Consider the following 70,437-nt stretch of genomic DNA (forward strand, 5'->3'; position numbering starts at 1 on the left):
CAAGCTGTGATAACTGTTTCTGATAAAATGAAGAGTAGACTGATATATGAAATATTCCTTTATTGGGTGAGAAAATCAGACCATGTCATAACTGCTTTAAGTCATACAGAATAGATATCAGAGCCTTAAACAGGCTGGCTTCTGCTAAATGGGTCAAACTGGGCAGAAAGTATACAAACACATAACATCCTTATAGAATATGATGTAACACTATAGATCAACTTACCTCAGAATATATAAAGCATATAAACAATTACAGCAATATGATGCAACAAACACAGCAGTGCTACTGATCCAAAATACTCAAAGCTTCATAGAACTGAAACAAACATTTATTTTTAGGTCCATTCTGCTGCTGATACAGACTTTAGGTTTCTGAACATTAAACTTGTTGCTGCCTTTCATAGTGTGTAACTTGAAGGCCCTGAGTACTTTCTCCCACACTGGAAACACTGGAATGATCAAATTATTTGAAAATTACCTAATAAGACTGATTCAGGACAGACAATTAGTTATTTTAAACTTTTCTAGCAGTCCTTCACAAACAGGGAACAGTCTGTCTATTCTCTCCATCTGTCAGCTGCTGCTGGCTCTTCCTCCTCCTCTTCCTCACACACTGTTGAGTTTGTCCTGGTGGATCATTAGGGGTGCAAAGCCTCACAGATGATGTAATGCAGTGGGTCCCTCAGTCTGTCCTCACTCTGGACACTTGCAGTTGTCACACATGGAAATCAAATGTGTGATAAGCTGCAGGATTCAAACACAAGTGTAACTTATAAACACATGTTCATACTTTTATTACACAATCAGAGAGAAAGAAACAGAGAGAGAGTGCAGGACAGACAGACAGGTGAAAGTCTCAGGTGTACACACTGCTACAAAACAGCACCAGAGAAGGAGGATTTAGTGTTTGTGTCATTACGAGTGCTAAACAAGAAGAGTTCCCAGATGGTACAGTGGACACATGTGTGACTCCTGTGATTAAAGCATCTTTCTTTCAGCTTAACGAGTGAACCGTCAGCTCGTTCAAACACACGTTAAACAGTGCAGTGGATCCTGCTTGTGTCGTGATATTCAGGACTGCAAACCGAGCAGCATCACTGACTTTCAGCTTGTTGTGTTTGTGGATATATGACTGACTTTAATTATCCACAAAATCATCACAATCTCTGTAAGATTAAGGTCGACTATATATATATTTTTTAAAGTAAAGGCTTTAAAACCAAGTTAATTCTGAAAGTACAGACATCGCTAATGTCACATAACTTTCCCGACATGTGGCCAACAATAATGGTTTAATGTTCTTCATTAAAAAAATATTTGCGCATAAATAAGTGACATAATATTCAGTACTTACTTCTGAAAGTTTACTCTTCCTCCGCTCCGCTTCCACCGTTTTTTTTTCGGCAAAATTATCCACACCACCACCGCACTATGAAGTCTGGGATATGTTGGGCCATGAAGGCTACACCGACCCATCCTTAAAATTCAGGGAAATTAAGGACGCATTTGAGGGCCGCATTTCGAGCAGCCTTTGAATTGGGAAAGCCTTCTCTTGTCGCTGTGACTTAATCAGCCTTAAAATGTGGCCTTTAAGGCTGCAAACCCCAAAATCCGGTCATTTTGCAAGTGTTTTTTAGTTTGTACGTGTTTTGAATTTTGCAAGTGTTTTGGAGTTTGTACGTGTTTTGGAGTTTGCATGTGTTTTTTAGTTTGCAAGTGTTTTGGATTTTGCAAGTGTTTTGGAGTTTGCATGTGTTTTTTAGTGTGCAAGTGTTTTGGAGTTTGCACGTGTTTTGGAGTTTGCAAGTGTTTTTTAGTTTGCAAGTGTTTTGGAATTTGCATATGTTCTGGAGTTTGCATGTGCTTTGGAGTTTGCAAGTGTTTTGGAGTTTGTACGTGCTTTGTCTCTAGGTAATATGAGTACAACAAATAAAATAAAAAAAACTCTCCCTTATGTTGGTGCTAAAAGTAAAAGTCAGGGGATCCTGAACATCTGTAGAATCCATCGTCTGGGCCCAGTGAAGGTCTGTTCAAGTTATTAAATAGTTGTTGAGATATTTCAATCTGAAACCACAGTGGTGAACTTACTGACAGATCTTCATTGGCACCCTGAAGCCATGCCACTAGCGTGGCTGAGAAATTATCAAGCAGCTGTCTAATTTTGTCGCTGCCTAGCAGATGAAGAACTTAGATCAAAGTGTCTGGCTGCACAGCTACACCCGTGCGATTGCCAACTAAACACTTTTGACAAGCCCCATCCTAACTTATCCATGCATTCACAGCCTCAGACAACTTCTTTTTTTTTTTTACAAACTGCGGCAACTTCTTAATAAATAATGTACAATATTTTCATGTTGGTGTCACCCCCATGCTTTGCCCACACACCGGCTGAAGATAACACAGCTAAATTACATGTGCAAGCTTATATACACAAAATATTTATGCCTCACGCATAGTTTGATCAGCATCTCGACGCACAGGCTTCATTAAACCGCTGTTCAAAGACTTCCACCTTCATCAAGGCATATTTTCTCACGCCTAGACACACGCATAGACAACATTCACAAACCCAGCAACCTTGATTAGCTGGGTACCATCCACCCCCGTAACTTTAACATATAATGTACGCAGTGTTGAAATGGAAAGCAATACTACATTAATCCAATTAAAACAGTACTCTCAGTAAGAAATTGTAAACAGCAGTTTTTAATTAGCTTAACCCAAATAAGGTCAGAGCTTTGAATTGAAGATGAGAGGGATTCAATCTTGTTATGAAAGGGCACTCAAGACATGTATATGCCTTTATCTGACTGTGACTCAGAGTTTTCATGGCATTTTGCGTCACATACAGCAATCCAGCTGCTCAGTGATGCATGGGTTATTACTGTGCATGAATCAACTCCAGCATATAGTCACCGAAAGAACAGATCGAGGGAAAATTTCCACTCAGCCACAGGACAGATTGTTGCAGTCCATGTAAATACTGTCAGTGACTGTGCGTTTCTACCAGCCTGTCTCAGATACCAGATGGTGGGATTTGTCCAGGTTGACATGTTGTATATTCAGAGTCAGACTCTATATCGTGAATGGATGAAAGGAGCTACTGAGCCAGAATGACGGCCACAACTGTAGGAGAAATCAGTTAGGTCTTAATGAGGTATAGCCCTGCAATCTAATGCAATGCCATGGCAAACTCCTGCAACAAATTCCACTTTTGTGAAGCTCCCAATCAGTTTCTCTTTGAGATTCTAAAGCTGTGGTAATGCCGTCAGGGATGGGTGGAGAATGGGAACGATTTGTTTAGGCCAAGCTGACTTACCTGGAAAACTCTATATGATTGTCTGATTGCAGAGAAAGTCTTGTGAATGTTAAGAGTAATGTGCATTGACGACATTGAATTTACAGATTAAAGGCCCAGCACAACCTCTCACGTGTCCTTAATTACCCTGGCCTGTTAGCCCTGTAGTCAGGTAGAGGATGGATGAGGCTGTCCAGAAATTGCATCGCGTCAACAATCTGTGTACCAGTACTGATAAAGCAGAACACTGTCCATGTACCAAGTAAATTAAGTCTTGAAGAAGAGTTGCTCGCTGTCTTCCCATTTCCATAAAAACTCCTAATCTTCCCACAGAATACAAACTGGATACTCACCTCCACAACTCAATTTCCTATTGGTAATTCAGGTCAATTCAATTCATTTTTATTTATGTAACGTCAAATCACAACAAAAGTTGCCTCAAAGTGCTTTAAATTGTAAGATGAAGACCCTACAATAATACAAAGAAAACAGAGAAACCCCCAATAATCATGACCCCCTTTGAGCAAGTGCTTTGGTGACAGCAGGAATGAAAAACTCCCTTTTAACAGGAAGAAACCTCTCGCAGAACCAAACTCAGGAGACGGCTGCCATCTGCCACGACCAGATCGTAAAGACTAGTGGACACTCACCCGGCTCACTGGAGTTTCTTCTAACAACTAACAAGGAAGCACACTGGTTCAATCATCTCTCACCTCTCATAATTATGACTTGGATGTGCCTTGAGGCGACTGTTGCTGCGATTTGGCGCCATATAAGTAAACCTGAATTGAATTGAATTGATGTTGAAACAAATGCTATTTCAATAAGAAGAGATCACTTGGAAGAACTGAACATGATTTAATGAGATCGAGAAAGTCACGTTTTCAGTGATTAGACTCCGATTCGACCGAACAGAATCCCAGTGATGATAGGATTTAGGACAGGACCCCCAGGAGTCTAGATGCTGGTGAAGATAAAGGTAGAGAGGTAGAGATGGGGAGGAGGTGGGTTGCATCAATGAGAGTCTGAAAAGGAAGAGTGACAGAAATCACAGATTTAAGCTACACAACAGATCTTCCTTATTGAAGTTATACGTAAGCTTCATTTAAACGTTAGAAACCAATGTTAAAATGAATCCTTTCAATATGGCTGCATAGATGCAAACCAGCTGTATTTTGTTGTAGCAGAACTGATTTCAGAGGTAAATGGAATGGTTCTTACATACTCTACTCTAAGTGAGCACTCAAAGCTCTTTATACAACTTGACTCACTCACCCAAGCCCTTTTTTCTACTCTTTTCCTATGTAGGTGCTCTCTAGCTAACATTCACACACATTCATATGGAGAGTAACTTGGGGTTACCGTCTTAGCCAAGGATATTTGGCATGCAGACTGAAGCAGATGGGGATTAAACCACCAACCTTCTGATTACTAGGTGACCTACTCTAATATGGAGCCACAGCCTCTTCAAGGTGAGTGCCAGAGATATAGGCCTTGTTCAGTGGCCATTTTGCTCTGGCAACTATGACTTGTTTTAGTCCTGTGTCCCAAGAACATGGGCAGTGAGTAGGAAATGAGGAATGAAGAAGCTAAATGATATTAAGATGTCAAAAAGTTTTTTGTGGAAAAGAGCCTATATTAGTCCAGTCACTGGAAAAGTTCATCTTTGGTGAACTCTGACATGCATAATTTGCGTTATTAACCAGCCGCAAACTGCCCTGACAGCACTGACCTATGAGGGAACTGAGAGCTGCAGAGTCCAAAAGAGTGGAGGCTATATTGTATTAGCTGAGAGCTGTGGGCAGCATTAATTTTTACATAACCCTGCTTCACACGAAAGGCACGAGTTGCGCTGCAAATAAAGAATTTGAAGCCAGTAATATCTTCTTTTAGAATGATTTTTTTTTCTCAGCAAAGAAAAGTGATTTTGCCAAGCACCACATGCAACCATTTATTAGGTTTGTTCCAAGCCTACTGGTCCTGATTTGTGTTAGATTGTGTTAGCAAGGTATTCAATACATTTTTTTTTAGCTTGAGCTCATAAGAATAATAAGGTAGTGGAAATCGTCTTTGATTAAAATTTGTGATTGTGCATTAGCTTTAATCCAAGCCCCTTTAACTCTGTGATTTTTTTATCTGTAGTGGCTGGTGATAGAGAATCTGTGGGCACTTATCAGACAGGAAGTGATCCTGTGTAGTGTAGCAAGCTAATCCTGCAAAAAGCCATAATGTCGACAACTGCAGGAACCATTTCTTCCACATGGATGCTCAGATTACATTTTCTGTGCGAATGAGTTGGAGGTGCTGCTGATTAAGAGGTATCCTATATATAATTCATATCTTTCTAACTCTAAATGTCATTATTCTTCCCTTGATGAACATTTTAGTGGTAATAGTAAAGTTTCCATATCATCTCAGTACGTGACTATAATTCATTGGAGACGATTATTCATAGTAATGATCTAATTTAAATATTATACATTATTACATGTAGCTATAGTTTTCATATCATATCCGAAATATATTTATTAAGCCGGATTGTAAAATGGCCATTTTTGAGGAACTGTGTAAACGAACAGTGATTCATTGATAGTGATCAAAGCCAAACACGGATTATCAGAAAGATTCGACTGATGTGAGAAATGGGTTTTTTCCCACTTTGGTTAAAAAAAGTTGATTAATTCATCGAGTCCATCCAATCAGAACAAGTATGAAATCAAGATTTGGCAGAGCCTAAAATCCATTTCTCAGTTAAATGAAGTGGCAACACCGAAACTTTCTTCTCATCCCTGTGGATTTTTTTAAAAACACTTTATTTAATCTCTGAATCTTGGTTTAGAGAGACAGAAGTAGTGTGTGTAGTCATAACTTAAATAAACAAACCCATCATTTTAAGCCATGCACACTCAATTGAAAAGCAGCTGATTTTTTTTAAGACCACTGTGTCTCTGGAGTGATTAAGTGTTAGCAGCTGAGATCTCTACAGATGGAGATTCTATTAATAATCTAATGTTTTAATATGATTATCTGTGATATGGCACACCTTTCCAATAAAGAAGTCATCTGCGTAAAATTATTCAGCATCTTTATAGCTCAAATTATTGTGTTTAATGTTGTCATTTGCTTTCTGCTTTCTTCAGTTTTCTGAGTATTTCAGCATCTCTTTCCTCCCTGCATTGGGTTTCTGACCTGCTGGTAGGACCAACTGTTCCCAGACACAACAGGCAGCTGCTTCTTGGCAAATAGCTTTAATGAAATTAATTATGAAATACCTGTCCAGAACAAAAGTTATCAACTAGTAAATAGTAAACAGTAGATCATTTATGAACTACAGAGCTTGATATTTTTCTCAGTAATTAGCGCAGGATAAAATGAGGCCCAAAAAAAGTAATAATGAGACGGATCACAAATCTGACCACATGAAGTTACCTCTATGTTGATTATGTCTGTCAGCAAAAAATCTAAAAACATTATCTTAAGGCTGTACTTGTGGTGCGATCCATTAACAACTAAGTAAAGGGGAAGAACTAAATTTGACAAACTTACAAAAAAATGAAAATTGTGGATTCTAAGGAGAAAAATTTGAATGCAGGCAACAGGAAATATGGCAAATACACAAGCTGGGCTACTTTGGATAGGCTATTAGGTTATATGTCCAGAGGTTAAGTTGTGGTATCATGAAATAGATAATCCAGAAAGCTATTAGTTTGTGAGGCACTTAGCTAACTATGCTAGCTTAGCAAACAACTGCATTTCAGCTAGCTAGCTCATGCTACTAAACTACACATCTGACATGGAGAAGTTTTCAACAGTCTGATACAATTTTTTTCCACAACTGCAGATAGCTGCACCTCACTGCGTCTGATTCTACTGGAGGTTTCTTGCTATTAAAAGGGAGTTTTTCTTTCCCACTGTCGCCAAGTGCTTGCTCATAAGGGGGTTGATTGATTATTGAGATTTTCTCTGTATTATTGTGGGGTCTTTACCTTACAATATAAAGTACTTTGTGGCAACTGATGTTGTGATTTGGTGCTATATAAGTAAAACTGAATTGAACTGCTTGAACTGAACTGTCACAGTGAACGTTAAATCAAACAATCCAAATGTGATTGAAGTGCAGACTGGATAATGGCTAATGACCCAAAGCCAACTGCAAAAGCAACCCAAGAGTTTCTCTAGGCAGAAAAAGTAGCCTGAAATGGCTAAGTCAGCACCTGAGCACAGAGCATGCTTTCAGTTATCAAATAAAAAACTGAAGGCAGAGAGACCCACAAACAAGCAGCAAGTGAAGGTGGCTATAGCAAAGGCTTGATAGAGCATCTCAAGGGAGCAAACACAGCATCTGGTGATGTCCATGGGTTCTAGACACTGACTGAATGCAAATAATTTTCATCCAATTTTTTAAAACAATCCTTACATGTAGAGTTATGTCAGCTTGTCCAATTAATTTACATTCTTGAAAAAAATGGACTGTCTATAAAAATGGCTCTAATTCCTAAACAGTTCATGTAAAATAATCCCTGAATTAAAGCTGAAAGTCTGCACTCATTGGACACATATTGATTGTTTGATTTATCCAAGCAATCAGTCTGTCCTGTTTGATCCATTGTGGTGGTGCACAGAGGCAAAATTGCAAAACTTATGGCTTCCTCCAGCTACTTATGGACCTAACTGCACATTTGTTAGGTGCAAAATGCTTCAATTCCTGAAGATAATGGTGATGTTGCTCTGCATCTAGTGGATGCAGCTTGCTGCTAATACAGCATGATCAGACCTTATATAAAAGCCTCTGGGTCTGAAAACTGAAGCATGTGCAACAGCGCCTTCAAACTCCATTCTTTCAGATAGCCAGCAGGGGGTGATTCGCTTGGCTGCATAAAGAAATCAGATTATCTTGAAGTCTATTTAAGAATGCACACTTGATTTATTACCTCAGCAAAACTTTTCTTGAAGGTTTTATGATGCCAGCCACTAGTTTCAGGTATTATTTAATACATCACAAGGAAGATGATGATTTTTCACAAACATATAATTGCATCTAGTGTTAAACAGACTATAATGCAGAGGTGACTGACAAGTTGACTTAAAAGAGCGCAGTGTCCTACCTCTCTCTTATGTCCACGTTATATTTACTGCTTGGTATATCCCCAAGTGGCCACAAAACAGTTAACACACAACTTAATTAACCTAACAGCAGGCTGCCTGTTGTCAAGGTGTGCATTTTATTGGCTATATCATCTAACGGGATACGCACACGGACTCACATTAACACACACACTCAGAGCCACTTACGCAGAGCTGAGCATTGGATGGTGATAATCTCAGTCTGTGATGGCACTCACTGACACAGTAATTTTATGACTCACTTCCAATTTCCCAGCCCTCTGACTCTACAAGAAAGGAGGCAGTTACCAGTTTAAAAAAATGGCTGTGTTAGACCTCTTCTAACATCCAATTCCCTGTGTCCAATACTATCGCTAGTTGCAAGATGCTCTTACTAAGATAGATGGATAGATATTGTTGTTATTACACTGTGTTTCATCATTAAGCTGTGTCACAGCTCTGGAGCTTAATCTGCTCATCTTTCCCAGGCGCCCCACGGTAGAGATGTGCATGTGGTGCGTTTACTTTGATGGATGAAGAGACAAAAGTCTTTGTGCGATCAATATGAATCATACTTATTATGATTCATATTGATCCATTTTCATATTGTTGTATCATCTGTCTTGCGGTTTGTTCATGCAACTTAGGATGGTGTATTTAGGGTGAACAACCACTAAAGGCCAGGAAAATGTATAAGATCTGAGACCAGTAGGCCAAATCTTTTGAAGCACATGTGAACTAAGATGTAACTTTAGTTTAACTTTATCTTATATTATATGTTTTTGTGGTTGTCTGACATAATTAAAAGACTTTGCAGATATTGCTATCCAGCCACATGTTTAGCTTCCAAACATAGCATTATGGCTATTAAATTAACACTGACATTGCAGCCACATTCTCCTCAGGCCATGTTTTGTCACTTTGAGTTTTGCTTCAAATGAAGCCTGATTCTAATTCTAATCTTTTAACACCCCGTTGCTCTTCATGTGTGTCCTTGTAAGACAGAAAAGGACTCAAGACTATGTTGCTGCACAACAGATTTGTTTGCGACAAACTTACACAACAGCAACAAAAAGGCTGATTGGACTTATTGGGTCAAGTGATCATTAGTGAGAGTCAGACTCTGATTTAGGACTCTAGCACAACTGCAGTGCCACTTTGTACAAAGAAAAAGGCAAAGCTGAAAAGCAGTAACAGGACCTATATAAGCCAGCAAAGTCTCCTGACTTTACAAATCTCTGTTTAACTCTATCTTTAATATCTTCTCATGTAAATATCAAATAAGCATGTTTAGTGGCTACAATTCTACCATTAACCTCTTAGTTGAGGGCTGTGTTAGAATTATTCCGTGTATAGTGTCAGATATTTCATAGAGCTGATTGAAACATGTGGCGCCATGACGGCAAGAGAATCCACTGGATGGCTGGGTGTGGGGTCTCTCTGGCTACTCCAGCTTCCTCCCACAGTCCAAAGACATGCACGCGAGGTTAACTTGTGATTCTAAATTGGCCATAGGTGTGAATGTGAGTGAATGGTTGTGTCTATTAGTTAGCCCTCTGAAAGATTGGAGTGCTGTCCATGGTGTATCCCCCTTTCGCCCTATAATATCTAGGAGGAGTTCTTATTTCATAATGAATATATTAAAATATAAATCTGCAGTGTCCACCCTTTTGTGTTTGTGGCTACAGTTCAACTAAGGTATGGTGTCAATAAAATATGTGTGCACAGATTTGTGTTATAAATATTTATTTTAGTGTTGTAGAGAGATATAAGTAATAACAAGTACTTATCCAGGAATAGCAATAGCCCATGGCCTCAAATGAGCTGCAAATGTTCTGTTGTTGCTTCAGAAGTCAACATTTTCAGTTCAATTCAATTATATTTGTATATCCATACATCTGTCTGTTTTCTTAACCACTCATCCACCTGGCTGTAGCCAATACCTGCTGAAAAAGGAAGAGTACATGTCCAAGAGGTTACCAGTCATCATCCTCAGATTGATTCATTTATAAAACTGGGCCAGTGTGAATGATCTTTGTCCAACAGACACCCGTGGGAGTGTTTTCTAGATACAGTAAGTTTCCTTACACTTGTTTCTGTGCCAGACAGACTTGATTCCAATGTAAAACTAATTCAAGAATAAATAATACCCTCATAAGCTAGCAAATACTGTGTTATTGAATGTGTTCTAAGAATTTTGATCAAGTCTAGAAATTTGATCAAGTCAACATGGACTATATTAGACACTCAACATATACTCCATGGCGTCTTCAGCGAATGTGAGCTTCAGTTAAATGATATAACTGTAATGTCTTGATGGCTCTTCTTCTTCCCCTCCTCCTCCTCCATCAGGTCCCTTTAGGGGTCGCCACAGAAGAACATCTGCTTCCATGTCACGCTATCCCTAGCATCGAGCTCTGTCGCACCAACCCTCTGCATGTCCTACTTGACAACATCCATGAATGTGTTTTATGGTCTTCCTCATTTCCTCCTCCCTGGCAGCTCCATATTCAACATCCTTTGTCCAGCATATCCACTATCCCTCCTCTGCACATGGCCAAAGCTTCGCACCCTTGACTCTCTGACTTTGTCTCCACACTGCTCAACCTGAGCTGTCCCTCTGATGTACTAAAATCTTGTCCATCCTCATCACTCCCAGTGAAAATCTGAGCATCTTCAACTCTGCCACCTCCAGCTTCACCTCCTGTCCTTTTGTCAGTGCTGCAGTCTCCAAACCATACATCACGGCAGATTTCACTACCATCATCTAAGCCATCACTTTCACTCTCGCTGCTATCCTTATGTCCCAAATCACCCCTGACATTCGTCTCCACCCACTCCATCCTGCCTGCACTCTCTTCTTCACCTCTCTTATATACTGTCTGTTGATGCCAGGTAATTAAACTCCTTTGCAACCTCTAATCCTTGCAGCTTTTCTGTTACAGCTGTCTGCCTCTCGTTCACACACATGCATGTGTTTAGTATGAAACTGATTAGCTTTTTTTGATACATAAATGTAATAAAGATTGAATGGGAGACAATTGGGCACAATTTTATACATCAAAAAAGAACAGTAGCTCAGTGACAGCTATTTTCCTCTGTCTTTTGTGCCCTGCACCCTGCCCTTGGACTTAAACTGAGTCTCTGTTATCCCTGTGTACCCATGAGCTGTCACACACGTGTTTGGCTTGAGATCTCAGTCAAACCAACAGCAAACAAATGGGAGTCATGTTCAGACTGAGCAGCAGCTCTCTGATTAAGTGTGATAATTTTAGAGTCCAAGTGTAATAAGTGACGCCATTTCTGCACACCAGCGATGGAAATGAGTGTATAAATTCCGAGGCTCACCTCTGACAGGGAGACTTCCTCTTACTTGTCTCCACAGCTGAGATTCATTCAAGCATCTTTCCTTTCATCCGAGTCAAACTCCTCATCCTCCCACAAGTTCTTTTTTAAACAAAGAGCCAGACCAGCGACAGGCAGCCAGCAAAGCTCCGCTCCCTAAATTGCCATCAATTTATTCTTTGTTCTCACTTATCTGTTACACTTCTACAACTCTGAAAAACTTTTATCTCTTTCAACAACTCTGTTTCTGTTCCTTTCCCTTCCCCACCCTGCAATTATCGTGCGATAAACCGCACTTTACCGTTCGTCTCTTTGGCCTGAAAGCAAATCAGTTTCTATTCACCGGAGGCCCAGTTTAAACAGAGAGTGTGTGCGCATTTGTGTGTGTAAGTGATGAAATGGCACAGGACGTGTCAACAGCAGGTTTTTGCTTGTGTGTTGCTACCTAATCTCACGCATGATTAGGAGAGCAATAACACGACTGTCTGAGCAGGTTACAAAAATGTGAGCGTCCCTTCTCAGTGTGTGTTTGCATGTACGCTTCCCTGTGTGCGACAGCCTAGAAAATGTTTATCGAACCACTAACTGTCACATTACAACCAGACTCTTTCTTTTCCCCCCCACCTGTGCACCTTCCATCTTTGTTTTTATACCAACCGGATAACAAATCTCTGCCCTTGACCTTCATCTAACATTCTCAATTTTCCCTCTTTACCTCTTTCATCACTTGTGGCTGCACTTCAATTTCTTTACTCTGAAAAAAGGGTGGTTGAGGAGACATCCACCGTTGGATCAGCAAACAATGGACACTCTCACTTGACAGAAGCCAACAGTCTCCTCTCAGCATGCTTTTTCCACAAATTGCTACTCCCCTTCTCGCCTCCACCCCTTCTCTGCCTCTCTCCCACCATTCATCCCCTCGCCTTCACTTCATTTCGTTCTTACATTCACTTCCTACTCTGCCCAGTTTGCAGACATTGTGCTCCTTTTGACTGAAAAGGTATGGTGGACTTTGTTGGAGAAGAGGCATAGAATGGTTTTACAGTGATCTCAAGAACCGGTGTGTGTGTGTGTGTGTGTGTGTGTGTGTGTGTGTGTGTGTGTGTGTGTGTGTGTGTGTGTGTGTGTGTGTGTGTGTGTGTGTGTGTGTGTGTGTGTGTGTGTGTGTGTGTAAAAGGGAGAGTGGAATGCGGCTATGTAATAGCAAGTTAAAAAACAAATCTCAATTTCTGGAGTACAGCACCCTCATGTGGTGCTTGTCTATTTTTACCATCCAAGTTTGTGCATCTCTGGATTTAAAGATCGCCAGCCATCCATTCATTTACTTCCACTTATCCAGTTCAGGGTCATGGGAAGGCTGGAGCCTATCCCCAAATGTGAATGGAAAGAAACAAAAATGTGACACCCACCCTCTGCAAAACCGGTGAAGTTGGTAATGATCAAGTGTTTTCTTCAGCGTTCAGCCTTATCATGCAGCGCAGCAAAATTTATTTATGAATGACTTTACAAGAATTTACAAATCAGATCTAGTTGCATAATTTAAGCTATTAAAACATGCAAAAGCTACACTTTTCAAAAATACTGAATGAATAATTGAATTTTATATTGGCCATCAGAAAATATCAGTGAATTTAATACTCTGCTTTGTTTCAGGATTTTGTTAGCCGAGTTATTTATGGATAGATTTTTTTTTCCTATTCATTTTCATTGCCCAATTAAATGTTGACTTTGTGGTCTTGATGGCTTTGTCACTATTTGGAAGTAAACACCTAATCCATCACAGTTTTGTACGAGAAAGTGTTTTTAAATGGCTACAAAAAAACATTGCCAGAAAAATACACATCAATAGCAAAATTACTTGTCTTAAATTAGGTTATACTTATATTATAAGCTGAAAATGATGGTGGTCAATTAAATCTTCCGGATGATGTTAGATAATAGAACTGGTTAATACAAAGCATTCATATCTGATCCATAAAGTCAAACTTAACGCCGGATTGTCATGCCAGGGGAAAATATCACTCGTTACAACACTCAAATATTAACTTGACAACTGTCATAAATATATGTATAATGAATGAAAAGGAATTTTCAGTGTTGTCAAACAAGCTTTTCAAAGAGTCCGGACAACTGAAAGAGAAATAAGGAAGAACTTTCTATTTGAGTTTGAAAACTGACATGAGTTGCTAGTACTGGGTTGGACGCCCTTTTTCTGGTGACTGCATCTGGTGACTCTAGAAGCCATTTCAGTGCAAGTTTGAAATGACCTAAGCTTTCTGACATGGTGGTCACAAGATGGTCATTAAGGGATGGACATGGTCATCAACAATATTCAGGAAGGTTGTGGAGTTTAAATGATGCTCAGTTAACCCAAAAAGGGCCCAAAGAAACTATCCCCCCATACCATTACAGCAGTGGTATGAACTGTTGATACAAGTCAAATGTGTTTTCCAGTGTTTTCTTGTCCAGTTTTGGAGAGCTCATGCGAATTGTAGCTTCTGTTTCCTGTCTTTAGCTGACAGCTCTGCTTCAAAGTCAACATATTGTGCATTCAGAGATGCTCTTCTGTATTCCTTTTTGTAAAGATTGGTTATTTGAGTTACTGTTGCTTTCCTATCAGCTTCAAACAGTCTGGCCATTCTTCCCTCCTCTTGAATCAACAAGGCACTTTTCCCAAGAAACTGCAGCTCACTGGTTATCTTCTCTTTTCTCTTTTCATTTTCTGTAAACCCAGGAGATAGCCGTGTCAACTGGGATCACAAACTGCTGATTCCAGTGGATCAGCAGTTTGTGAAGTAGTCAGACCAGCCTGTCTGGCACCAACAACCATGCCACATTCAAAGTCACTTAAATCATTCTGATGCTCAGTTTGAACTTCAGCAGGTCTTCTTGATCATATCTGCGTACCTAAATGCAATGACGTACTACCACGTGATTGGGTAATTAGATATTTGTGTTAACAAGCAGCTGAAGGGGACCTATTACAGGCATTTCCAGCTCAATATTTTTATTCTTTAACTTATAACAGCTTTCTTTCATTGTTTAACTTCTCTCTCCTTTAAGGACCCCCTCCCTTTAAACCAGCTTTCTATGACTCTCTGCCCTTCACAGATAGAAGGTTTGAACAGCAAGGCCACTGTGCTAACAGCTAGAAATGTGTTTCTGGAGATCTTAAGGATATCTACTCTGTTTGACATTATACAGATCAAAGTGTAGGAAAGAAAACTGTAACAAATTGAGCATTTATGAGCAGTGTAAAGCCTGATCTTTGGGCTCTTAGGGATTACTTGTATTTTCATGAACCTTATTTTAAATATGACAAAAATAAATAAATACAGAAAAGCTCTACCTTGATAAAATTACCAGAAACCTATATGACAAACACACCAGAACATGTGCCAGATGATATAGTGGTTTGAGCTTCCAGGGAAAATACAAAAGTACTTTGTGATATAGTGTGATGTGTACACTCAAGTTAATTGACTCTGAACATATAACACATACTACCTTACTTTTGAAATGCCACAGTACTGCAAGTCCTGCCTTATCCTCAAGATTTGGAGACTGCACATGACACTAACTGAGGACATTTGTTTCAATCACTTCCCATCTGTCAGTTAAAGGTTAAGTCTACATTTTGAAAGCCTGTCTTAAAAAATAATTGCATGAATATTAGTACAGAAAAGTTTTCGTTTGCTGTGATTGTTTCCTGGCAGCACACTTCCTGAAACAGTTCGTGTACAAACAAATGAAAATTTACTGAAAATGAAAACTTGGACTTAATAGACACTTGTCGAGGATTAGAGTGGCAGTTGTGGTGGAGCTCCTCAGTGGTGAAACAGCGCCGTTGACTGCTCAGCTGGGATTGGCAGTAAATTAAAATCAAACAATTATGATCTGATAAGCTGGCTTAAATAATATGCTGCTGAGTTATTGATATTATGTGGGGTGCTCAAAGGCTTTGGCAGGCTTATGTTCTGTAGGTTTTACACTGAAATGATCTTAATAACCTATAGTAGAAACAGACTAAACTGTCTGTATCTAGTCTGTATTAGAGCTGAATGTTTGGTGTATGAATGGTGAAGCCTTTGAATAAGATGTAGCAGGGCGGTGGGGTGGCAAACATAGTCAGTAGCTATGACTCTTTGAACAGAACTGAAATGAACCAAGTGCTTCATGATTCCAACCTGAACTCGTCACGTATTTTCACTGTAAGAGGTCATCATTTTGTCTGAATGAGGCTTCTTGTGGTTTAAAATGGGCATCTTCCACATGGATGTTTGCACAAAAAAAAAACGGTGTAGGTTGTAAATTGAAGCTGTTTTCAGAAAAGGATTTGTTTTTTTACCCCCTTTTGCTACCAAAGCAGCCCTGACCCATCAAGACATGGACTCCACTAGACCCCTGAAGTTGTGCTGTAGTATCTGGCACCAAGATGTTAGCAACAGATATTTTAAGCGCTATGGGAAAGTGTAAGTTGTGAGGTGGGGCCTCCATGGATCGGACTTTGCGGTTTGTCCAGCACATCCCCCATAGATGCTACACTGGATTGCGACTTGGGGAATTTGGAGGCCAATATCTCACACTTGTTGTTGTGCACCCTCAAAAATTTCTTAAACCATTTTTACTTTGTGGCAGGTTGCATTATCCTGCTGAACGAGGCTGCACCCATCAGGGAATACCATGAACAGGTGTATATGGTCTGCAACATTGCTTATAGGTAGCTAGTCCAGGTAGCTAGTTCAAGTAACATCCACATAATTAGTTCCACCTGCAGGACTCCTGTGGAGGTTCACTGTTTTTTCTCAGGTTTTCCCTGCCTCTACCAGCTTGCCTTCTTCCCATAGTGCAGCTTGGTGCCAGGTGTTCCTCCATGTAAGTGTTATACATGAAACCCGGTCACCCATGTGATGTAGAAGAAAACATGATTCGTGGTCCACTTCTGATGTTTGCGTGCCCATTGTTGGTGCTTTAGGCGGTGGACAGGGATCCACATGGGATCCCTCACTGGTCTGCAGCTATGCAGCCCCATACACACCAAACTGCAATGCGTTCTGTAATGTGACACCTGACTATTAGAACCAGCATTAACTTTATCTACAGTTTAAACTACAATCGTTTGCCTGTTGGATCAGACCACACAGGAAAAACCATGACTCTCCAAGTGCATCAATGAGCCTTTGGCCACCCAAGACCTTGTCGCTCATTCGCTACTGTTTCTTATTTGGATCATTTTCGATAGACACTCACCACTGCAGACTGGGAACACCTCACAGGAGCTGCAGTTTTGGAAATGCTCTCACCCAGTCATCACAGTTTAGCCCTTATCCAACTTGCTTCGGTCCTTATGCTCGCCCATTTTCTTGCTTCTAACACCAACTTTGAAGACAAAATGTTGACTTGTTCCCTAATATATCCCACCCACTAACAGATGCCACGATGAAGAGATAATCAGTGTTATTCACTTTACCTGTCATCTGTCAGTGCACTTAATTTTATACCTGATCAGTGTACAAAAGACAACAAATGAAAAGCTGTTAAATGATGGGAATACAATGGACAGGAATCACCCAAGGAGGGAAAAAGAAGATAAAAGGAGAGAGAAACTCATGAGATGTTGCAAAGCAGTCAATTTGCACTGAAAGAGATTTGAAGTATAAAGTTTTTATTCCTAAAACTGTTTTACAGGTAACAATAACATAATTTAAAGATTATTTCTTTAGTAGCTGACACTCAAGTCTTGAATCACTAAACCTGATCACTGCAACACAAACATCCACAGACATAAGGGTAGCATGTAATTTCATAGTTAAGTTATAATCTATCCATATGATGAGAGTTGTTTGAATTGTTGGCCTGTCAGAAGCTAATGCTGAGATCACCGGCACTACAACAAACCTTGATGTGACATGTGTTTGCTGCCAATAATGCAACCAGAAACTCTTTCAGTATTACATATGTGAGGGTACTGTCACCATGTCAGCAAAAACGTTTCCCTTTTAAAGCCAAAATCTTTGCTCAAACTCGACGTGTTCTCAATATTACAAGAGCAAACATCCTTCAGGGAAATGAGTTTCCTGAAATGAATCAAGTTACAAAATTTATATTTGTCATGGAAACGTTGCGACTCGTTCAGGTGTTGCTCAGCTATTACAGGTGACTTTTCTTTTCACATTTAGCAGACAAAGATTTTTCCTTTTTCGAGCTGGAGAATAATCAAGCATCCTTGCTGTTTTTGAGAAGCGCACAGATCTCTCACTGAGTGTATAGGAGGAAAAAGAGAACGGCAGCAAATGTGAAGCGACACCTTAAAGGTCATTTAAAAATCAGGGCTTCCTCAGATTAGTCGTGATTCAGCTGAAGGTTAATGCACACACCCCCACACCCTTCCCACACCCTCCCCCACACTCTATCACTTCCACTCATTAACCATATTTAATTAAATCTGTTTAATATGACTTGTCATTCATCTCTTATGTAAGCATTTGTCATCATGTCGGACTGTGCTCTAATTTGTTTTTCTTTGTGAGTCATCCCAACAGTTGGTTTGCTGCTGCATTTCCCTTTGTTTGTTCTGGTGTGAGATCTGTTCATACTATTATTATTATTTAATCCTCCTTTTGTAGCAATGCATACATTCTGTCTCGATCCTAACACATAGTAAAACTCTAAGAATAAAAACAAAACAAACTTTTTACATTTCTACTGAGCATAAAATGCTTTCAGTGTGACAACTAGAAAGGATGTGGCATTTCACATTTGAATCTGAGAAGTAAAAAAAATGTAATTCTGCAGCTTTACACCCCCTGAGAAAATACATACAAGCAGAAGCTTTTCTTTTCCCTTTCCTTTATAAAAAAGTATGAAAAGGAAAACCTTCCTGTCCCTATTTTTTGAAATGTCATCTTTGCATTTCAATGGAGAAAACACGTCACCCCTTGCTTCTTCCACTGGGAAGACATTTTCTATTGACAAAGATTTTTTTAATATATATATTCCTTTGACAAATGCATATGATAATTGCAGAAGCTGTTCCAGCTCTAAGAAAATCAGTGGCAGACACACTGCCAGATTGAATTGAGTCACCACTTTACAACACATCTGGAACTGACAGTTACAAATCAGTCAAGATCTGGAGTAGCCCACAGATATAAGATCCACAAAACACAGCCTCCTACAAGGCACCATTTGTACAGCTTGACAGGTGTACGCAGAGTTAATGGTTTTTGTTCAGTGTTTGAGATGAATTCTGTCACTGTGAAGAATATGAAGAGGAAGAATGTGTGGTATGTTTTACACATGAAAACTGTAAGGATGGTAATGTGTTTACCACTGATAAGTGTAAGTATCATGGGTGCAAAATGGCGAAGGAGGAGGTCGAATCAAGATTGTACCTCGAAACAAGCCAGAAATGACAAATAATGATCACAATGACGCAGTAGGCAAGAATAAAAGAGATGACTGAAAAGAGCTACAATACTGTGCAAAAGTCTTGAGCAACTCCCTTTTCTTTATATTTTGCTAGAAAATGGAAAGTGGGTGGATGAAGGCATACAAACATACATGGGAGTACAGTACAAACTTCTAACAAGTTTGAACTGCCTTAGACATTTCTTTGGATTTTTGCTGCCATTTGTTCTCTTCTCTGTAAAAATGATCCCATGCTGCTTCAATGATGTTGAGGTCTGGCCTCTGGGGAGGCCAGTCCATGACTGATCGTATCTATTGTCTGCTTTTCTACCCCGGTATGCTTTTAATTCATTGGCAGTGTGTTTGGGATCATTGTCATGCTGATAACAATGATGGTATTGCATTATGGATCAAAATCTGTTGATTTCGACCTATAGTTCCATTTATTTTGACAAATCTCCAATACCACCGACTGAAATGCTGCTCCAAACCATGACAGACCCTCCACTGTGTTTTACAAATGGCTGTAGACCTTCACTGTGATACCTCTCTCCTGATCTGCTCTGCTGACAATAATTTCAACCAAACATTTCAAACCTCATTTGATTCATCACTCCACGAGACCCATTGTGAGATGGCATTTTATACTTGAACGATCTATAGGTAAGTGTTAAGTGACAGACAAAACATTCCTCTGCAAATGGACTGAAATTTGTGAAAAAGCGGCCAATTTCTCCAAAAAAACATTTGAAAGACCCTCAGAAATCCTAGAGAACTGCCCAGAGAAATAGCTGCAGGCGTTTCAAGATGGCTGTCGTTTTTGTAGAGATTTCCTTCTGGTAGGATTTTTTTTTATGTGAAAAATCTATTTCAACTTTAGAGAAAAATATTAAAAATGAAAAAGAAATGGAATTTTAAACGGAAATGTCAACAGCGTTAAAATTAAGGAAAATAACTGGATAGCTGCAATAAATTGCAAAATCGTATTTTAAGTGTTACTCTATAAACATGCCCCAAAGGTTTCATGAAAAAAATGGAACATTTATTTTAAATATTGTCCTTTTATAATTGTCAATTAAATCTCTTTCAGCTCAAAAGCTACAAAGATGCATGACCGCGACAGCGTTACTTCGTGCTGCGGCACCGCCGCCGGAAGTGTATGTCAAACGGGTTAAAAGCCAGTTGACGAAGGCTAGCTAACCGTAGCTGTCAGCCGGGTCCAGTCATTGTGTAGGGATGGAGGTTACACGGAAAAGTAAGTAGCCAGACACCGTTTTCAGCGATTTACGGACTTTTTGTCTCACCATACATTTCACGATAGGATGAAATAGACTAGTGGTATGACAGATATTCAGTACTGAGCAGACTGAAAATGAACATCCCAGCGTGAGTGCTGCCTGCGAGCGAGCTACCCAGCTAGCTTGATAGCTGCAGTGTGTTCAACTGCTGGCTAGCATTGCGCTAGCATTCTGATACTGACTGACTGTTTCCTTCTCTCAGATTATAAAGACTGCTTAAACACTGTGTACAGCGCGATAGAAGAGGCTGACTTCCTTGCCATCGATGGGGAATTTTCAGGTATCCGTGTCAGAGCTGTAGCAGACGTTGGTATTGAAGTCCCCAGCATTATATGTGGAAACTGACTTCTTTTTTTTTTAATTGTTTATTTTAAAGGGATAAGCGACGGTCCTAATGTCAGTGCACTAACCAATGGACTGGACACACCGGAAGAGCGATACACGAAGCTTAAAAAGGTTAGCAACGTTGAGAAACGCAGTATATGCATATTAAATAATACTGCAACCTCCATACACACAATTCTAGTTGGAACCTCTACTTCTTTTATGGTCCTGCAGTAGCTTGAACACTTTCACTTTTCCGTTTATCGTTTGAACGTGTTAACATGTGTTTCTCTCCATGCCTGCAGCATTCCATGGACTTCCTCTTGTTCCAGTTTGGTTTGTGTACCTTCAAGTACGACCAGGCAAAGTCAAAGTGAGTGGTGTCTGTTTGTTGAATACAGTAAATGTGTTATTCTAATTGGTGAAACACAAAAATAACTAATCAGCTACTGGACTCCCATTAGTTTGCTGGTGTCTGGTCCTTTACATTGAAGTGCACCATAATGCATAAACCACAGATGGCCTCTGGTCAAGTGTAGGCATACTGTTTTAGATTCAGACTAATCTACTGATATTCTCCTCCTTGGGCATTCTCACACTTAAAGCCGGATTATGAAATGGATCACTGCCCACAATTAGGCCCAAAAGCCTCCAGGCTTACTACATGCCCATTGCCTTGTACCATTTCAAATGAGGGTCTGGGACAGTGCAGTTTCTAGACACATTATCATAATCTGTTTAGGGAAAGAGGTGGTTGGAGGCCAAAATTAGAGCAACTGTGTCCAGTAATATTAGGCTTGTCGCTTTTGATATGGTTACTTTAAAGGTGGGGACCAGGCCTGTGACCACTCAGTCAGGTGTTGTCTTCAAAACAACTCTGGTGCATCAATATGGCAATAAAAGATGAAGCCAGTCTGCTGTTGCGTGACCAGCTTCTCTTTGTGGTAATACAGAGAATAACCATGATAAATCAGGGAAACTGGCCAATGCCAGTTGCTGATTGCATAAGCGAGTATTCACATCAACTACTTGCAGAGTGTAGCCAGAATCTCATAGATTGACATGGGTGCAGGCATTTTTTATTAATTCGTTAATGTATGCTATTCCTAGTTTTCCTTGTTTATTTCTACTTACAAGGAGGTTGATGTCCTATTTTGGCCTTTGGTCCAAAAATCTATCTTTGAGCCATTGTTTGGTTTACTTTTGTGATGCATACAGTTTAAACCAATTCTCTGTGCATTTGTGCATGTGAGATAATGTTAAATCCAGGTTCTGAAGACACTGTAATTTTTGTGTATGTGTGTGTCTGTATACCTTGCAAAATATTTGTCAGTAATGCAAGACATTGTAGCAATATATAACTGGGGCCCAGTCTCCCTGTGGTGCTTAAAAGATGTAAAGTGCTTGAACCATATATATTTCTGCAGGTTATTGCAATAAACTCCCAGGAACTTAAATTATTTCTCCTCCCCATTTCCTTGCTCTGCAGGTACATCACAAAGCCCTTTAACTTTTATATATTCCCTAAACCGTTCAACAGGACATCTCCTGACATAAAGTTCATCTGTCAAGTGAGTATTGTTCTCCACATTATTGAATTGCTTCTTAATAAGCAACTGGGATATGACCTTTTGGATTCAGAGAGATTTAGATGGTTTAAAAATGGTGCTTCATGAAATGCTGGTTCAGCTGCAGAAAGCTTTAATAACAGTATTAACACAAACACATTTTGTCATTTCAGAGTTCCAGTATCGACTTCCTGGCCAGTCAGGGATTTGACTTCAACAAGGTGTTCTGTCACGGTGAGTGCAAAAAAAAAAAAAAAAAAAAAAAAGCAGTTCTAGATATCTATTGTTATACAAAAATCTTAAAATGGAAGCTCACTGTGATTACTTGGCCTCTATACTTGATATATAATTACTCATAAAAGCTATAAAGGGTTTTCTGCTTCTACTTTATAGCAGTTATGGTGATGTGCACGCACAAAATTGCCATCAGATTTATGAACCATGTGCTCTGGCCAGTTTTCTTGCCACCGTGGGTATGTTAGTGAATCAGAATCATTCTACATCAGCAGGCTTTTACAATATAAATGGAAGCCTTCGTGTTAAAGGAAGCAAAGAATTTGTGTTGAATTCTTTATAGTATTACTCAATGAATCGTATTTAATTCTGAGCATTTTTTTTTCTTCTTTTGGTTTATGGTTATTTTAGAAAGCTGTAACAATGTTGTAGTAAAATCAGTGCTCATTTGAAAGAAGTGAGTACATTTTCTTAGACTGCTAAATCTTCATCTGTTTATCTGTATGGTCTGCGGTCATCTTCAATTCATTCATCGAGTACGAACAAATTCAGGTACAAATGTTTGTGTGCACATTGTGAATGTGGCCCATTGCTGAAACTTTTTCTTGTGGCTTAGCGCACACTCCAGAGCACAAACCACACATTACAACTATGCCCCATTTACGCCCAGTGAACCCTGCTTGAATCATGTTAATCAACAACCTGTGGGTCTCTCTCTATTTTCACGTTGCATTCTTTCTGTCTCAATTGTGCGCCTGCAATTTCATCTAATCTCAATGTGCAAATTAGTTTGGCACAGACGGCTGATTTGTCAACAAACATTGCACGTCCCAGGCAAGCAGTGGACCAGCAGTGCACAATAGCGTGACTGCTGCTACCTGGCCTTCCACAAATGCAGTTGGGATGAATCGGTTGCATTATATTAAGTGCATTAAACCTCATCTGGATACACATTCCATGTTTGTACACGCTGCACAATAAGCTCCAGGTCACTGCAAAGTTTAAAAACGAGGCTTTGTGGTATTTTAAAGGAATCCCCTACCTAAATCAGGAAGAGGAAGCCCAGCTGAGAGAGCAGACAGAGGAGAGGAGGAATCAGCATGCCAATGGTGTAGGGACACCATCCTTTATCTCCCCATCATCCTCCAAAGGCTCTTCACATGTACCTGAGGAACATAAAGATTTCATCAACAAAGTTGTGTAAGTGCTGCTTCAGTTGTTTTCTTTACAGCATCAAATGAGTTCTTTGATCATGTTTTAGCTTTTGGTTGATGTCCTTGGTGGTGTATTGGTCAAGGAAGCCACAAAGGAAACGTTGTTTGCTTTTGAATACTCTACAATCATTTTGTTTCCACTACAGCGAGAAGGTTGAGGCCCTCATGGTTAACTCTGAGAAGACTTTGGACCTGGAACCATGCACTGGGTAACTGGACACTCTTCTAGAAAAGCTGCATCTAACCCAAACTTTTGTTTTCACCATGTAAATTTCATTTTATTTCTACTTTTGCTTTCCAGATTTCAGCGAAAGCTGATATACCAGACGCTGAACTGGAAGTGAGTGTTGCTTAAAGCCCTGTCTTTGCTCTGACGGTCTTGCTTGGCTTAAAGATTAACATTTGTCTTGTTCCTACAGGTTTCCAAAGGGCCTGCACGTGGAAACTGTGGAAACAGAAAAGGTATGCTTATATTTTGTTTGAAGCTGTTTTTTCACTTTTTGCTGTTTTGTGAACATTTGAAAATACATATTTGTGTCTTTGCAGAAGGAGCGATACATACAAATCAGTAAAGTTGACGAGGAGGAGAGGAAGCGGAGGGAGCAGCAGAAACTAGAGAAAGAGCAGGCAAGCTATCAAATGTTTCTTGTGCTAATTGTCAAGCTTGTATGAAATTCAGAAAAACATGTTGTAGCTTTATGCATTTATAAAACTAACCGAACTGAATCACCTCCCCCTGACAGGAGGAGCTAAATGACGCTGTTGGTTTCTCCAGAGTCATCCATGCCATCTCAAAGTCTGTAAGTCTAGTTTTTCACTTACAGATTTATACACAAATATAGACTGAGGCTTTATACCAACATGCAATTTTGTGAGCAAAGTTTTGTTTGTTAAAGAATTTCTTTTATAGTGTTGCGTTTTGTTTTTTTTGTTGTTGTTGTTTTTTTTTTTGTTTTTAGAAGATTTTTAAATTTGCGCCCATAAATGTGACATTTACAGAACCACTCTTTCTGACTTGCAGGGTAAACTGGTTGTCGGCCACAACATGCTCTTGGATGTGATGCACACCATCCATCAGTTTTACTGCCCTCTGCCTGAGGTATGTTTTGCATATTTTAAATATGGAGCTAAAATGCATTTTCGGTACAAGAAATGGCAATTTCAAGCTTGGTATGAGATGTATGCATTATTTAAGGTGGTACTCTTTTTTTTTTTTTTTTTTTTAAGGATATTCAAGACTTTAAAGAAGTTACAATGTGCGTCTTCCCAAGGTAATGTTGTTAAATTTGGGGTTTTTGTCATTACAGCAGGGGTTTTGCATTACTTTTTTATTTGTTTGCTTTAATTGATTGATTTATTCACTTGCAGACTTCTAGACACCAAATTGATGGCTTCCACTCAGCCATTTAAGGTAAATCATTTGCTTAAGTGCTTTTAGTGGATCGCTGTTGGTCACTAAGATGTATTGAAAAGATGGGGGTGGGGTAACACTAATTTATGTTTTGTTTACTTTCCATCTGTGAACCCATCAGCTGAACTGCTGACTTACCCTCATGAGGCCCATTTTTCAGGCCTTCTGCTACAGCCAGCCAATATCTAGGCTACAATTTCCTATTTTTAAAACTCAGTCTTAATTGGACAGTGTTCAAAATTCAATTCGTCTTCTGCTTCATGTAGACTTTTTTTTTTCCTGGATGTAGGCAGTTACTTTGAAGTCTTCATCTAAGGGCAACAGTCTCCCTGAAAGGTTAACACTGTTACCCAGTATGATGGCTGCATTGCCTGCTAAGTCCTGAGTGGCGACACCTTCAACATTTCTGGGTTATCCTGCCCGAACTCTAAACAAGTGCCAGTATGATTTATATTGCTGTTGTGCTGACCTGCAGTTTTGGTAGTAACAGTAGCATTAATAATAACGTTTGCCTACACAGTTAGAATTCTGCTGATATCCAGTTAGTCAAGAGAGCTCAAAATACAAATGGAAACAAAAAGCTTCTGACATCAAACATGTCACCCCCACATCCCTGTGATGTGGTTGTTTGAGATTAGTGTCCACTAAATCTGTGTCAACCTGTAAATTCCCGCTGCTCTGTAAGTACTTTAAGAGCTCCCGTGCCTTAATTTCTCTGGTGTCAACAAACTTGACCACAAGCTGATTATGATTTTAAGTAGGGCTTATTAAGACAGTTTTTGTAATTGGGTCTAATTATAATGTGATGGTACAAGTGGCTAGAGCCCTCAATCAACTGAAGATATCATTTGTGATTTGTTGTAAATTATAAGTGATCAGGGCGATAATTGCACGTTCTTTTACATTTCAGGAGTTGATCACAAATACTTCTCTGGCAGAGTTGGAGAAGCAGCTGAAGGAGAGCCCCTTCAAGTCACCACAAGTTGGTGAGTAAATAAAGCAGACTCTGTCTGAAATGCAGTGACTGTCCAGAAACCCCGCTGACACACTTTTGTCTCTGTGCTGCTGTTCTCAGAAACAGCAGAGGGCTTCCCCAGCTATGACACAGCCCAGGAGCAGCTCCATGAGGCGGGTTATGATGCCTACATCACTGGCCTTTGTTTCATCGCCATGGCCAATTATCTGGGTAATCACTGATTCTTTTCACACAGAAAGTTTCAGTTCAGATATTTGATTTTAAACTTGGCGTTTCCCTTTACAGGTTCTTTCTTGACTCCGCCCAAAGCATACATCTCAGCTCGTTCCAAATTAATTGAGCCTTTCTTCAATAAGTAAGTGATTTCATAGATTTGATTTGCTTTAAGTGTTTTATTTTGATTTACATTTTTATTTTAATAAAACCTTTTTAATACTTGTTTTCTGTTATTAAGGCTTTTTCTGATGAGGATTATAGATATACCCTACCTCAACATCACAGGACCGGATTGTGAGTAAAGTACTGCAACGCAACATGACTGTCACTAATGGTCTATTATATTAACTTGGTTTGGACTCACTAATTCCAAAGTGTTTTTTTTTTTTTTGTTTGTTTTTTTTTGTTTTTTTTTTTGTTTTTTTTTTACAGACCAAATGTTAAATTTTGAGCATTTCTTAGAGCTGCGGCGGTATTAAACTGAAACAGCTTAAATATTGTTAGACTCACCCTAACACAATACAAAGTTAAGTTTCAAACTTAAAATATGCTTGGTACAAATTCAAACTGCAGCTCGTCCACGTCATGTTTGTCTTTCTTCCCTTCTTCTTGCACAGTGCAACCCAAGAGAGACCATGTCCTGTACGTCACCTTCCCAAAAGAATGGAAGACTAGTGACCTCTACCAGCTCTTTAGTGCCTTTGGTATGTCACAATTTAGCCCATTAATTCTGCTTTTAAACGGATATTAGCAATTCTTTATAATTTACCCTCTGCTCTTTATCTACTCAGGGAACATCCAGGTTTCATGGATAGATGACACGTCTGCCTTTGTGTCCCTAAGTCAGACGGACCAGGTACAGATAGGTGAGTGTGACGCTTTAGCTAATCACAAAGTAGTAAATAGTCTTTCATAAATGTTTCAAACTGTGCTTTTTTTTTTCTTTTTTTTTCTTTTTAATTTAAACACAGCTATGAACACCAGCCGCTATGCAGAGAGCTACAAGATCCAGACATATGCAGAGTACATCCAGGGAAAGCAGCAGGAAAAGGAGAAGCAGACAACCAAAACATGGGGAGAAGACAGTTGGGTGAAGCCTCACTACACCTGCTCCACCACTTCTGCGTTTGGATATTCCAGGTACTCGTGCAATGAATGCTTCACATTGTACATTTCCTGATGAAATTCTGTCCATTTTTCTCTTCTGTAGTATTTTCTTCAGATTTTCACAGGTTGTGTTTACATGAAATATTCTGCTGTTGTAGGATGAGGAAGCGAAGCATCAGTCCCATGCAGGGAGAGCAGGGAGCTGATGATGCTCAAATTACAGATGGCTGGAGTCACTACTCTTATCCTGATACCACAGGCACCAAGAAGATGAAAACTGATGGTGTGTGAATACGTGTGTTCATCTGTACTGTTTTTGTTTTGTTTTTTCTCTGTTTGGTAGTATGCAGCAGGATTCCCCTAGGAAAGTACTTAGTAGAGGATGAGAGCAGGTGGCATGGTGAATGATAATCACTGCCAAGGAGTTAAAGTTAAGCAAGCCTGGGTACTCTAGCGCTAGATTAGTGTAATTTTATTAATATTGACCTGCTCCAAAGCAGAGATGTCAAATGACTTTGATGACATTATTCCCAAAGATATTTATGGTGAATAGTGAGGGAGTGCATATACTAATAAAAGCTCTGTCTTAATGCATTTTCTACACACACGCTGTGTCCCATTAAATGATAATGAATACTCTGAACTATAATCTTGGGTCTTGTGCACTGTTGTCACTGTTTCCTAGATGCGGCAAATACTAAAGCTGTCGAGAGTAAGACATCCGAGGGATGGCTGAAGACGACGTAAGTAAAAGCAGCCATCATTTATGCTGACACTGTCATGTTTGTTGTGATTTAAGCCTCTTATGGTTGCTGTGTTCTGCAGGGATCTATCAGATTCACCTGGGCTAAGTCCAGCCCCTGATGATGAGAAAAGCCCAGAGGGTACAAATCCAGGCAATGACGCTGATGGGACTGTCCCTTGGCAACAAACTCCAACAGTACACAAGAGGAAGGGTCAAAAGAAAAAGAAATCTGAAGGTGCGTTTTAGTTTTTTGATACCGGTCCATTAACCTTCTTTTTTTTGTGTCCCGTTTGGATCTTTAGCCATCAGAATTGTTGTCTTAAGGCCAAGAAAGATGCCAAGCGGATTTATTACCGGTCCATTAACCTACTTGCAGGCCTGGAACAAAGATTCTCCTCATGTGGTTTTTAGTTTTTTTGTTTTTTTTCTTTATTTATTAAATAATGGTTCATCGTCACATTTAGATGTTCTGGAAGTAAAAAAACAGGACCAGGTCAGATTCAGGCTGACTCACTGCTTTGGGCTCTTTGTAGTGTTGTCAAATATAAAGATGTGTAGCTAAAATCTGCTTAGCTGCGCCCTTTCCTAAGTTAACTACTCCCTTCTTTTATCCTAGATAAGAATAAGACAAACTAAATATCTTCTCAACATACATTGATTAGCGTGTGTGTGTGTGTGTGTGTGTGTGTTAACTTGAACAGGGCAAAATAGGAGTTTCAGAGTGAGACCATAGGTGTATCTACTAAAAAAAAAAATCTCAGGCAAGTTCGAATCCCAGTGGCCTTGACCTCAAGGTCAGAGGTCAAGTTTTCTGAAAATCCTGTGAATGCAATAACTTACACTGGGTGACGTAGGATTATGAAATTGATATTGCAGGAGGCCAAGAAATGGCACTGAGGGTGCCAGTATTTTTGTGTTATGTTCCTTTATGCCATCTTTTTGACATTCCAGAGAATTGGGAGAAACTGGAATATGGTGGGAGTCAGGTAGGGAATACTTGACAAAGGAGATCTGCTTGTAGTTGATCTCATAGAAATAATATAGTTACCAAATATACTTGGACTATAGTTTGTTTTTGTTTTGTTTTTTTCTTTCTTTCTTTTCTTTGTTGCTGGGAGTCTCATTTGTGAAAGCTGAAATTAGGTGAGAATCTAAGGGTTCACAACAGCCTGAGGATGTTAGTAAGGGATTACATGGCAGTTTAAGGAAGGGGAGGACTAACGGTAAAAAATAAAACTGTACATTTATCATATACTGTTTTAATATGACCTGGTGAATGTAGACACTGGGAGCAAGTTGTTGGGTTTTTTCAGTCATGTGAAAAATGTGCATCTCTCCTGTGCAGGTGCTGAATCTACACCAACGCTGTTTGAAGTCCCAGAAGTCTGGTAGCGAGAGGTGAAGCATGTAGAGGCCGCTGTCTCATACTGGGCTCCTGCACAGTCTCTCTTCCTAAGCACTTGGGATATTCTCCTTCAAGGTCGTATAGTACTATATTCATTTGTTCATCCAACAGCTGTGGATACCGTGTCCATAGCTACCAGCCAAGCTACATAACTGGACTACTGACAGAGAACACAAGCCATAACAGCAGCTGCCATATTTTGATCCTACATCAGAGGAGCAGGCAACTCCTCTGGGTAAACACACACAGATGTACCACCAGATCTTTAATATCGAAATTATTGTTCATTTATTCTCTGATGTGTTCAGACTGGTATCTGCCACCACATCCACGTTGTCACTTTGGAAACATTTACACGTTTTAATGACGGATACCTGTAGTCAGTCTTATTTTTGTGAGTGTGAGTTGTGAGTGTGAGAGTTTATGCATGTGAGGGACATGTACATTTTTCTCCCGTCTTTGTATCCCTGTGAGTCATAAATTGTGAGATATACCACTTGACAGGTCCTATAGTTTACAAAGTCAGGGTTATTTAGTATTTTAATGCAGTCCAATATTTTTTCCATTTTTAAAAAAGTAATGAGAGGTGCTTGTATTTCCTTTTTTTTTTTTTTTTCTCTTGTACAGAAATGATTTTTCTTTACCTTTTTGTGTTGAATGTTTTGTAACCGTGTCAACCTTCAGCTGTCTGAGTATGTTCTAATGCAAAAGGTGTAAGCGTTAAAATGACGTATACATTTTTGTATGAGAAAGTTTAAAAATCCTTGAATATTTCCTTGGAAAAGGGGGGAAAAAAATTAAAGAATGTTTCTTACTAATTGTTTTTGTCTCATTTTCTTAAACAATTGTTAAATAGACCTTTTTTTTTTTTTTTTTTTAAACATTCCTCATGATTAAATTGACTACTTCTGATTATTTTTGATGTTGTTGAATGGAAAACATGCCTGAAATTATTTATTATAGCAGAGGAATTTAATTTGGTGACTTGGCTTCAAGATCCTCCCACGTTGTTAAATATTGCACTCAATTTCTGTGTATACACCCCCGCAGCCTATAGGAGGATGCTGGGGTGGTGGAAGGCTTGAAACTGCTCCCAGAGGGGGAAGATGGGAAATTCTGGAGCCTAAATGGAAACTTGAGAGTTGTGTTGATTCCCGATTCTTGTGTTATCTGTCCAGCTTGCAGATCTTTAAAATGCAAAATCATTCAAACCCCATGAGGCTTTCAGAATCAGTTGAGGGGTTGGTTGTTTGTTTGTTTTCTTTCCTTGTTTTGTTTTTTCCAGAACATGTGTTAAAGCCTTACAAAATTGTGCCTTCATTCTTTAAGTACATGGCCCTGTATTGAATATTTGTCTTTTGGGTTTTTAAGAACAGGTGCCACTTGTTTTTTAAGGGTAAATAAACACATTTGAGCTCTGTTTGAGAACACAGTTAAATCAGTTATATATCCAAAGTGTTGGACATCAGCGTCATGGAATATATTAGACTGGAATTAAAAGCGCAGCAGTGTAACGTCTGTGACATGATTGTTTGTTGGGGCGTTTGGTAAAAAGTCACAGGGAGACCATCCTGTCCCTTTTAACATCATAAATGATCTGACCCTGATGAAAGAGATTACTACCCTGCTGGCTAAATTAATTAATGCTGAACATCAAAGTGTAGAAAAGAAATAATGTGATACTGGTGGAAGTTCCTCTTCCCTACTGGCTGCATTTACATAGCGTCATATGTAATATCCATGCATGAATTGGAAAAAAATAAAAATAAAACTATTTCCTTCGGGGTCAACCTTCAGGATCAATAAAGTTTTATTGAATTGAATTCTGTTCTATTTATGCAATTCAGAGCGGTGGAGCTACCTTAGGATGAGAGGTGGAGTACACCTTGAGCAGCTCGACAATCTGTTGCCAACACAGAGGCAGACAACCATTCAGAACATACAAACTACACACACAGAGGCCAAATGGTCGATTCAAACCAGTGACCCTTTTGCTGTGAGGCAACAGTGCTAACCACTATGCAGCCCATTATATTAATATATTTATAAGTTTTTAGCTAATCCACTCACCACTGTTTTGGTGAGAAGCCTTTTCCTGTTGGGAAGCGGCACCTCTGCACAGAGCGCAAACAAGCACTGGTATCCTGACTGTTTTATCTTCTGATAATTCACTGGAGAATACTACAAAAAGTTCATTTTGTGCACATTTTCAAGGGCCGTGTCACCATACAGCAGATTAAGCAGAAGAAAGTGGATGGATGGATATATTTGTGATTAGTGGCATTTCCATACCTATATTGATACCAGGGTCATTTTTCTAGCTGTGATTTCTTCTAAAACAATCATTTCTTTAATCCTGCAAATGTTAAATGAAGAAACTGCATTGGCGCTTACATGTTCTGTATTAATTCTGGGATCTATTATTTTGAACATACAACACTGATTAAACAATTTTACATCCTGATAGAGGTTCTCACACACATCCACAGAGCAGGGCCTCGATCAGTCATGCACTGATGCCCAGCCTTTTTCAACCCTTAAATATTTGTGTGGATATATTCCAAAGAAATATCGCAGCATAACTTTGTACTGTAGGACCTGCAATTCAGACGTGCATGGTTTGATTAAATATGCTAAAGTTTCTGTATCACAAAAACATCAGCTATCTCTGAGGGAATCAGATAAGAAGCACTGATTGATTTTATATGCAATGACCTTTATATTTATACGCAGGTTTGGCTTATAAATGTTTGCACTCAGTCGCAGCAGAACTGCTTTAATGTGTAATTTTAGTCTGTAAATGTAATCCCTTTTAAGTACAACATCCAAATTCAAAGTTCCTATATTCTAAGCACAATAATATTCATGTGTTTTGTATTTAATTCAAGCATTACATTCGTGGAAATCATTCCATCTTCCTTTTACATACAGCATAATCCCTCTGCATGTTTTCCCCCATAAATGAGACTCCCAAGTTGTTTTCTTCATTTTCTATCATTGTACCACAACATGAAGCCAGGTTAATGTATAAATATTGTTTATTCATGGAATGACAACCATCATATTTTTATTATACCCTTAGGGTATGGAGTTCTTCAATTTAGATCCACACACTAAAGGCAAATCTTAGTTTGCAGCTTTGATTATTTCAAGGCCATAAAAAAAACTTGCCGCATTACACAAAACTAAAAAAGCAATTCCTGAGGTAGAGCAAGTCTCAGTAAAACCCAACACCTTCAGGTTTCACTTTACTGAACAGATTTCATTTGATCCAGGTGACACAGGTTCAGGCATCCTGGAGCCGACAGCTCCATCTCCTCAATAATCTTGCTTGACTTCCATTAGACACAAGCCGGGAAGGTGACCATTTGTGCTAGGGGGAGGAAAAACAGGGAGGAAATGGTTCAGAAATGTATGACTGGAGGGCAGAATGAGGCAGAGACGCTGCGGGGTTCTCACCTGGCGTGTCCGAGCAACACAACCACAGACAAGGTGCCAGCCGGGAGGAATCTGAAGAGCTTCTGCAGGCAGCGGTCTAGCTTCCTCATCACGACATCCATCTGCTGTTCCTACGCATATAAAACATAAGAGTCATCATTATACATGTTCTGTACATCAATAATATTCTGAAAAATCTAATTACCAAAGATGCTTTTAGCTCTCCTAATTAAATTCAATTTTATTTTTATAGCTCCAAATCACAACAGGAATTGCCTCAAAGTGCTTTTTATTGCAAGAAAACTCCAACAATCATATGATTCCCCTATGAGCAAGCTCCTTGGCGACAGTGGGAAGGAAAAACTCCCTTTTAACAGGAAGAAACCTCCAGCAGAGCCAGGCGCAGTCATCTGCACAAACATATTGCAGCATAACTATTACAGGAAATGAACCTATACTGAGATTGGATTCTTATAAAAGAAAAAAACACAATGCAGCACTATCTATATCAACCAATCACACGGAGATATCCTGAAACCACATGATGACATCCATCATACTCCATTCGTTAAACGTAGCAGCTTATCACGCTCACCATGGGGATCTGTATTTGTAAGATCGTGCCAGCTAAGCATCTAAAGATAATCATGGTCCCAGCACTATCCAGCTTTCTGTTTCTCGTACTCTTAAATCCAATTTAACAAACTCCAGTGGGGCTGTCACTTGGCCTCTGCTCAGAGTAACCCTGATATACTGTGAGCTCAAGGCTGCAGTTTTATCCCTGCGCTCTACAGAGTTATTTAGAATTCATGACGTGTTTTCTTTTTTCTCTTTTGAGGTGCTGACACGCTGTGTGAATTCTGGGATCAGTTTGATTTTCCACAGGAGGGAGAAATTAATTACTAGTCACATTTCAACTCAATAAAACCTGACCACACGTTCAGAAAGTGTGCAGATAGGAAAGAATAAAAGTAACTAACAGATTCAAATTCTTCTGTAAGACTTTACTATATTATATTTTTGGTCATATTCTTAATTAGTGAATCTGTGTGTGATGTTTCTTCTTGGTGTAGCCTTTCCTTTTTCCCTTTTTATTTGGGATTTTTATAGGATGACACAACAGAACTGCGTTATGACCCAGGATGGTTGAAATACTTGTTCAAAGAAAACAACAGTATTGAATTCAGAGCCTTGGAAAAAAAAACCCAAACATTTCAAATGAGACCTTTTTGTGCACATTTCCAGATCAATATTTTTATGCTTGACTTGACTGGAGTAGCTTTGCATGACTCACAGTTCTGCCCTGTTAGCAGGCCCCGAGTTCACGCGCTTTCTGAAAACAGGTCGTTTTAACTCCCCTCACTTTCAGGTCAGCTTTTTGATTGGCTTCCCTCTCAACCATTTTTGGCTAGAAAGAAAATTCAAATGGTTCCAAAAAGATGAGAATTATTTTGTCATTTTTACAGCCAAAATTATGAAACAAGTCCAGGCAACCTGTGTCAAACACGGGTGATAAAGGGTTAAAAAAAGAACAATCTACTCGTTACCTGAGCGCTGCTGTGCCTGTGGGTTGTCTCCTTAATCTCCGCTCCAACCCATGAAGGCAAATGGACCGGTGTCAGCGATGGACAGATGAGGTAGTTCTTCTTCCACAGATCCTCAGAAGAGTTGAGCGCTGCGCGTCTGTCCTCTGAATTCACAAACACTGACAGCCGGACATGTTAGACTCTGAAGTGTACGCAAACGTCCCACACAGCACGTGCAACGCGTGATAAATGTAGTTTTCACCTTACCTATGCGTGCATGTCCTGTGGATTCTTTAGGCTTGGCAGATAGGATGACTCTCTTAACTGTGCCAAAGTGGCCAAATGTCTCTCTGACTGACTCCTCACACAGTTCAGATTTAGAGGTATTGAGATGCAACCATTTGTTTATTTTAGCAGGAAGTAGCCCGTTTACTGTTTTCACAAGAGTGACATCTAAGCATTCAGCATCTGACGCATGCCCATTAACTTTTGTGGAAGTGCTGATGCACTCAGTCATACTGTGGTTCATTTTAACAGCGTAGAGGTGACGGGCATTCAGAGCGTCACCCATCAGTGCTTTAAGAGTCACGTCCAGATCTAGCATTGACTCACACACCGGCCTCTGTACCTAGAAAATAACAAGTAGTTGGAGATAATCTGCATAAATGTGGGCCTAACTGCAGCACAAAGGGAATAAATAACAGAAGCAAATGGGGAAAAAAAGGAAAAGGAAGAGAGCTACCTTTATACTCTGCCCGAGCACATTAAGGCCATTCAGAGTTTTTACCGCCAGCATCGCTCCCTCCAGCAACTCAAACTCAATCTCTGCGTGTACCTGGGAGATCAAACACTTAAGCATTCAAGCAACGGTGAAGAATTTCGCAGCTCTGGTTTTATAGCGAATTGGTGAAACAATGAAAGCGATGCACACCCTGACCACTGTGTTCAACATCTTGACTTTTCGAACGGCTCCGCAGAAACTAAACAGCTGCTTCACGTCTCCGTCAGAGAAGCCTGTGGGGAACGGCCCAGCAAACACTACGCACATGTCCTGAAGTCTTGAGCAAGTCTGCAGGGAATAAATAGACAGAGTAAATACAAGCAAGCGAATGTCTTCAAAATGATACAAAGCGCTGGCGAAAAGCCTCACCATCTGATGGTGCCGCTCCTGATGAGGGAAGTAACTCTTCAGATGGTTTGACAAGGTGGAAAACTGAAGGACGGAGAAGAACGGCTGCGCTTTCAGATTTCGGAAAGATTTAAGCACCTGGAGGGGGGCGGTGCATAATGAGTTAGGTGTAATTGGGCAGAAGCAAAGCAGGAAGAGTTTACAAGAGGAAAGTGAGGGTAAATATGAAAGAAAAACAATGAACCAATACTTTCACATGTACTGGAGAAGGAGTCAGTAACGTCTAAAAAGCTTTGGGGGGTTCAGTCGAGTGTTTCATTACAGACACAAGAGACATCACCTTACTTCTTACCTCTTTGTCTGAGTTACACTGCTTGTGACTGGAATCTTTTCCTAAAAAGGCTACTGAACGTCCAAGTGCGTGTAGCACGTCAGAAAACCTGCACAAGAAGGAAAGACAGAGGACCTGTCAGCAGCAGGTGAACAACTCAATCCATCCACAGTATTCTGAGACGACTTTAATGCCTAAATTTGTTCTCTCATTTCAGACTTTCATAAAGTTGGTCAGTCTTAGCTGGTAGCTGAGGCCACTGGATGGAAAGAGATCCAAAACAAGACAAAAACAGATTACAGAGATCAGGAGGCCGATTGCAAATAGTTTCACAGTGTGTTAAATACCTCTGAAGATAACACAGTGGGTCACATGGGTCAGTTCCTACATGCTTACTGCAGGAGGTTTACATCCTGTTTTAAAACCTACATTTCTTCAAGTGCTTAATTTTCAGGTGTGCAATGCACTGCCTTAACTTGAAGGTTAAAAAAACCCGGACAAAGACACAGTTCACTCAGCTCAGAGCAAACATGAGACAATCCACCCCAGCAGACCTCCAAAATATGTGGACATTAACTACTTGACCTGACCTGCAACACTAAAGTGACATTTGTTATTCTACAATTCCATTTCATCCACTTCTCCTCCGTTTCACCCACTCCAGCGATCACCTTGAAGCTGAATGCAGCAGATTGAGTTTATTCGTTCAGGGTTTTCTCCTTCTCTCTCTCAGTAAATGACAAGCAGGGTCATTTAAGTTATTTGACCTTAAATTATATATAATGGCAGCATCTGAGTGCAGTAAGGTTAATTTTCTGACCTGCTCCACCTACAGGTTACATCAGGTCACTTTATAATTTGTTAATGCCTGGCTATAAGAAAACCCACACCCTCTGCTGTGTGTGGGGTTTACACATGACGAGAAGGAAGAAAGACTGGATGAGTAATCCCAACATGGCTTAGTGGATCACTGTGTTTTACGTTTTTAGTCAGACCCATGTTTTTTTTTTTCTTTTTAAGGTTACCCAAACACAAGTTACAGACTGACCTGCACGCTAACAATATAGAGACTGTTGTACCTGTGACTCTGTGAGGGCTCCTCTCTTGTTTCTCTCCACAGCGCCTTCCAGTGAATCTCTAAAACCTGACAGTAAGCAAAGGAAATGTTAGATTATTCCTGTGTGTGTGAGTGTGTGTGTGCTTTTCCAAATATGATTTCCTACCTGGCGAGGTCCTGTTTTGATAAAGTACTGGGCCAGCTCTAGGGCTGCCAGAGCATCCTCAGTTGGATGATGACCCAACATATCTTCTGTTTGTATTTTCCTCCTGAGATACGAGTGGAAAATTAGGTTATCGATCACAGTGGGACAGAAATATTTAGAGATAACACGAGAACTCACTTCAGTATGATTCCAGTCAGAACCTTGAGCTTATACCTTCGCCCACACTCCCTCTTGTACAGCAGTGACGTGTCAATTACATGCTTGTGGATGAGCTGCGGGGCGGGCACAGACGCAACATGGTTTACAGTTCATGTTAATGACAAAACTGAAGTATTTCTTTTAAGATATTTTCTCTGAAATTACAGGACATGATTACTGCTGGAATAAAGTACTATTTCAGCCGAGTCAAGATGATCATGTTCTAACATTTCTGATAAATGTTAAAAAGCTGCCAATATCCTGCACACAGTGTTTTGTTTTAATATTTTGTTTTTGTGAGCCATGACTTCATCAGAAGGTTTGAAAGAAATCACTCACTTTCAAAGCTATGAGGTCATGTTCAAGAGAATGGCCCACCAGAACTGCCTCATGTGGCAAAATCCTAATAAGCATTTCTTGAACATCCTGCAGAGTCGTTGTTACTCGTTGCAACATCGCAGGTGTGATACCAGAGAATCTATCAGGAGATACGAGCAGTGTTGGAGAAAGAATTTCAGACAGAACAATGAATGTGTTTCTATAAGATGTAACATATGACACTGACTGACACAGATTCCTGTACAAACATAATGTGACTCTTAACAATTTATTAAAACTCGAGACCATAAAAAAGCGTGTGTACTTGGTACAGTAGTTGAGAATGTGGTTCGGAGGTTTCACCAGCTCATCCATTAAACACTTCCCATCACCGTCCACCAGAGAAACACGAGTTAGCTCTTTTCCATCTTTTGTTACACACTGAAACATAAAATAAACATAACAGTGAGTGAATGCAAAAACTCAATCATACTAAAAATTGCAGGAAAAAAGCTACAAATCGATGTTATGGATGTAACCTTTTGTGCTGCAGTTGTTATCATAGGCATAGTCAATGAGATGCTAACACAGGCATGTGAGTGGAAGCTTCCTATTTACAGAGGCACACTGCCCTGCTGGGAAACACTGGGCAAAGAAATGGACATAGTGCTACAGTTTTTTTTTGTTTGTTTGTTTATTTTTAATCTGGGATCTGGTTTTCAAAAGTGTTGGGTAAGTCAAAAATCAGCCACACAATATAGCGCCGTACAGGTTGTTAGCTGTCAGCTGCACCTCTGTGATGCCACCTGATTCCATCGTGGAAAATGGGAAGTGACAAAATATTTTAGTCTCTCACCATTTCACAGTCGATTCCAAAGAGGGGGCTGCTGTCAGTCACACAGTCAGCGCAGTTTGTACACACAAATTCCTCAAAGCCGGGCATTCCTGTTTGAAAACAAATAAACCAACAGGTGAGGAGGAGACGCTGAGCCCACACAACACCATACCACTCATATTCAAGGTCAAAGCTCAAAGTAAATCTCGCCACTCAGCACTCATGTTGAAATGCCCCAGGTTGGCTTATTTTATTTTTCCATCTAATATTTGGTAATTTTGTCACAAGATATAGTTTAAAAAATATCAGATTACTGTTTTAACACACTAAACCCCAAATGGGCCCTGATCCTTCAGAGATCAGTGCTCAGGAGCACAGAATAAAGCTCTGTATGAATGGGTTGCTACGGCTTGTAGTAAAAAGCACCTTGGGAGTAGAAAAGTGTTAGATAGAAACAAGAAGAAGCCAAGTGGCAATTAAAAAAAAGGATGGAAAACAGAAACAATTGTGATTGATCCCAGTATGAACATCTATTTTTCTTTTCCTTTTTGTTGGATGGCCATGACAACATTAAAAAAATGCATCGACAGAAAAAAGATCCCTCTCATCTCTTATTTCATGATTTTTTTTTTATTACCAAATGTAATATTTGTAATATTGTGTCAACTCTTAGTTGACACAATATTACAAAGAGAAAAATTCTTACCTTTAACAGGGTAGTTATTCTTGATCATCTCATCCTCTGTGAGAACATATGCTGTGAGTCCTCTCCTCTCGGTCCCAAACACAGTGATGATTGGGTGGTTCTTCATCGCTGCACCAGTGCACAGAAAAAGTGAACACAGGTACAGAGAAGAGCAAAAACCTTACATGAAAACTCAAAAACACCAGAGAGATCGAATATTCTTCACTTAATGTTACAGTATAATAATATGATGAATATTAATAAGAAAAGATAATAGGAGCTAAATGAATCCATCATCCATCACATGATTCTCACCTTCCTGCAGTTCCTCATCTGGTTTGGAGACAGACAAACTGTCCTGTTTGGGAACTTGACTGGAAAAGATTCCAGATACTACATCTACAGATGATGGCGTGAAGGTGACCCTCTAAAAAAAGTAAGATTTATTTATTTTTTTGCTAAAGTGCTACGAATATGACTTCACTCATAAATAATTTGATTTGCTGTGTTTATTTTCCCTCTTACAGAAGTGTAGCTGGTCCTGAGGTGCTGCAGACAGAGGTAGTGTTTGTAAAAGTGATTCTGTGTCAGGTCCTCCACAATCACAACATTTACACCTTTAACCCTTCTGTGATGGCGGAGACGGCACCAGCTGGTAGACAGAAAAAAACACATTTTAAATTATTATTATTATGTGAGTATAACGGCACAGTATGAGTTACTGAGGACTCTTTGACACCAGCTGATGGGGTAGATAACACATTACTACTGCAGCTGTTACCTGGGCTTTTTGATGCCACCTGCTTTCCCGAGAGCGGCATACTGCAGCAGCTCTCTCAGTTCATTCAGGGCGATCGGTTGCTGAAGGCAGTCAGGCAATATCGAAACCCTTGGCAAGCAAGAGGCAGGTCCACACTGCAGCACCTCATCATCTCGCTGTTCAGTTTTGAATCTCTTAGCCTCCTCCTGAGCTCTGTGGGTGCTGTTTTTCCTTTTCTTTGCTTTGCACTTTGCAACTGTGGAAGACTCCATGTTCCAGCCAATTATATTTACACTGGAAGGCAAACCAAAAACATATTTCAGTTTGGGTAGAGCTAAGATTTACTGATGCTCCTTTTTAAATGTGCAATGTTTGTAGGTTCAAATAAGTGCAGAGCAATGCAGCCTTGTTCTGTAGAGCTGGAGCTCAAACTTTAGAGTTACTAATATAGCTGTGGGCATTAAAAACAGCTAAGAATCACACGCTGTCAGTGAGCTTTTTCATTTTCATGTTTACTTAATTTTGGAGCTGGTAATTGTTCGTTGAACTGTATTTTAGACAGGCAGTTTAAACCAAAATAAAATACAGAAAGACTATGCTACGTTTACAGCACATTACCCAGAGCTGGGGAACTGAAAACACAGCGAAGCCATTTGTTATCAACAAAAGTTCAGTTTCACAAATTAAAGTGCTCATAAATGCTGGTTCAGCGGACGACTTTCTTATTCTTCTCTTTCTGGTTAGTTAGTTTATTTATATCAGAGTCACAGTTACACAGGAAATCTCAACCTAGCTGAAATTTTAGTTTAAATCAAATTTGAAGTCCGGTATACGCGTGAGATGTATAATAAGGGTAAAATTGTGTAAATACCACACGCCATAGGTCCGGTTTGGTCCAAAATTATATGTTTCTGCCAATATCTTCAGTTAGTAACACATGGCTAAAGCATGTGTTACTAGTTTTGTCTTGTAAGTGCAAATAAAAACAGGTACTAGCACTACTTCCTGTCTGTAACTTTAAAAATAAAACACGAGTAGCTACGGCTATGTGCATGTAGCAGAATTGTTGTTTATAGATTAGCATTTTCTAGTTAGTTCTTAATTTTTATTCCATTTTGACTTTTTTGTTTAAAATTGAGCTTGGTTTCAGTTAGTTTCCAGGGGGAATTTTCTTTGTTTTAATTTAGTTATTGTTATTTAATGTTTAGATTTATTTGTTAATGGTTTCAGTGTTATTTTTCACAATGTTTTCAATTATTATTGTATGAAGCACATATTTCAGGGGCAAGCTTCAGGAAAATCAGCAAAGTTACTACAATAAAAACACAGCACTTTTTAAAAGCAGCTGGCTCACAGGCATGCAGACAACCACAATCTCAGTATACACGACGTCAGTGCCTCATCAAGCATGTTGTAATAAGGTTTTTACCAGATACTAAAACAGGATATTTCATCTATAGTTTTTATTCTTTTTGTTTTAAACATTTTTCGAGTTCACAAAACCGTTTCTGATAGTTTAATTTGACGTTTTTAAGTCGTTTTTATTTTTGTTTAAGTTTTTACAAAAGTGGAGTATTTTTCACACATCTAGTCTTAGATTTTGTTCAGTTTTTTGTTAACTATATAACAACCTAGCTGCTTTGAGTGTTAAGAGGTCTTTTATTTTGATAAGAAATCGTAAGACGGCAACAGAAGCTCGACTATTTTTGACTCTACAGTGATGCCTGCCGACTTGCAGGCTTAAATAATCGAGCTCGGAGCTACAGATGCCGTTTTGAAAGAAACAGCGCGAATTCCCCGAGTTTTCAATTAATGGCTAAAGTCAAGCTCCTGCTATAGTTCACAGTTTCTCATAGAAAGACGGTCGCAGAAACATCACCGTGGCAAAATAAAATAACAGCTATGACCACAAAGAAATTGGCGAAGTAAGTAAAATTAGCCTGTTTGCTGGCTTATCTGCTAACCTAAACAAACTGAACAAAGGAACGTGTTTTGAAAGCAACGAATAAGTTTATGTCGATTACAAGTTACGTTTTTCAATATTGTTTTAGATAAATGCTATAAGTACATCTGCGAGGACAGCGTATTCAGTTAAAAGTAGAATTGTGGTTCACTGTAAACTTTAAATTCAGGTGTTGTTACGATATACACACTATTTTATCTTCGTCCCTTCGCAGGGAATTAGGATTGTTGAGACAGCGGAGCAAGTCCTCTGTGTCGAAGAAATCTGTGGTATCAAGTGAGTATGCCACGTTCAAATCGGATTTGTTTGACAGTTGATTTTTTTTAACACTGGATCATGGCTGTGAAAACTGTCTGGTTCTTTCAGATCAAATATTTTCTTATCTGATTGTGATCGACTTTGAGTCCACTTGCTGGAGAGAGAAAAACAACCGCAGCCAAGAAATTAGTAAGGAGCAGATTTAACATTCACAGTTTACATCCGGGTGATGTCCTTACTGTTTTAACACCGGCCCATCTTTTCTTTCTTCCTCCCTGCAGTCGAGTTTCCTGCTGTTCTGCTGAACACGTCCACGGGGGAGATGGAGTCTGAATTTCACACTTATGTTCAACCCCAGGAGCACCCCATCCTGTCTGACTTCTGCACTGAGCTGACTGGGATTACACAGGTGTCTGCAGCATACACATTTAAAAATGCCAGCATGCTCTGTGTTACATTACAACCAACTTTTATTTCTCTCTTGTACAGATGCAGGTTGAAGCAGGGATCCCGCTTCACATCTGTCTCTCGCGGTTCAGCCGTTGGCTCCAAAACCTTCAGCTCGAAATGGGAGTGGCCTTTGCCAACAAAGACCAGAGATGTTCGGGACCGTCTCAAAAGCTGTGTACTTTCCTCACGTGGTCAGGTAAAAGTTCTCAGTATATTGGTCTACACATCTGTAAGCTCAGCATTGCTATGAATTGACATTGGTGAACCACTGGGGTCTCAATTGTATTTTTAAACTAGCTATAGAGAACCATTAAATCTGCTCATTTACTGCAGTTCTTAAGACTATTTAAGGTATTAAATGGTATAAAATGAGCAAAAGTGCACTGAAATTTGTGTTCTTTGGTCTCTGCTGGGTGTCAGACTGGGATCTTGGAGTTTGTCTGCAGTACGAGTGTAAACGCAAACAGCTTCATAAACCTGATGTTCTCAACAGCTGGATAGACCTGAGAAGCACATACCGGGTAAGAGTTTCGAAGGTGTCTTTGTTTATTGTATGTTTTATTTAAGCATAAAATGTTTAAATGGGTGTCAGTTTTAAGGTAAAAGCACAAAGACTAGAATACAGATTTAAGTGAGTCCAAAAAGGCATATATTATGCAGTAAAAGGAGTACATATTTTTATTAAGATCTAAGATGTCACAGACTGTGTAATTGAGCTGATTTACTCTAATTACCTCTGCTCATGTGGTTGTTTCTCTAACTTCTTTTTGTTTTTCCAGCTTTTTTACAACAGGAAACCCAAAGGCCTGAATGGAGCTCTTCAGGATCTCGGAATACAGTTTTCAGGCAGAGAACATTCTGGTATGTGACCAAGTGTAGATAATTCTGTATTACACACGACCATCAACCTAACGGCCTAACCCTTCTTTGTTTTCTCTCTCAGGTTTAGATGATGCCCGAAACACAGCTCAGCTGGCAGCAAGAATGATGAGGGATGGGTGCATAATGAAGGTTACTAGGAGCCTGGAGAGGGTGAGTGGCCGGCCGATGTCGCCCTTAACGAACCCCAACTCTGGAAATCCTAGCATCCCTCATCATCTTCCAAATTTAAAAGCTCTGTGAAGATAATAATATAAAGGAAATTTGCTCTGTGCAAAAACATTTTGATTGTGGACATTTTTTAAAAATGTTGTACTGATTTAGATTTTATTTATTAATAAAATTATATCTTTAAGTTTGTATTTTGTGTGCTTGGAGAGAAGACAACATTAGAACTAAGTATACTGTATTGCCAATGGTGTTCGCTCGTCTGCCTTCACACACATATGAACTTTAGTGACGTCCCATTTTTAATCCAAAGAGTTTTATGTCAGTTCACCCTTTGTAGCTGTGATAGCTTCAGCTCTTCTGGGAAACCTTTCCACTGGGTTTAGGACTGTTTATGGGAATTTCTGACCGTTGTCTGGAATCACATTTGTAAGGTCAGACACTGATGTTGGATGAGAAGGCCTGGCTCGGAGTTTCTACACTAACTTATCTCAAAGGTGTTCTATTGGGTTCAGGTCAGGACTCTGTGCAGGCCATTCTTTCACACCTGCATCCATGGAAATAACTGGAAAACCTGAGTTTGGAAATCCAATTATTTTGCTGGCTGAGGGAATGCTGTTGGCAATATAGTTTATGTAACTCAGAAGAAGTGCTTCCAGAGTTAATTTGATAGTTAATGGGTTGTACCATTCAGATACTGATTTAAAATCTTCTCTGTGTCCTGTAGACCCCAGTGATGGCCAAACCAGTGTTTGGAAACACTGCCTGTCCTGCAGACAAGAAAGAAAAACCTAATGAGAATGAAAAGAAAAATGCAGTCATCCGTAGCAAACACTCATCATTTAAAATTCCCCTCAACGCTTGTCAAAAACAACCATGTCCCGAGGAGATTGCTCAAAACTTTGCCACAGAGAAAAACCCAAGCTCCGTTTACAAATCTGCTCAAATCTGTCAAAGCCTGATCTCACCAAAGACTCTTCTGAACGGCACGATGGCGCCGCTGTTGAGGCACGGCAGGAAATCAGTCACAGCAGAGGCTGCCCCTAGCCTTTCCACCTCAGTTGTTACAAACTGTGTTTCTCCCCAGAATAACAATAGCAGTCTTATTCTGTGTTCCACTACCGTGAGCTGCTTTTCAAATCTGTCTCCACCAAACTGGGCCTCAAAAACAGAAGCAATGCTAGGATCCACGGAGAAAGAGGAGGGTGCGGAGCTTTTAGTGGAAACTGAGGAGAGGTGTGGCTCATATGACGACATGGTGTTGGAGGGTGATGTTAATGAAGCAAATGATGAATGTGATGCAGAGTACATGTCCGAGTTTGATAGTGGATCTTATGATTGGTTAGAGCAGCATACTTCACATTCAGCAGGAAGTCGGCTCACTTTGAATGATGATATGAGAGAATCAACTGGAAAGAGGTCTAAAATGCAAAAGATTACCATAGATTCTACCAGTAAAGGTCAAAAATCTCATTGTTGTATCTTAACAGCAATGAACAACAGAACAACAACAGAAACGATGCATTCAGTGACCTCAGATATTTATTTTGCTGTGCCTAAAACTGTTAACATTGGTAAATCAAATCAGTACAACACAGGACTTAGAACCTCCCTCCAACTTCACAAAACATCATATGTTCCCACTAAGAACTGTTCGATTAGGCCTAATCCTTTTGTCCCAGAAAAAACCTCCACCCCCAACACGTCCTTTGCCCGGCCCAAACCCGCCATCACACAAATCCCAAAACATAAAGACACTCTGAGATCCTCCTTTACCATCTACACAGAGCCGGCCAAACAAGCTACAGCTCCCTTGCGTCCTTCCTCACACGGCAGTGTCCTCTCCTCTTTGTCAACCAACGCTCTCCCCTCTCGTGCCGACCGTTCCATCATTTCTGTGAGAGGAGCTCAGAAGATCACTTCTCCACTGTGCGCGTGCGGTCGTCGTGCAAAGCGTCAGGTCGTGTCAAACGGCGGTCCAAACCACGGTCGAGGGTTTTATTGCTGCCCAGTCCGCCGATCGGGCAGCGGAGGACGGATGGAGAAAGGGCGCGAGTTTTTTAAGTGGGAGTCGGCCGTGATGAAGAGCGCATCAGCGGCCGCTCCTGCTGTCGGATCCTCTGTTTCACTCTGTCAGCTCAACTCCACTGTGTCCCATCGTCCAGCCCACACATCACTGCTAAGGAAAAGCTACTGAAATCCTCCATCATACATTAGTACAGGGGTAGGCAACTCCAGGCCTCGAGTGCCGGTGTCCTGGAGGTTTTAGATGTGTCCATGATCCATCACAGCTGATTTAAAGGGCTAAATGACTCCTCAGCATTTCTTGAAGTTCTCCAGAGGCCTGGTAATGAACTAATCATTTGATTCAGGTGTGTTAACCCAGGGTGCGATCTAAAACCTGCAGGACACCGGCACTCGAGGCCTTGAGTTGCCTACCCCTGCATTAGTATTATTGGTGGAAAGGCTAGTATTATGGCATCAATGCCAATCAATATCACAAACTAACCACCTCTGATTACCAGTTTTAATTAACTCTTTATATAAATATAGGCATTTATATACATTTGTAACTTTACATACTTGTTAATAATTTCAAACTGAATTTCTGTTATCACTGTGGTCCACCTGGAGAACCTTTGAGACACACCAGGGGGACCTGGCCCACGTGTTTGGGAAACACTGGATTCATTCATTACTACACTGATCAATAACTGGGGCCACTCAAAAGAGAAAATAATTTATTATTATGTTGTTTATATTAAATATATTTTTAAATTTGAATCAAGGATCCATTAAATTCTTTTATAATAATAAAGTTGATTATATTTGTCTGCAGGTAGAGAGGAACCATGATCTTTAACAGAGTATAGAAAGTATTGACCACCAGAAGGCAACTTCTCTGTTGGTGTTTAGAATATCACAAAAACAACTAGCTGGTATAAGCAGAGTGTGGAAAAAGTAACTACATATAACAAATGTTAGGGAATTCTGCTTGTATTGCATTTTTGAAATAAATATCAGCTAATGTATCAGAATATTGGCTTTTTATATCGCTAAATATTGGTAGAAGCATTGGTCCTAAAAATTGGTCAGGTCACGTTTGAATCTGTAGGAGCCAGAACTCAGGCTGAGTTTTAGTAGCTCAAATAATTCACTCAATGACAAGCAATTCAGTGTATAACTGTTGTGTAATTAGTTTGGTTAAAATTCTGTCTCTCTCCATTAATATGAAAATATTATTAAAAATGTGAGACTGTTCATTTCTTTGTAAGCTAGCAAACTTACAGATTCACCTGCGGTTGAAATAATTATTTCCTTGACTATTTCCACTGTGACATAACCTATTGGTTACAGATGGTCCCAGTTTGAAGTTTAAGCTTCCAGTTGAGTGTTGCCACCACTACAAAAAATCAGATGTGACAAGGAAAGGCGGGTCTGACTGTCAAACCACACACTGGCTAATGACTTCTGACTGACAGCTCATTAGGTAATAATAATGTGGTTTTTAAGATAATCCCATGACCAAAATTTAAAAAAAAAGACAACTTTATTTATTCAATGTGTTCCAAAATGAGTGACTGAGCCCATAAACTCGAGAGGTCATGTCATGGTGATTTTTCCATAGACTTCAATAGGGCTGGATGTCTTTTTTGGAACCACCGGCATCGCCTTCTAGTGGCTTTCAGATAGTGTTCAGGGTTTTTTTTATACTATCACATAATCTACATGTGATAGTATAATTTTTTTTATACCATCTATGGTTCTATTCAATTCAATGCAATTTCAATTCATTTTTATTTATATAGCACCAAATCACAACAAAAGTTGCCTCAAGGCGCTTCATAGATACAGAGGAAAAACCCAACAATCATATGACCCCTTATGAGCAAGCACTTTGGCGACAGTGGGAAGGAAAAACTCCCTTTTAACAGGAACAAACCTCCGGCAGAACCAGGCTCAGGGAGGGGCGGCCATCTGCTGCGACCGGTTGGGGTGAGAGAAGGAAGACACTCACCCCTAGTGTTGGCTAAAAGAAATCAGTAACTCTTGTGTAACATTGTCTGTGAAATTGAGTTATTTGTAAACACTGATTCCTGATATAAATTACATGGGTGGAAACTCTTTAACACTTATTCATTCAGGATGTACTTTAGCATTGTTTTGGAATGATTTCGAGTTTGACCCCCCTCCCCCAAATATATATCAACCTTATAATGATTATTATTATTTACCAAATACATTTTTAAATATATGGGTTTTTTTCTTGTCAAACAATATAATGTACAATAGCAATTTTAACAGAAAAAAGATTGTGAACAAGAACAAATGTTTACTGTGACAACATTGTAAATAAAGTTGTTGTTTTTTTTAGTTATTTTGTATTATTTTAAGAATGTGGTCATTTTTTTGGAAATCTGATACGGTGTCCTAGAGTAGCGTAGTTTAACACGCGGCCAGAGACTTTTGTCCCTCCTGACACGCCGTACAGGATGACCAACAAACGTGCACGGAGACCTCCTTTCTTGGAACGGCTATGGTTTGAACGCACGTGAGGGGGGAAAAGGCTGCACCAGTCCGTCAACTTCACTCGGTTTTTATATTGTTGCTGCAGGTTTAAAATCTCCGACAGTTCGTGTTGAGCTTACGGCTAATACAGGCGAGGAGGTACAATCAAAACAAACACAAAACAGGTAGCCGATAAGCTAGTGAGCCTCCAAACTCCCGGTTTTAGTTCTGTATCTGAAAGCGCTCTGGAAACATGTCAGCCGTGCAAAACGAATCCAGGAAACGGAGCAAGAAGCGCTTTATGGCCGGCCACCACAGCAAGCGGTGGAAGGGCTCCCGGGAGCTGGAGGTGGGCATGCAGGGGATCCTCATCACATGCAACATGAACGAGAGAAAGTGCACGGCGGAGGCCTTGAATCTGCTCGGTGAATACGCAGACAAGCTCTATGGTCTCGAGCAGGTAAGTTTACATTGTTTACATTATTGGATCAAAGGCCTCCGACGAGCAGTGTTTGGGGCTAATATGCTGGATGGTTTGAGTTAAACTAGGATTTAGCTTGCTCTGTTAATGGAGTAAGGGAAAAGCAACGATCTCATACAAGCTATAATGAATATGTGAAGAACAAATGGCTGGTTTCGGTGTTTCCACGTGTGATTGCTTCTTTTCTCATGTTTTACGTTACTGGAAATGCTTTCGTGTTCCACATGCGTAAAACGAGAAGCACACATGTTGCTTTTTCGTATCACTTGTACTTTTTTGTGTGTTTTTAATGCTCTACATTCAGTAATTTTCTGTGCTTATTATTCTCTTAGTGTAGTTCTTTGATTTAACTTGTGTCAAGGCAACATACAAAGTAAGAATGGCATTGCCCAGCGTAACCTCTGTGTTTTGCAGTGTGCATATATGACAAAAAAGTTGACTTGATTCTTGCTCACAGCTTCAGGAAAATACGGGGAGCAGCAGTGAAGAAGAGGAGGCTGAAGAAGATGATGTTGATGTTGCCCTGAAGAAAGAAGTGGCCCAGCTGCGAGCATCAGAAACTAAACAGGAGAGGCGCTTCCAGGCTCTCGACAGCGGAGCAAACAACGTGATCTTCATCAGAACTCAGAATATCGGTAAAGCTTTTTGTAGTTGATGCGAGTCTGTCTTTCAGTGTTTTTGTTTGGGCTTTTTTTTTCTGATTTTTGTTTTATTTTGTTTTTCTGTAGAGTCTGATAAACTGGTTCATCATATCCTGTCAGATCTCCATACTACAAAGAAGAAAAAGTCACGTGTCATCCTTCGAATGTTGCCAGTAAGTAGCTTAGTTGCGAGTCTCGATGTGCATATGCGTTTGAACTGATGCAGGATAGAGAGATGCCGCCGTACTGTAAGTCGAGGGGTTGTTGAATCATCTGAGCATTCACATGACTGAAGCTCTAAAATAGTGCTTTTAAAATGAGCTATTATTTGATATTGATGCATTATGACAACAACAGTAAAACCCTTGGGGTTTTTTTTCTTTCTTCTTTCAGGTAACTGGAACCTGCAAAGCTTTTCAGGAAGACATGGTGAAATATCTGACCACTTTCCTGGAGCCTTGGTTCAAAACTCCAAGCTGTGCTACCTACCAGATTGCGTTCAAGGCTCGCAACAGCAACCACAACAAGCGAGACGAAATCATCAAATCTATCGCAGGTAGGCTCGTTCATTTTCCATGTTTTTCATGGCTGCCGGTGCCCGTGCTAAAGGAAACTAACTCCTTTCGAATCCGACTGTTTTACAGGCCTTGTGGGGAAGATGAACCCTAAGAACAAAGTGGATTTGACAAACCCTGAACTGACAATCATTGTGGAGGTCATCAAGACAGTGTGTTGCCTCAGTGTGGTAAAAGACTATACGCTGTACAGAAAGTACAACGTTCAGGAAGTGGTGAAAGACGACATATTGAAGCCTGACGTGACCACAGCAAAAGCAGACGCAGACACAAGCGATCAGACGGAGAAACCCGATGCGGGAGAGACTGACAGAAGAGAGACGAAGGGCGAAGAAGATAAGGGCACGAGTGTTTCAGAGAAGGGGGAGGGTGATGAGGGTGAAGGTGGGGGGGAGTGAAAGCTCACACTGAAGAAAATCGTTGAGGAAATACCGTTTAATTTTCTTTGTAGTGCCGTGCTTTTGTTTTAAATGGACTGATTTGTCAACATCATGAACTCCGTAAACATCACAAACGATTCTAATATAATTTAATATTTGGGGTTTTTTAATATTCATGGGGATATCTGGCATCCATTATCACCTTTATTGAGTTGTACATTTCAAATGGGAGAATTTTTTAATTGATGTTACAAACTATTTGTAGCTGCTCACAGTTTTTGGTTTGTCTTTTTGTTTGTTTGTTCTTTTAAATGGTTAATTTGACTTTTAATTTCAGTGTGTTTTTATTACTCGCTTAAAAATGGACTTTTCTTCAAGTTAACAGGCATCACTCCTAGTACCTTTTACTGTTGTGTAACTTGTTTCCTATATTCGTCCCTGCTGCCCGTGTGTTTAACTGGTTCCTCACGTATCCTTTACTTGGTTCGTGGTGCTCTCTGTTCTGCTCATTGGGACAATAAACAGAACGAAGTGGAGGAGAGTGAGCAGGTTAGAAATGGCATACATATAAACTCTGTATGGTGTGTTACACTTAGAAAGTGTAGATACTTCTTTGGCAGTTCTTTTGTGCTCCACAAGATGGAGATAAAACATCATTTTCCAGAGTACTGACTGTTACGTGATAATTGTGCTACCCTCTAAATGGATATTTGTAGCTATACTGCGTACTGTTGTTTTCTTTTAAAAATTATTTTAGGAGAAACAGACTTGCGTTTGTTTTAGTCTTGAATACTACATAATCCTACTTGAATACTCCAGGCTGTACCTACCGTTTAAAATATAAAACACTTCATATAAGAGAGTAACATCTTATTACAGAATACATGAAGAGTATAACCTGTTACACAGACAAATTTTATATGAGTGCAGTTTTTTCTTTTGGCGTCGCTCCAGCTGTTGCTGCTGGAGCGACGCCAGCAGAGGAAGAAATATTTCAGCCATTCTAGTGCTTGATTGATATCGTGCAGTTGAGAACAAAATAATCTCCGGTCTGAAGGTGCGGTCCTACCTGTGAGTACTTGTTATTCATGCATTAAGTTTCTAATGAATACTGACTACTCCCGTGCAGTGTGTCAAGTGCATTGTTTAGAACACTGCAATAAACAACTGATACTGGGAAGAAAGTACGGGTGGGCTGTGAGAGGCACCGACTCTCACATAAGCTGTTTTTTTTTGGGGGGGGGGGGGGGGTTCATTTCTATATTATCAGGTCCCAAAGGTAATTGCTCCTACACCTAAGTCAAACAGCCCGTGTTACTTATGTGTCATGCAAATATAACATGATCCATTTTGTAACCAGATACAGTGTAGATGGCATTGTCTAAGTGAAGGTGTGCTCTCAATGTGGCTCACGCAGGTCTGTGAGTCAGTAGGTTTAACAAAAACAGAAAAAGTCTGTAATTAGGAGCAACCCACATCCTAATTAAGTCAATGTCACGAGGAAGCATATTCAGACATTTTGATAACCTGTAAGCTATAAATGCAAAAGTCTGTAGTGCAGTCCTGTGAAATACTAAGTACAGCCTCACTGCTTCCATAGGAATTAAGAGGGTAAAAGCAGCCAGGTGCTGTTAGTTAAATGTACTTGATTAACTGAAATTCAGAGTGTGATCACCTCTGTAGAAGCAGATGTGTGAACAGTTTGCTGGTCTGGAGGAGACGTAGAGCCACAGCCTGCAGGAGTCGACACTCAAATTCAGCCCAAGAGCGTGCAATGTTCAGAGAGGGAATAAAAGCAGCAAGAGCTACAGTGCTTAGCAATTTATTAGGCCGTCAACCAATGTAAGGTTTATGCCACAGTTAACAGTATTGGTAAATAATTTTTATGTTTTTGTAATGGTTAAACCACCAGTATGTGCAAGCTCTTTAATCAAAGTTTTTAAAGCAAAAAATATGATTATTGTTGAAAATTAATTTTCAGATTTACTGCTTTACAAAAATGGAAAGAAACATAGTAAAGCACAATATTATTTTTTGATTAAGATGCCAAAATAGAGGTATTTACTTGTATTCCTGCACAGAAAGATGTGTTTTTGCGGTTGAATGTTATGCTTGATTAATCGCTGACTTCTAGCTCAAATTTGGTAAAAAAAAAAACCAAAACAAAGCTAAACTAAACTTGAAACCTGTTGGTTATTTGCCTAATAAATAAGTTTAGTTTGAAACAAGTTTTTGACAGATTTCCAAAATATCTGGTTTCTATTAACATTGTTTAGCACTGTACATCTCAGAAACTACTTCAAGTAGGCCTCAAGTAGCATGTTACATGTTGAAGTTTCTGACAGTGAAATCAGAGAATGGCGGAACAGGTACGACTTGTTTGGATGGGTTGCCAGGAAAACGCCTCCTTTCTCTAAAATGAACATGACAGCACATTTTAGGATTGCAAACTTATATCACAACAAATCACAAGAGTTCTGGATCAATGTCCTTTGCACAGAAGATACCAAAGGCGAGATATTTGGCTGTAGTGCAAATCATGTTTGGCCAGAAGAAAACACAGCCTATCAGCACCTCTGCCACCTGTTAGACATGGAAATGGAAGGATGATAATTTGGACTTGTTCCAAAGGACCTGGGCACCTTGCAGTCACTGAGATGATCATGACCTCTGCTGTATACCAAAATTTTGAAAAATGTGAGAGCATCTGTCTGACAGCTGAAGGTTGGCTGAAAATAAATCATCTGTCAGGACGATAATCTTAAGCACAGCAGCAAATCTAAAAGAGAATGAATGAAAAAGAGAAGAATCAAACATCTGTTCGTGTCTTTCTCCTGAGTTTATTATACCAACCTACAGTATCATACATATGAGCATCCCCAAACATGAGTGTGCATCTCAGACAGATGAACAAACTTGTAGATAGAACAGTACTTATCTCACCCAGGGCACTGAAACGGCTAGAGCCAGCTGTGTTTTTGATTGATAATATGGTGCTATATTATTATTATTATTATTATTATTATTATTATTATTATTATTATTATTATTATTATTGTTGTTGTTGTTGTTGTTGTTGTTGTTGTTATTATTATAAATTTCCCCCGGTAAGAGGAACACTGCAGCAGAAGTGATCATTGTTGCTTTTTTGTAAGATTAAGCAAAAACTACCTAGCTAACAGAGGAGAGGTGGGAACTGGGAGCAGAATAAAAACAAAGATCATTTGGTGCACTCTCATGCTGCTGAAAAGTCTCCAAGGGGAGCCACAATAAAGTGAGTCATCGTTTTTGATCTAATCATGCTAATAGAATTACAATGACAAACCTAACAGTAATTGTTTACACATATAATGTTTCATGTGTACATCTCAGTTTAGCTTGTTAGCATGCTAACGTTTGTTTATTAGCACAAAGACAAAAGCAGCTGATGGAAATGTTTGCTGCTGTTTGTTTTGCAGATATTGTGGCATGAAATTGCCAGTGAAATTCATTTTGCTGATGATGATAGATTTAAAATAAAAACTCAGATTTCACTCACTGGCACCTTTGCCTTGCAAACAATGACAAAAAATAAGAGCCGCTTTCTCTTTTTGCATTGTTTGTTTTGCCATTGTTTGCAAAAGGTCTCGCATCTGTGACTCTTCCCTCAGTTTACAGGTTCATGCCAGAGTACATGCTCATATCTTTGTAGAATTATCCTGGGTATGTTCTCTGTTTCTGCTCTGCCTTCCTCTAAAGGTCATAAACAGTTTTGCAGTTTGCCTTTTAAAGATATTACCAGGAGAACCAGGCACTGTTTATAGATTTGTGGGCAGACACATCAAACTTCATGTCAAATCTAAGAGAAATAGCAAGAATTGTCTCTGAAAAAAATTGTGCAGTATAACTAGGATGTTGGATACAGTGTAGTGATGGTAATTAATCATAATAAGGACCTCCAGTTCACGTTTTCTGTCTCTTTCAGATACGCACACATGCTCTAACTGATTTGTCATTTCTTTTTCTGCTCATTACACTTGTGCTGAACTGTTGTTGTGACCCTGGCAGTCGTTATCTACACCACATTCTGCTAAAACTCACAAATTGCATTACCTCCAGCTCTCTGGTGCCCCAGCCAGTGAGACCTACTGACAAGCTTGTGGCGCTTATACAGGAAGGAAGGATTGGCTGTTTTCAGCCTCAATAGTGTGTTATTAGTGCAATACCAATTAGACTATGTAGCTAGTCATTTTAATGAGAGACATACAGTGATGCCTCATTATGACATATCTACCATCAGGTGAAATTTGTATGGTATAGAAAATGTATCATTTCCCATCGATTCTTTTTTTCTAATATTAGTAACTTCCAGATGATTCTTCATGGCATATGAAGGTTTTGAAAATCTGTCTTTCAGAGCTCACAGTTTTAAATGTTTAGCCAGAAACAACATCATCTAAATCAAGAGAATATTTACAGCAGTAATAAAATGGTGTTGTCTACATAAAAACATAGCCTCTGATGTTTTAATTGCCCCCAAGGCAATGTCTAATTAAACCTCTGTGGGCACTGCAGCACATTGGTTTCCAGCCAAAGGACTTACAAGCACGTACACACTGTTCAGCCACCCAGGATTGTACACTCATTCAGGTTTAAATGTCACAGGCCTGTGAAACAATTACATCCACAGGCGCATGTGCACACAGTCCCCAGGGTCAGGATTAGCATCCATTGGTGTGGCTCCATATCTGACCTTTATGAGTGGCTAAGTAGTGCTCTCCGGGGTCTCATTTGTCTCACTTTAACTGAACAATGGCCTCAATCCCCTCACGACTGCAGCTTTCTCTCTCTGCAGAATGAACATTCAGAGCCTGAAATTGTTGAGCTTAAGAGCACACCAAGGACTCGAGGTCCACTTATAGGTGGATGAAATAACCATTAAAGGTGTGAAAATTTGGTTCCAAAATGTAACATTAAGCAAGCAAACCACTGTCGAAAGTGACAATTTGTAAGAAAGCATTTAGTTCCTGGTTATTAAGGACCCTTTATGGCTACATCAGGAAATAGTTTTTCAATATAACTTCTGCTCACCTGTAACCTGGTTTTAACATGTAAGCTGAATAAAATATGAAAGGTTGAAGCCTCCAGTGCACATATAGGCAAGGCAAGGCAAGTTTATTTGTATAGCACAATTCAACAACAAGGTGATTCAAAGTGCTTTACAGAGACATTAGAAACAAGAACAAATAAAAAGCATGATTTAAAATTGATTAAAACAAGCAAATAAACTAACTAACTAATTAACAAACAAACAAACAAACAAACAAACAAAACAGTATATAAAATCAAAACAGATAAAATCAGAACAGTAGATAAAATCAGTAGTTAATGTAAGTTTTGAAATTTAAGCTTAAAGTGTGGATTTGGTGCTTTATTCAAATGCAGCTGAGAACAGGTGAGTCTTCAACCTGGATTTAAATAAACTGAGTGTTTCAGCTGATCTGAGGCTTTCTGGGAGTTTGTTCCAGATATAAGGAGCATAAAAGCTGAATGCAGCTTCTCCGTGTCTGGTTCTGACTCTGGGAACTGATAATATAGATGACTGACTGAGACTGAGTTGTAGATACAATCAGAATTATGTAAAATGATCTAGGAAATGGACTCAATTCTGGATTTTACAAAAAAGGATTAAGGAATTTATAATATAATACAGATAGTATCATCTCTTCTTGCAGCAAACCAGTGAGTAGAGCTCAGACAAAAAAAAATATGCAAGAAAATGACTAAGAAAAAACCTTTTAGTGCCTTAAAACGCCGCTCCTAAAAATATACACATGGTGTAATAATGTGATGAAAGCATTAAATAGTGAAAGAGTACAATCATTACAGTATGACAAGCTTTATTAGAACAAGACACGGTGGAAAACAAAAGGTTAGCTTGTCCATGTGTGGGTGTGAGTGGGCATACAGTACTACATGGACATCAGCATTATGAGGTTCTTCATCAACTGGCATCATGACTACATTATCATCCTTGGCTTTATGGTCGTAATGCGCATCAATTGCACTAATAAGCATTTAGAGCCCTGAAGATTGTCTTCAGTGTTAACCCTGTAAGACCCAAGCAATCAAAAAACTGAGATGTTTATTAACCCTTATAACAAAATCCACTTTTTTTGCTGTATCATGTGGTGTATGATATATTTTTATTACATATTTATTATATATTTTTTGTATCACATTTGATACATTAGGCATTTTTGGCAACTTTTTGTTAACAACAATGTTAATTTTAGACAAAAAAAAGAGTTTTGTTCATAACATTTTGAAATTATGCCAAGTATTGATCATGTTGATGATATAGAGGTCTCAGAAACTCATGTATCAAAAATGATACAATGGGCATTATAGGGTTAATGTTAACAGTTTGAAATAGTTAACAGAGTTAACCCTGATTCCATGAGATTGATTCATTAAAACTGGGTGAACAGCAACAAATACATTGGACCGACATGTATTCTATGTATGGCAAAGCCTTAATATGGTAAGTTTGCTAACTGCAATGAACAAGGGCACTCTCATTCACTTTCCATTAACCACACATAAAATGTCCAAGTACAAAAAAAGTACAAAAAGCATTAAATTCGACTGAGTCCGCAAAAAAGACACTATTTAACCAAAAGATATTTTGAACAATCATTGTGGATGCTGACCAAAGATTTTCTCCTCAAAAAGAACTAGATCAGAAATTCAAGGTGAAACAATCCAGCATCACACAACAAGTAAGGCAACCTAAAGAAAAGCTATATTTGTCCCGTTAATCATTTTTCCGTCCTACAGAGTTACCTCGCGTGGTCTCATCTTCTGTGATGGAAACCACTACTCGAACTGTTTAATTCCAGTTAAACAAACTAATAACCCCTGTATAAACACATTTGACTTGTGCTATGTCATATTAATGAAAATGTCAGTGCTTTACTGTGACAAGTCAAATATTCTGCTGTGAAGTAACCCCAAAGTAAGAATAAAATCCAGGTATTCTGCTAGCATTACATAAAATACATACTGAATATTTATCTTGTTGTTTTTTGTTGTTCTTTGCATAATTTTCAAGCACATCTATTAAAAGTGGAGGGGAATGCACTGAGCTGACTAAAACTGACTGAAAGACGCTGAGTGTGGTATTTACTTCATAACAAATTAGAGCCAAAAAAATGAAATCAGAAATGACCACAGAGTTGGACGCACTTGTGCGATGGTGACAATAAGCAATTACAAGCCTCGCCAAGCTGGTATGTTTTTGTATAGTTGAAGCTTTTCTGCTATTTTATCCATACCCTCTAGCTATGTGCCAGTTTATAGCATTTCCAGATGCCTTCTCTTTTGTCACACATAGTTAATAGATGCACACACCGATGATTTATTTATTTATTTATATCTATTGTTACAACAATGGCAATATGTTTTGGAGGACATGTATTTCTCCCACAGATTGTGTGTGTGTGAATGTGTATTATACAAGTGTTGCAGGCGCTTATGTGAATGGGGGTTCAGTAATGAGAAATGCTTATCAACCCTCTACAGCCCGTCAGCTTGCTGCCATTAGCTGTTACCCCAACAATCTTACAGGTAGGCTAAGAGTCCTCATATTGATTCCAGACATTGCTGTTTGTCCCCTGCAGAAGGGCAGCAATCAGCAAATGGATTTAGTTGATTGGGATTACGGGAAGTAATTTGTGGAGGAAATAAGTGGGCATTTTTAAGGAGTCTAATAATGTGGTGGAATTAGTTCTCCTAATACCTGGAATGAAGTTGCTGTTTGAATGGAAATGGCTGTTTATGCGATTGGTTTGGGAAGGAGAAAGAGAATGCCTGGTCTTAGAGTTGGAAAGCTGAGAAACAGTTTGTTGAGTTGAATAGAGGGAAGTACAGGATGGAAAAAGGCGAAAGCCTGAGTGAACAACAGATTTCGTAGCAGTTATTCCTCTCCAAACACTCACGTTTGTTTGGTACTTCCAATCAGTGGTGTATAATCCTTTGCTAAGGATACTTTCCATATCACTGGGTGGCTTTCGCTGCAGAGAGGTGCATTTAAGCATAACGCTAACAAGAACCTTGACAATTAGTTGGGGGGGGGGGGGGGGGGGGTGTAGAGAGTGGGGGCAGAGAAGCGGCAGGGCAGAGTAAAGATGTGAATGGAAACTGGGGGAAAGTAGAAGAACAGCAGACAGGCGAGGAGGCAGGTAGCTGTGTGACTCTAAAGAGCTCCAATTACTTTTCATTCTTTTTTCCACTCAATGATCAGTGCTTGAGAGAAAGCTGATCCAGGTTCTGTTACACTGATGAGTCATGTTTGATTCGGCTCTTTGTCTATTACAGAAAATACCTCGGTAACTGAATGGGACTGTGGGACTGTTCATTGCTTTGATGGTCAGTTTTCGTTTTTCCATCAGAAAAACTGCATCAGAAAGACCGCAGTGATACAGCATGTTGTTTCAGTGATATTATACAGCGTGAGCCCAGGTTACTTCAACTGCATTGGCCTGAAGTAGGCCCGTTTAGCTAGTGAACAGCAGAGACAGCAGCCAATATAAATTATTAGGTATAATAATACAGCAGTTCAGTCAAAGATAGACTGTTAATAACATTTTTGATAGGGGGACACATTTATTTTACTGAAAAGCTTTTATTATGAAATTATTTGGATTGACAAAAATGTTAGTATTAAGCTAAAACTGTCTTGCTACATAGCTTTACTGTATTCGCTTAAAACTTTGCTTGGACAGGACTTTTTGACACAAGATTCAACAGTTAAAAAATGCTATTCTGCTGAAGTGTTGACTTTATGACTGAAAAAAGTGCAAAACATTAATTTTTAGTCTTGATGTAGAAAAACTGTATAACTAGCTTGGCTAAAAGCTAGCTAAGCCATTTTAGCAGTAACTAGAGTAGTTTATGTGATTCAGTTTGGTTAAATTAGGGTAAAATAATCAGCTTTTAAGAACGCATAAAGTAATTGTACTGCAGCCTTTCTGTCTTTTCCACTTTGAAAACTTTAAACTATTAATTGTTTCTTCTTGACTTTATTATCTTTATAATTACATTACTACTGCCGGCCTTTGCAGAGCAGTTTAATTGTAAATCCATTACACTGTATTTTAAATATATGTTGACTGTAGTAAAACGTTGGTTTGCTTCATTCTCTTTGCAGGTACATTGATGTTGGACAAATCTAATCCATTCAGTTGCTAATTCTGTGTGTTTTTTTAAGGGATGATCTTATTGGGTTTGATACCAGCTGCCACAGAGGATTGAGAGTGTGACAGTGAAACATGTATATGTGATTTTGGGGCCGATGACAGACAGACAGAAGGTCTCCTTGAGAGGACATAGAACTTTAACAGGATTGGAAATGGTACCGACCAGCTGTAAGAGGTAAGAGAGAAAGAGCAGGGGATGAGAGTCAAAGTGTGAAGAAGGAGGGGTGGCTACGCGAAGAGTAGTGTTGTCATTTAGTCACAAAGTTGACCAAGAACACATTTGTGTTTTGTTGCAGCAGCTTGCAAAAACATATAAGAAGGGTGAAATGAACGTCTTAGAAAAGGAGCGAGCTTTGGGATCGAATTAAGCTAGACGCATCATCAAACGCTGCAAGCACAGCAGGGGGCCTTGGGATACACCCGTCTGAGAAATGGGTGGTGTGGGTGTGTGCTTATAGTTTTGTATCGGCCTAATAAACCACCCATCTGCAGTGAGAGAAGAGGAGTGGATGCTAGGAGCAGGGGGGGTTACAGCACTCTTTATGCTCCATATTTACACCCCGTCCTGCCCAGAGGTTCTTTGATGCTTGTCGATACCGCTGCGTGATGATGTCATACGGCAGACAGCAAGGGAGGGAGGCATGATCAAAGGAAAGAGGGAGGGATGAAGACGCAGGAGAGCATATCCAAGACAACAACGGGACAAAGATGGCGACTGCTTCTGCAATGGGACGTCCACTGGCGTCCAGACCTCGGAATCACTGCGATGAACTCGGGCAATGCAGCAGGTGTATTCACCTCCCTTATTCTAACAGGACGACCATCAGCATGACACACTGGAACCACCAAGCCAACCTCAGCCATCACTACCGCGGGGCTAGCACGGTAAGCCTTCCGTCTACCTTAGCCTTTCCTCCGCTGCCGTTAAATCATCAAACCCTCAAGACCCCGATGTCTGGTTACCATCACTTCATCCCAAGTATTCATCATGAGTTGCCATTCTTTCTAATAACACATTTTCTACCCATTTTGCTTCTTTTTCCTCAGCCCTTTCATCATGGTCTTTTTGGCCGTTAATATAGGCCTCTCTTTGCCATCAAAGGCAGCACATCAATTGCCTTGACTCCCAAGTGTATGTGTGAGGGTGAAAGAAAGGGAGAGAGGAGAAAAAAAAGAAGAACACCATGTATCAAAGATCAAGGCACGCTTTCATGCCTGTTTTTGGCCTAGTTGGGTTTTTGCTTTTCCATCATCTTTCCATCCCTTTTCCCCCCTGCCTGTTCTAGGGCTGCGGATGCTCTCCGAACCCTCAACAATTTCCCCCGACCCTCAGTGGTCCAGATCCCACATTCGCTGAAATCAGACGCTTTTGTAGGGAAATGGAAGCAAAGACATTTTTTTTGGGTTTCTTTGAAAATATTCTGTAGCTTGCAGGCTACTGGGCCAGAGCTCAGCCCCAATGATGACAATACGTGAAACAATATTTGAATAAGCAGCAGGAGGGCAGCGAGCTAATCCACTGTGGCTAATCCAGTATTGGTGCGGGCCATATTGGTTGCTGGAGTATTCAGCCCCATCACAATACACATCAGCGGGACGCCATGGCAGATATACTGACACTCTCACTACAGGCATGGCTGGGAAAGGCCAGCAGATGGATGGATAGGTGGATTGACGGATAGGTGGATAAATGATAGAGAGATAGATATAGATGGGAGAGTGTTGATATTGTGCTTTCTGTAGTTCACATATTGTTTTGGTTGGCTTGTGTAACTTTGAGGATTGAAAGAAAAAAATGAAAACAGAGGGAAGTGTTTAAGTAGGAGGGTGATGACGCTAGCCGTCCTTCATAGCTCTGTGGCAATGTTTGTGACTAATGTAATCGCCAATTCTCAGTGCAAAGTTGCCTGAAACGTTGACGTTATCCTACTCACTACTACATATCAAACATAATAAAAGGGCTCACAGTACAAGCTCAGCCTTATACTTTGCTTTGGAGCTCTTATTTCACCCGAATAAAATACTTGTCTCCAATTAATTTTCCTAAAGAGCAGGGGTGTGTTTTTCTTTTAAGGGGTATATAATGAAGATTTCACTTTCTCTGAGCATCTAAATGGGTCTTTGTGCTGGGAGGCCCCCAAGAGATAAGCCTGTTTCTGACAGGCCTCCGTACAGACGCCCAAATCTGCTGTGGCAGCTGGAACAAAGGGACCCCTGAGCTGGACCGGCTCACTGACAAAAAGCTCCGTCTCAGTAGTCTAAGAGGGTTGCCTCAATTTAGGAATTAATGATCTACTCTCGTCTTCACTTCACTTCAGCTTATGAAAAGGTGACTGTGTTTTTACTGAAATTGAGAAGAGCTAGCAAGGGTGACCAGTCGATTATTGATCATCCATGTATCAATCACGTTATTCATCTGAATTAGTCCAGTGGCAACAGGTGCAGCAGAACACATTATTTGATTCTTGTTAGCCAAAACATACGGTAGGTTTGTTTGAATTTTGGTGGATGAGTCTTCCTTAACCCAGTCTGGCATCTGACGACAGAGAGTGTAAAGGGCTGTGATCCGGGATATTGGACTTTATGAATAAAAATGACTTCACTTCAAACATGATCTACTGAAAGCTTTTCCCAGAAGATATTTTGACACATCAGAGGAGTAAAAGCACAGCACAGGTAATACGTTTAATAATTGTTGAATACCATTTACCTTCTTTGATTCCAGAGTTCAGGCGTCGTTGGTTCTGGCGCACTGAGTTGAAAGGCGTCTTTGTCAGTTTTATTAGTAACAGCTGCTCTGCTAATAATGCAATAAAAAAGTCAGTAAAGCCAATAAAACAAGATATATAACAGGAATAAATGAGGCACAATGTGCTTAATGTTTAACAAACATATATGTTGTCTATGAGTAAAAATGTGTTACATTGTCGTATTGCATAAATGTCAAATATGTGGAGCATATAGGTGTGCAGGAATATTCATTCTCTGAATGTCACTTCCTACCATCCAAGTCTTTAAAATTCTAAAACTGAAACTGATAAGGAAAGCAATCAAGTACTATGGATCTGTATCTATAAATGCACTATTCCTTACACTGAACACTGTCTCAATCTGCATGTCTTTTCCTCTGTTTCCTGAATTCAGTTGCTTGACCTTCTTGAACAAACAAGTAGATTGGTTCTGATTTCCCTGTACACCTCATGGAGTTTTGGTGACGGTAGCCCATTGCTAGCTAAATGTTAACATACAATCACATAAACTCTGAAAACTACACTCCAAAGCCACAAAAACTCAAGTCTAAACACAACTAATGATCATATAACTATTAAATCCGTTCATTTTCGTAGCAGGTTATCCAACTGAGTGTTGCAGGGGTGCTGGAGCCAATCCTATCTGTCAAATACCAAGACGTGGTTATTGGTATATCCACGTCTTCACCCTAGGCAACTCAGCCGTCAGTCAATACAATATGATTTTGCTCTGATGAGTTATGATGAGTTAGTCAAGAAAAATGTATTAGGATGGAAAAGTATGTTTCATGTATGTCTCAAGCAATAGATAGATAGATAGATAGATAGATAGATAGATAGATAGATAGATAGATAGATAGATAGATAGATAGATAGATAGATAGATAGATAGCACCAGGTGTATTAGTGGTCCCCTTGTGTGATGACCTTTCTTCAGCTTAGAGTACAGACCAGCAATACTCACACACATACATAGTTCAGATTCATTATAGATTCATAAGTACCAACATGCCCCCAACCCCTCCTCACCAAGACATCATAAAGGTCAAGTTCATCTTCGTCAGTATTCTCTCTTTGTCTTCTTCCCTCTCCCCTCATTGTCTCCGGGGGCACCACAGCAGCCCTGACAACACCAGCCTGTTACCACACAAGAACCTGTATCTGCAGGTGCAACGAGTGTATGTGTGTTGACTGTTGATGATATAGGCCAAAATAATGTGCATACATTTCCATAATGAAGTGTGTTTGCCTTGGCTGTAAAGTCTGCCAATCAAACACACTGCCATTCGCTAAACCTTGCCGCCCGTCTTCATTACTGTCCTCTGAAAGCCTTCTCTGACAATTTCACAGCAATTATCTGTTTAGAGACGATTACATGGTTTTAAATGGCGCATGCCAAATAGAGTTTTAAAGTTAAAGTGCTGGAAATTTCACCGTGCTTTTGTTGGATTCAACGGCACTCGTCGAAAGGGCGGACAAAATTAAACAATGCTAACAAAATAATAATAATATCTTTGAAATGTAAATATATTACAATGGTACAGTGAACATGTACAGAAATGAAAATCAAGATGAAGAAAATAATTTTGTTCTGGATATGTTGAAATAAACGGAGGCGTTTATTGTGTTGGGTTAGTCTAGAAATATGATTTTTTTTTTATTAGCCTTTGACCGCAACATGTAGGCTGTATCCAATATTAAGAGAGTTACATTTAAGAAGTATCAGCTCTTATGACATAAGTGGAGCATTTACACAGCAGGATTTTCACATGTAGTAGTAAGTTAACATGAAATTGAGGGATCTGTTGTTTTTAGTTGCACACGGTTAATTCATGTGACTGGTAAAAGCTTTTTACCAACAATGTCATGTCATAAGGGTTGAAAACTATACTGTTATATTGTTCTGCTCAAATATACACGATCAAATAAAAGAACCAGATATACAAGAGGGTTACAATTTATTTTTGAATCTCATATGAAATAATAAAAATAATAATTCAATTCACTTTATTTATACTGCATCAATCACAGCAACAGTCCCCTCGAGATGCTTTATATTGTAAGGTAAAGCCCCTACAATAATACAGAGAAAACCCCCAACAATCAGTAAACCACTTATTACCAAGAACTTGGCAATAGTGGGAAGGACAAACTCCCTTTTAACAGGAAGGATGATGGTGATGATGATTATTGTTATTATTTCCCAGCTTCGAGTTGTTATGAAGAAGCAGTGCATCGAGGAGTGGGCAGAGATGAGGACAGGTGTCTGGACCTCACCTGAGCCACCGGACCCTGCTCTCCTTCACATGGGACAGCTGGCCTGACGACCCCTCAGGAGGCATAGTAAGCTCCATGCATCCTTGGTTTGGTTTTATTATCTCCAAAGAGAGTAAATGCTGCTTCTTCTGATTTTACTGGCATGGGCTATTTTCATTTTCTGATTCAAATTCATACCAAAAACAATTTGTTAATGGACATTTGCATTAGTGTATTTTCTCATGTTTTTGCTGTTGTCAAAGACGAGGAGTGCTGTGAATTGAAATCATTCTTGCTGATTATAGAAATTAAAAAATTTGGCAGTGTGTGCAGTAATTTCTTTAGTCTTGTTACTTACTAAGACACGTGACAGTTTAATCCACGTGTAAGGCAAATTTACATCATGCAGTAACACATGGCTCATATCAGATATTTGCAACACATCTGTGGAATAACATTTAATAAGGCCACGTTCAGGTGTTCTTTTTTTCCCACGAGCCTTTGGAAATATTGATTCAGCCTGATAACTGTAGTCCCCCCCCCCCCCCCCCCCCCCCACACACACACACACACACACCCACACACCCTTCTCTCCCTCTCTCTCTCTCCGTCCCTCCAGCAGCCGGTGGGAGCTCGGTGCTCCTGCATGACTGACAGCCCGGCGGAGAGGAGTGACATGCTCAGGTGGCGGCAGCAGCGTGCTCCCTCTGTCCTGTGAGTCACTGCGCCGGCAGAGATGGGCTCTTCGGACTGAGCACCTGTTCAGACGCAAAGACGCATTAGAGGTGAGTCGCCTTGTTTTGTCATCGCGCGTTGCTCAAAAACTGTCTCACCTTTAGACTCACAGATTGCCTGGAGCAAAGTGAGCCGTAGCCTACCTGATCTATTGTGGTGCCCTGGTGCTGTTTGGGGATTCTGGCTCATTTATTTATTTGTTTGTTTTTTCTTTTTCATCCACTTTTTTTTTTAAATGTGCGTGACAGTGTACGGTGCAGTCGGCTTATCGTGAATAACTTTTTTATTGGAGTCTATTAAAAGGCTACCGTTTGAATTACACTTCCATTCATTTAGAGATATTGTGAAATTGCTCGTTCTTGCCAATGGGGGCGCCGTTGTGCACTTTTTTTGGTTACCTTGACATAGAACGGAGACATATAGAACCGACACGAAGTACAAACTCTTCTTCATAACTCATTTAATGTACCCACAGTGGTGAAAATTAACAAATAAACTAATGAATACATAAATAAATACTTCAAGCTTACTTTTTTAACATGTCTTTCTCATTGTGTTGAGAAGCAGTAGTATCAACTTTTTACTCCAGAAGAGTAAAAAGATTTTCACTATTTTTATAGCTACCTACATACAATCATTCTACACAAAGTCGCCATTGCAATAATAATATAATCATATAATCTGTAATAATACTACACTTATGGTTCCAGATGTATTTTTTTTCCTGTGATACTTTTGCATGTTTCTTGATGATATGTCTGCACTGTTACCTGCAACTAAGTAGGTTCATAAAATGGTAATAATAGCAGTTAAGGGCCTGCGCTAACATACATTTCATAGTAATAATACATAATTCAAAAAACATACATACACTAATGCATCAGAGAATGATTGAGCATTGTCAGAAAAGCTCCAGTTGTAACTGGTTGCTGGCAACATTCAAAGTAAGCCTTTGAATAGTGTAGTTACACTACACTATTCTACACTACCATATGGCCTGCCTTCTAAGTGCAAAGCCATTAAAATATCAGAAGTAAGAAGAACCTAATTTCTCTTTGCTAAATTGCAGGATTTAGGTGCGTTTCTAAAATAGGTTAAATTTACTTGGATATTTAAACCTTGTGCAGTTTGCACATTTTCCTTTTTCCATAAATGCTGTTGGAGTCTAGTTGTACTTTACTACATTGACTTGGCGGTCATACTTTGGTTTTGAAACAAACACATTTTCAGTAAATATCCCATAAAACAATTTGAATTAGCTCTACATTGCTGCAGAATCAAAATGCTGCATCAGTCAGTTTTGCCTTGCATAGTAAATAATTTTACATTTCTTGTATTCTTGTAACTATTTGGAAATGATGCACGCTGGACACTTATAATAACGTTCACGTATCGCTGCATTTATCGTGGATAAGATTAAAGAATCTCGGGTATTTTTTCGTGTGTTTGGCGTTTCTATCCGGCGCATTTCTAGAAACGTACTACGCTCCGCTTACAGTCGGCGTGCACTCACGTACTCGCTCTGTATTATTGCTCTGAAAGCAGCCACCATGGGGAGTTAAGGGCAAGACGACGGGTTATTTTCGTTAATATTTAATCTCAAAAGCTATCCATATGCTGCGTTTTGGAGTACACTGTTCGCGCCAGTATCCCCAATGCAGCGGATTACGGGGAACGGGCTTTCAGAGACGGTAGGACGTAAACTTTTGTGGAAAACACAGACGTTAACGGACCTAGCTAAGCTAGCCAGCTAATCAAAACTAGCTAACACATCAAGCTAGCTGGCGCTGCAGCCAGCAGAGTCAGAAACGTGCCCTCGCTTTCTTGTTTTGTTTGATCTTATGCGACTAGATTTGTTGGGGTTAACCAACAAGAAAGTTTGCGTTGCTTCTGTACAAATGTGCTCTTTACGAGTACGTTTATAGTTTCCTCTAGTGCTGAAGTTTTTTTCCTTTTTTTGCACGGAGGCCCGTGTTGTGTGGAGTTTGTTTCGGTGCCCATCCCCCACAGTCTTTGCAGGCCAAGATGAATGAGATTCTCACTTCAAAGCCCTGGCATTGGTGGTGGCATTGCTACAAGGCTAGCTAGCCATTTTAGCTTGTTAGCATTAGTTGGTTATTTGCAAAACAGTGTCCAGCAATACCGAGCGTGTTATTTGACAGGAGTTAGCGCTAAAGCTAGCTGCTACACAGGCGAAATAAACTTGTTGGTGAACTTAAGCTTGGATACTCAAGTAAAGCATGTTGAGTTCGTCATCGTTAAACTGGAGATTTAGTTGGAGAAATACGAGATTATTTAAACTAAGGTGTATTTGCTAGTAGGTTTAGATGCCAAGTTAACAAACTAGCTGTATTTTCAGTTTCTATGACTATATTCTCATGAGTCTCATACTGTTAGTATCATACTTCGTGTGTCTGCTCATCATCTAACGTTATTACTCAGTGATCTCTCGCACTCTAAATATATACATACTGTGTGTGTATTAGTGGGGTGACACAGTTCAGTGATGAGGTGTGACTCAAGTCATCATTCTCACCTTAGCAATAATATTTGTATTTGAGTCATCACCTTCCACTGCTACATCTAACTGCTTTTCTTGTTTCCATTGCAGGGTGAATTGTTTGCCAGCCAAGTCATTGCTAAAGGGGAATATCTGACCTCTGCCTTGTGCAATCAGAGACATGAGCGTTGTCAGAGAATTGCATGGGATCGGGTACAGGGGCGGGGGTGGGGTTGTGGCCTCCATGAGTGCCCCTACCCACTTTACAGAGGATGCACCGCGGCCCCCGGTTCCTGGTGAGGAGGGCTCAGACGTGGACACCCCAGTCCAGTCAGTCAGCACCCGTCCAAACACCCTTTCCCAAACCGCAGGCTATCCCCTGTCGTCTAAAATGGGGGACCCGTCAAGTTATACACCCTCCTCCTCGTCTGCGACCCCACGTCGCCCTGACTTGGACTTGGGCTATGAACCTGAGGGCTCTGCTTCACCAACCCCTCCTTACCTGAAGTGGGCCGAGTCACTTCACTCCCTCCTGGACGACAGGGAAGGCACCCAGCTGTTCAGAACCTTCCTGTGCCAGGAAGGGTGTGCAGACCTTCTCGACTTCTGGTTTGCCTGCTCTGGGTTCAGGAAGACCAGCCAGGACAAGAGGGCAAAGCTGGCCAAGGCTATCTACAGAAAGTATATTGTAGATGGGAATGGGATCGTCTCCAGGCAGATCAAAGCTGCCACCAAGAGCTTCATCAGAGACTGCGTGGGAAAGCCGCATCCCGATGCAGCCATTTTTGAACAGGTTATTAGAATTTTATATTGTAATATTTAACAGAATGCCAGTCAGGTTGAAGAGAACAGTCTAGTAGATACTGTTATTCATTCCTGACAGCTATTATTTTGTTTGTTTAAATGGCCAGATTTGGCTAAGGAATGGAAACTGTAGCCATTAAGGTGCCAATGCTAAGCAGTGTTGCAGGCCGACAGGTTAGGAAACTGAAACTGAATTGTGGATGTTGGCAAGATGGTTCATGATGAAAAAAAAAAATCAGACAATGGCTTTCATATGGCTGTGCTTTCAGTTGACTGGTGCTGGGAACTTATGTTTTTCGCTCTTCTCACTGCACTAGGTCTATTCCTGTCAAGTCGTTATAATTTTAGTGTCAATATTTACTCCCAGATTTAAGGAACTTAAAGCCATATCTATTTAACCAGCCCTTATACAGATCAGATTTTGTAGTGAGTATCTTTATTTAAAAACATGGAAAGTAGCATATTTATAATTCACAGAGTTTGTTCTTGCATGTATTCATTTCCATTGAATATTTAAAACAATCTCAGAACAAGGAGCTTTTGCTGTCTTGAAACGTGTTAGATTTGTCAGGGCCGTTCAGTTCTGCTTTATTGACTTTAGGGTTTTATTTAGGGGGAGGGAACAGTGACTCAAACTATAAGCTTACCCAGGTTCCCACGGTGTAAGTGCAGCTATACTTCCTGAGTACCTCAATCAGTTTCTGATCTTCTGACAGTGTTCCTGTGGTTGACAGGGGGCATTCATCCTGACAGGAAAAGTAAAAGAGCAAGAGAAGTCACACACTTGTCGCTGTTTTGTTAAACTACAGATTTGTGTTTCCTTGTGCTTTGTTTCTGCCTTAATGAGCAAACCACACCAAAGGATCATCTGCTCCTCTCTGCCCTCTTTAACCCTGAACACTTTCAGTTTTGCGTAGATGACTGCTCATTTTTATCTTCTTAATGTTGAGACCACATGTATACTCTATGAGACTTCTATCACCAGTCTTAAAGACTTGAGTCTCATAGAGTATACTTAATAATGTTATGTTGAGTAAGAATGCATGGGTATTACTGTGATGGACCAAATGAAGCTTGTTTCAATTAGCTTTCTTTATAGCTGTTCCACAGACTTGCGTTTGATTTTATTTCCGTTGCTGTTTCTCCGCAAGTCATCAAAGTAATAAAATCCAAAGCTGTGTACTGTTCAACTAGAATTCAAACCAACTTGACTTGTGCGAAGCCACATCGAGGGATGCACTTTGACCCTTTCAGGTTTATTGCTTGCATGTGGTTTGACACACATTGCTTTTTCAGTCTGGAATAGGTGTTAGCCTAGCTGTGTAGTCTCTGACATAAATGCTGGTATATCCTGTGTAATTGTGTTGGTCTGTAATGAGTATTCATTTGGCATGAAATATATAGTTTGAAAGGGCAAAGCCTTTCAGTCTGGGAGCACTGTGTCACAGTGAACTTAGTGAGAGGTGAGAAATAATGTCTTCATTTTTATTGTACCAACTTGGTCTTTGTGTGTTCCAGGCTCAGACAGAGATCCAGACCATAATCGAGGAGAACACCTACCCTTTGTTCCTTAAGTCAGATCTGTACCTGGAGTACACACGGACAGGGGGAGAAAGCCCAAAGCCAAACCCCAGTGATCAGAGCCCTTCATCAGGACCAGCCAAGCCTGTTTCTGGGTATTTGCCTACACTCGCTGAGGATGAGGAGTGGAGGTGAGAAGAGAAAGGAACCTGAGACTTTGTGTTATAC

General features: G+C 39.8%; 5 protein-coding genes across 9 annotated transcripts in view; 4 read left to right on the forward strand and 1 right to left on the reverse strand.

The window, feature by feature from the left end:
• The first annotated feature begins 20,268 nt into the window (after positions 1-20,268).
• parn (poly(A)-specific ribonuclease (deadenylation nuclease)) lies at positions 20,269-30,475 on the forward strand. The gene is made up of 26 exons (XM_026171650.2): positions 20,269-20,414; positions 20,660-20,737; positions 20,834-20,913; positions 21,087-21,154; positions 22,271-22,352; positions 22,523-22,583; positions 23,615-23,783; positions 23,944-24,006; positions 24,099-24,137; positions 24,217-24,259; positions 24,344-24,424; positions 24,541-24,597; positions 24,819-24,896; positions 25,025-25,068; positions 25,166-25,208; positions 26,119-26,194; positions 26,284-26,394; positions 26,470-26,539; positions 26,639-26,694; positions 27,018-27,104; positions 27,192-27,266; positions 27,372-27,540; positions 27,666-27,790; positions 28,193-28,250; positions 28,333-28,487; positions 29,598-30,475. The coding sequence occupies exons 1-26, from the start codon at positions 20,396-20,398 to the stop codon at positions 29,642-29,644; spliced, it is 2,034 nt and encodes a 677-aa protein (XP_026027435.1). The 5' UTR covers positions 20,269-20,395; the 3' UTR covers positions 29,645-30,475.
• Positions 30,476-32,677: 2,202 nt separating this feature from the next.
• Positions 32,678-42,686, reverse strand: rexo5 (RNA exonuclease 5). Of its 3 annotated transcripts, XR_013909766.1 has the most exons (20): positions 40,972-41,108; positions 40,122-40,394; positions 39,866-39,992; positions 39,656-39,767; positions 39,362-39,469; positions 38,677-38,765; positions 38,146-38,261; positions 37,842-37,980; positions 37,482-37,576; positions 37,305-37,407; positions 37,161-37,225; positions 36,103-36,190; positions 35,772-35,888; positions 35,553-35,690; positions 35,364-35,456; positions 34,889-35,249; positions 34,643-34,800; positions 34,390-34,503; positions 33,117-33,226; positions 33,008-33,030 (listed from the first exon to the last, which is right to left on the reverse strand). XR_013909766.1 is itself a non-coding variant. In XM_026171651.2 (19 exons), exons 2-19 carry the CDS (start codon positions 40,370-40,372, stop codon positions 32,976-32,978), a joined length of 2,325 nt encoding a protein of 774 aa, XP_026027436.2. In that variant the 5' UTR covers positions 40,373-40,394; positions 42,561-42,686; the 3' UTR covers positions 32,678-32,975. The 3 variants fall into 3 exon arrangements, 2 of the variants coding, with proteins under 2 accessions (XP_026027436.2, XP_080159271.1); XM_026171651.2 differs by lacking the exons at positions 34,390-34,503; positions 40,972-41,108 and adding an exon at positions 42,561-42,686 and having other exon boundaries at positions 32,678-33,030; XM_080303145.1 differs by lacking the exon at positions 34,390-34,503 and having other exon boundaries at positions 32,678-33,030.
• eri2 (ERI1 exoribonuclease family member 2) lies at positions 41,817-46,145 on the forward strand. The gene is made up of 9 exons (XM_026171652.2): positions 41,817-42,025; positions 42,278-42,339; positions 42,430-42,510; positions 42,603-42,730; positions 42,811-42,967; positions 43,192-43,292; positions 43,551-43,632; positions 43,715-43,803; positions 44,546-46,145. Exons 1-9 carry the CDS (start codon positions 42,003-42,005, stop codon positions 46,013-46,015), a joined length of 2,193 nt encoding a protein of 730 aa, XP_026027437.2. The 5' UTR covers positions 41,817-42,002; the 3' UTR covers positions 46,016-46,145.
• Positions 46,146-48,296: 2,151 nt separating this feature from the next.
• On the forward strand, positions 48,297-51,123 carry thumpd1 (THUMP domain containing 1). The gene is made up of 5 exons (XM_026169351.2): positions 48,297-48,787; positions 49,266-49,443; positions 49,537-49,622; positions 49,843-50,005; positions 50,094-51,123. The coding sequence occupies exons 1-5, from the start codon at positions 48,581-48,583 to the stop codon at positions 50,420-50,422; spliced, it is 963 nt and encodes a 320-aa protein (XP_026025136.1). The 5' UTR covers positions 48,297-48,580; the 3' UTR covers positions 50,423-51,123.
• Positions 51,124-60,321: 9,198 nt separating this feature from the next.
• The window catches only part of LOC113024507 (axin-1-like), a 19,649-nt gene continuing 9,533 nt past the window's right edge, over positions 60,322-70,437 (forward strand). For 2 of the 3 annotated variants that reach the window (XM_080303146.1, XM_080303148.1), the window contains exons 1-3: positions 66,881-67,075; positions 67,996-68,677; positions 70,207-70,400. In XM_080303146.1, the coding sequence (XP_080159272.1) occupies positions 68,066-68,677; positions 70,207-70,400 (806 nt within the window). In that variant the 5' untranslated portion in view covers positions 66,881-67,075; positions 67,996-68,065. Of the gene's footprint in view, positions 60,529-64,600; positions 65,435-66,880; positions 67,076-67,995; positions 68,678-70,206; positions 70,401-70,437 lie in introns of those variants that run through there. The other variant, XM_080303147.1, reaches the window with a different exon arrangement.

Source organism: Astatotilapia calliptera, chromosome 6 (assembly GCF_964374335.1).
Source record: "Astatotilapia calliptera chromosome 6, fAstCal68.1, whole genome shotgun sequence".
NCBI lineage: Eukaryota > Metazoa > Chordata > Actinopteri > Cichliformes > Cichlidae > Astatotilapia > Astatotilapia calliptera.

Bases quoted from the DNA above. Each gene is read 5' to 3' on its own strand.
- parn (XM_026171650.2), top strand. The intron at 24,138-24,216 runs GTGAGTGTTGCT...TTGTTCCTACAG, and splicing joins TACCAGACGCTGAACTGGAA to GTTTCCAAAGGGCCTGCACG. The intron at 26,195-26,283 runs GTGAGTAAATAA...TGCTGTTCTCAG, and splicing joins CTTCAAGTCACCACAAGTTG to AAACAGCAGAGGGCTTCCCC.
- rexo5 (XM_026171651.2), bottom strand. From the start codon at position 40,372: ATGGAGTCTTCCACAGTTGCAAAGTGCAAAGCAAAGAAAAGGAAAAAC. The intron at 39,470-39,655 runs GTGAGAATCATG...GCACTGGTGCAG, and splicing joins AGATGAGGAACTGCAGGAAG to CGATGAAGAACCACCCAATC. The intron at 35,889-36,102 runs GTAAGAAGTAAG...GCCCCCCTCCAG, and splicing joins AGTGTAACTCAGACAAAGAG to GTGCTTAAATCTTTCCGAAA.
- eri2 (XM_026171652.2), top strand. From the start codon at position 42,003: ATGACCACAAAGAAATTGGCGAA. The intron at 42,340-42,429 runs GTGAGTATGCCA...TGGTTCTTTCAG, and splicing joins GAAGAAATCTGTGGTATCAA to ATCAAATATTTTCTTATCTG. The intron at 42,731-42,810 runs GTGTCTGCAGCA...TCTCTTGTACAG, and splicing joins AGCTGACTGGGATTACACAG to ATGCAGGTTGAAGCAGGGAT.
- thumpd1 (XM_026169351.2), top strand. From the start codon at position 48,581: ATGTCAGCCGTGCAAAACGAATCCAGGAAACGGAGCAAGAAGCGCTTT. The intron at 48,788-49,265 runs GTAAGTTTACAT...TCTTGCTCACAG, and splicing joins AGCTCTATGGTCTCGAGCAG to CTTCAGGAAAATACGGGGAG. The intron at 50,006-50,093 runs GTAGGCTCGTTC...ACTGTTTTACAG, and splicing joins AATCATCAAATCTATCGCAG to GCCTTGTGGGGAAGATGAAC.